We start from the raw sequence: 56,276 nt of genomic DNA, 5'->3' as shown, positions 1-56,276 counted from the left end.
AAATCGATAAACAATATTTTTATAGACACATTTGTGGTGTCAATAACATAATTATGAATATATTTATTGTTATTTTAAACATATTTTTAGGGAAGTTATTTTTACTTTGCTAGTGTTTGTAATCCCTGAAAACAACTTAAGGGATTTTAGTTACTTAAATTTTTTGTTCATATTATCGCTTAAAAAATGCAAAATTAATCTGTTAGTGGTGATTACCCATAGATTACTTCTGGGACAGACCAAGATTGTTGTTTCACACAATTACAAGTTTGTTTTGTTTTTATTTAACAGTTTCCACAAAGTGTTAAAAAAATTCCATGTTTTTCCAAAAGTATTTTAAAAGCAGTTTAGGTCATGTGTTTAAAAGAGTGCAAGAAAAAACAAAACATCTTTTTTGCGGCTTTGAAAACCTAGATTTTTTTGGGGGGAAAGTTTTAAAAATTTTTTCTATTTTTTTTTTCACAAAATTGTGTGGCAACTCTGAGCTAGTTTAAGAATCCTCTATTAAAACATGTATTTTTACATTCATCAGCTTAAGTGCCTGTCGTTGTTCAACACTTGTTTTTATGCTGTCCTCAATCTTATCAAGTTGGTGTGATGATTCATTGGGTCCCCTTCTACTTGTCCACTTGATATTTTTTCATCTGAATAATCAAAAGTGTAAGTTTTATGTTTTGAGTCACTATACTTTTACTAGGAATTAAATATTAAAATAAATCTGAAGTGCTAGCCATATTTGATGGATTTAATAAAAATTGTTTTAGTAAACATTAAATTGAATATAAATTACAAGTAGATCTTACAGAAGATGTTTCAAAACGTACTCGTATCATCATCAGTTAGATTTGCTACTATATTAAAAAGTCTTTTGAAGATTATATCAATTTACATAACCTATTTGGCTTTGTTATTTATCTTCAAGTTATATTACAGATACGTGTATAGTGCACCCAAAGATTAACTTGATTAGGTAACTTTGGACAAAAGCTAATCAATGTTAAATGTCAATGTTGCTAATACACTTCTCCAATCAGAAGAATATTATTTATTCCCATAAAAAAAGTTGTTCCCCACAGACACAGTTTTGCTCACAATATAGTCAAATAACAATGGCGTAACATATACATTAATGCATATAATGTGAAGATTGATTGTGCACGTAGTGATAAATGCTACAATATAGCGCAAAAACATATACTAAGCATAATTTGAATACTGCATATAGTAAGCTAAGGCGATATAAGAACGTTAAATGATTTTAGCAAGTGGCAATAATATGAAGTACAAAGAAAATTTGCGAATAACGCATAATAACAAAGCAGCTATCATGAAAAATTTGTAAGTCTCTTAATTTCAGCTGTATGTTTGCGCACGAATTCATTTGAAAACGTTAAATGCACATTTCAAGAGACGTGACGTCATTTTGCATGCAATACATCCTAATAAAGTTTTAATGAAAAAAGACCTTTTTGCCATATACAACAGCAGAATTTTGGTGTAAGATTTCATAAAATATTTTTGTGTGAATGTTTGGCCACAAATCACTGAATGCAGTTGGATCGTACAAGAGTTATAAGTAGAAATAATTTAACTTCAGTATGCGGCCCTCAAAGTTTCTTTCTGCTATTTATGGCCTTTGTACCATTTTAAGTTAGTGCTGGTCTGTCGTAGAGGCTGTTACTCTACAACCTTTACTCTAAAGCCAAAAACAAGGACATTACTTTGTTATTTGTTATCTTCTTTCAACGTTAGGCACATTGTGGCCATGCCGTGTGTCAAGGTCATCCGATTGACTGCCAAGGTCATCAGCCACGACCCCGGATGAATTTTCATCAGGTACGTCATCAAAAGTGCTCAAAAACTTCGGGTTGGCTCGAAACCAGCTGCTCTTTGGCGCTTCGGGTGGTGAATAGATCCCCTCGTTCTAAAAAAATCGCAAAAAAATAAGTCCGCGTAGTTTAACGAGAATAAGCTTATTATTTAGCCATAAAACTCAAAGTTTAAAAACCCGCGAGAAACCAGGATCATATATATACTGGCATCGTAAGTACCTATAGGTAAAGCGATCCCATCCAATACCAAATGACGTCACCACTACCAGGTGATGGAGCCGAAATTGTTTGAGCAAAAAAAAGTTTAGTTACCTTCAATTGGTAAACCTAACATTTTTTTAGGAAATTTGTATTTCAAGGTGGAATTGTTTAAATGCAAAACATAAAGTCGCAAATTATGTACAAAATTCGTACATTTATTTAATATCGGATCGGCACCGATACCACCCTTGTATCGGACGAGTACCGATACTATAGTATCGGACGAGTACCGATACCGCCCTAGTATCGGACGAGTACCGATACCGCCCTAGTATGGGACGAGTACCGATACCATAGTATCGGACGAGTACCGATACCGCCCTAGTATCGGACGAGTACCGATACCGCCCTAGTATCGGACGAGTACCGATACTACTACTTAAAATGGAGTGTTGGCCCCGATCCGCTATTACCATATATTTCTACCGCTTACCCTTCTTTTAAAAGCAAAGCAGATCAAGACAGCGATTAGAATGACGACTGCCAGTACAATTAGGACGATCCACCAAACTAAAAAACAACATTCAGTTGATCAAGTAAAAACTATTATAAAGTAGGTTTATAAATATCTAGTCATTCCCTAGCTGTGTTGCATTCTCTGTTCTATGACACACGATTTTTTTATGTTACAATGCAGGTTTTGGAATATTATAAGTAACTCAATAATAAACCGTTTAACTAAGTAGGTAAATATTGTGGTATTAAAATGTCTTAAAAGGTATACGCCTGTACCAACTTTGGAGCGTAATGGTTGGAGGTTGTAGTAAGACGTAATAAGAATATCAAAGCCCATACAGAAGTAGGTATCATCTTGAACGTTTCGAATAACTGTTTATAGGGTTGAAAATGAAATCAGGGTTATTTGAAACGTTCAAGATGCTACCTGCTTCTGCATGGGCTTTGATATTCTCATTACTCCTCTACCAAGAATGTCTGTTATTGGTCTTACCGTGTTTTAAAAATGAATGTCAAGGCCAAGAAGGTCAAGTAAGGACGTATTGATTAGCACTTGTATCATTATTATAATGTGACTGAAATAAAATCCAAATTTTACTTATAAAAGGTGGGACGCGTATATTTAGGTCACATTAACTAATGATGATACGAGTGCCGAAAGGGTCTTTTTTTATGATGTCGGTTTACTCGACCTTTTTGGCTTCGATTTTCATTAATAAGCTACATTTAACCGTGCACAGTGTACTGTACATAAGTTTATGGTGTTTTTAATATTGCATTACTTAAACAATGTTCTTTACATTTTGCAACTATTTTTAGTGTTTGGCGTAACTACATTGTTATGTTTATAAATAAAGTTGTATTGCTTATTTTTAACCCTTTGAGAAACTCTTGGTGGTATAATGGTTTGAGGTTGTGGTAAGAATATCAAAGCCCATACAGAAGTAGATAGTATATTAAACGTTGCCAATAGCTCTTTATTCAAAAATTTATACGAAACTTTCAAAATGCCACTACTTCTGTTTGTTTTTTGATATACTTACTACGTCTTGGTGGTAAATTTCTTTAAAAGCTTATTTTTTGTGATTCTTACCAGAGGAGCCTGTAAGTGTTCTACACTGGACGCCATCGCCAGAAAAACCTTCCAAGCATCTGCAAGTAAATGTGGTCTCCTGGTTTATGCATTCAGCGTTCTCATGGCAATTGTGAATTCCTTCAGTGCAGAAATGAACACAATCACTTCCATTTGGCGTGAAAAAATCTTTGCAGCGACAAACGTTCTTAAAGTTCGATTCAACACAAGAAGCGTTTTCGTGACACAAGCTAGAGTTGACTTTGCAGTCAATTTCGGCACAATAAGTTCCATTTCCGACGAAATTATCATCACAGGTGCATTTAAAACTGCTGCTCAAACTGGTACAGGTTGCATTTAAGTGACAGTCGTTACTAGCACAATAGTCAATTGCTTTACAATCTGTTCCATTGCCTTCATACCCAGCTATGCACTCGCACCTGTAACCCTCAGGTTCGTCTGTACAGTTTGCAAACTCGTGGCAAAGACCAGGGCCGCAGATTTGCCAGCATTTCGTCCCGTTGCCTGAATAGCCAGGTCTACATTGGCACCAGTAACTGCCGTTTGTGTTAAAACAATCGGCGTTACTGTGACATAAGTTAGAGGCATTGTTACATTCGTTTATGTCGTCACAAACCGAACCGTTTTGTTTGAAATTTTTCCAGCAGTTGCAAGTATAATTGCCTGGTAAGTTAGTACAGTTTGAAAATGGTGGGCATGGGTTAGTTAGGCATTCGTTTATATCTGTACAGTTAGTACCGTTAAAACCGCTTAAACATGAGCATTCATAGCTGCCTAATGTGTTTGTACATTCCGAATTACTCGGGCAAACAGAAGGTAACAGTTCGCACTCATTAATATCTGTACAGTTACAGGTGTCACCAGTAAAACCTTCGTTGCAGCTACATATGTAACTTCCTACTGTGTTCTCGCATTTCGAAGCATTGTCTGAAGGCAAATTGTCACACTCAACTATATCATAGCAACTGTAACCATCCCCAGTAAATCCACTTTCACAAACGCACTCAAATGTGGAATAAATGTTGCTACAAGTTGCATTTTTGTCGCAATCTGTTGAGTTCGAGTTTAGAAGCACGACCGAGCTCTCTGTTATCGAGCTACAAGTAGCGTTGTAGCGCGATGTGTAACTAACATCGCTACATTCGTCAATATCCTCGCAGAAAGTACCGTTTCCTTTAAGACCGTCTCTACATCTGCATTGAAAACCCATAGAACAGTTCAGACAAAGCGCATCTTTATGGCAGCAATCTGAAATAAGAAAACATAAGAAATTCCTTGGTGTGTGCCCTATATTGAATGGAAGCTGATATCAGGTCTGAGGTTCAATATCTTTGTGATTTTAAGTGGATTTTGTGCCATTTAAAATTAACCCGTTCTTAGACTGCTGGAGTCCATGTACCAATTAACAAAAACCGTTAAAACCTTAATAAAAAAATTAATAAAAAGGTTTTAGTTTTAAACTCAACCCAACTGGGTGAATGGAATTAAACGAGTGAACCAATGTTAATAAACTTCGCTGCATATTATTTATTTTTATTATGTCTGTATTCGTTTTATATCGACCTTTCTGTGATGATTTACCTTTTCAAAGTAATTTTGTTGCTTGGGGTCTGCCGTCAGGACGCATAATTATATTTTATTTTGAAAAAACACGGACAAGGATTTTATCAATGCCAAATACCATATAGACGTAGGTAGCATTTGAACGTTTCGAGTATCTTTTTATTCATTTCAACATAAGATTTAACATCGATGTTGAAAATGACTCGAAACGTTAAAAACACTACCTACTTGATATTTTTACTATGTTCGTTTAAAGTTTCATAAATATTGATATCAGATGAAATGGCCATGTCCTTTCTACAAAGCCGTCACTTACTTGGAGTCAACACAAGGTTAGTTAGAGAACCACACAATGAATTACAAGCAGATATTGATATTGTGTAGTTCAAGCAGTTACTCAGGTCATTCCATTCCCAGGTAGTTCCTAGACAAAATAACAAAACAATTAACAGTCAATGAATGATGCACACATAGGTTCAATAACTGTCATCTAGCCCTTCTAAAGTTGCATTTTGACTAACGATTGCGGCTTACGTATCAAAATTAAAGACAGACACACGCATTTGTTCAACAGCTGTAATCTAGCCCTTCTAAGAAGTTCAGTTGGTTGAGCAACGGTCCCGGTATGACCGGAGGTCGTGAGATCGAACCTCACTGCAGGCAAGTTGTTTTTCTTACCTGCCCTGCTTGCATCATTGATAACATTATAGTAAATCTATGGATAACATTTTAGTAAAGCGATTCGGTGTACAAACAATTAACAGGGAACAACACTTTAGGAACAGCACTACTATTAACTGAAATTTTGGTAAAAAGTGAATGTGTAAGTTTGGAGCATAATGGTTGGAGGTTGTAGTCAGACATAGTAAGAAGAAAAACCCAATAAGAATGTTGAAAATCAATAAATAATTATTCGAAACGTTCAATACTTCCGCGTGGGCTTTTTTACTTCCGTGTGGGCTTTGATTTTCTTCCTACTTAATGTGCAAGGTTATTTGCTTACTTGTTACTTTTAAAAATACCATAGTTGATGTTAAAATAATTTAAGATCTGATCATCAGGAAATACACTTACATTGTATATCAAAATTATACGCAAACTTATATGGAGTTGTAATTGGTATTTTTTACCCCTGACTTAAAATTAAGGTTTAATTTAGCATAACTTGATTTAAAGGCCAGAACTTTGGTATAATCTACTTTTCAAAGAGAAGAGTGAAAATTCAATACGCATATCTTTTTAAAGGGTAGAAAAGGAAAATGATGATATTTACAATAAATACGGCAGATAAATATACAATCATCTTCAAGTACACAAAGTGCTATGAAGCCTAATAATTTTAATTTGAAAGGCACTTGATTGTTAGGTGCACTATACTGAAATACTAAGAAGTAATAATTTCAGTAATTACCGTTAGTTAGGTATGTACTGGTGTAGCCTATCGTTGTAAGTTCAATGGAGTAGGTCAGGGCCCCAGTAATTCCAAGCCATGAAACTTTCAACGAAGTACAATTGTAAAAGTCGTTGATTATCTCATCTAATGCTCCAGGCCCTGTAAAGACAAAGGAAATGTCTAAACCAGGGATGTCCAACCTGCGGCCCGCCTGATATTTTTGTGCGGCCCGCTAGTCATTTTCACTCCCAAGTAGTATTTTAAACGTTCAATATTAGCCTAATTAAAATGTACCAGTCAGCCTTTAGGGGCGCACTGATAAAATATATATATATAACTATAAAGGCCCGTTATAACTCTAAAGAACAATACTTAATTTTGAAACTTAATAGGTTCTGCGGCCCATTAAATTATTTCAAGTGTCAATGCGGCCCACTATAATAAAATGTTGGACATTCCTGGTCTAAACCTTTGACATAAAAGGTGCTTGACGGTGTTTTTTAAACGGGCCATGATTTTTTTATAATTTTAATGAGTTTAAACTTTTAATAATATCAATATATAGAAATCGCCTTCTGGTGTAAACGAAGCATAAAACGAGGTTTCGGCAGCAGATACCAGCTGATCTCATCAGGATTAATAAGTAAAACTAGAATGAGTTAGCCAGCTTATATACTAAAATAAAAAGACTCTTTTTGGCGGCCACAGCTTTTCTAGTCACGTTAGCAATCAACAACTAAACCGTTTGCAACAACAGCACCTGGTTTCACGTTAACATATACAGTTTGTATTTAATTTCTTGGGTAGTTTGTTTTGTACGTTTTTATTGACAAACGTGACAAGAAATAAACGTGACGTCAGATTAACAATTCAAACCGACCAATGAGAAACTACCATATTTAAACAGGGTTGCCAGTTAGGATTTTTTAAAGCCAAATTTGAAAATTTAGGCTTTTTTGAACCTCTTTGGATTTTATTTAAAAAAAAATATCCAAATGAAATTTGGCTTTTTTAGGCCTTTTTCGTTTTTTTCAAAAATGCCATGAGTGTTATGTTAAGAAGATATCAAACTAACGCAAAAACAGAAAAATTACACAAAGAGAAAAAAATTGCCAAGAAAAATTTACAAAAAATGAAAAAAATTTGCCACAAAAAGAGAAATTCAATGTACCAGCATGACCATTTATGGCATTTTTTATTTATTTAAGGAAAAACATAGGCTTCTTAGAGTTTGTAGTAGATTTGGCTTTTTTGGCCTTTTTTTAGAGTAATTTTGGCTTTTTTATTTTTTCTATCTGGCAACCCTGTATTTAATCTTACTTGTTGTCAAGGCTATTGTGGTTTGAGGGCCTGTACCACCCTTGTTCACAGCAGAGACTGAAATATCGTACGAGGATCCTTCTTGTATACCGGTTATGTTCTTTGATGTTGAGTTTGCTACTGTAAGTCTCTGTTGTGAAGAAGGAAAGGTTTAACCGATAAAACTGGGACACCAATTATTATATTTCAAGGAATCATTTCCATGAAACTGCTGTTTAAAAGAAACAAACTTTGATTTGGCAGGTTTAAATTTTTCAAAACCAGGAAAAAATTACAAAAATCAAACTTTCATTACCAAAATTCTAACATTATTATTTTAATAATTTTTTTGGATAAAAGTTAGTTTGCTTTGAGTATTGTGTAAAAATTTCTGATCGATATCTTGTTTACTTCCGGGGATATTGCATGAAGAATTTTCGAGCTGCAAAATTGACATATAAAAATCCTGATTATCTTTAATCGATTGCGAAAAGGTAATTTTACTCAAGCTAGTGATTTCAGATTAAAGTAGTAATCAATAGGTGCTACAACTAGTAAATTAGATTTACAAGACAATTTGTCAACAGTACCGCCTGGATTTTACCTGTAAGGACAAACACAGTTAAGGTTAATTGGTTCTAAAAGCCTAAACTGAATCCTGGAATGTATATTTACCAGTTCAGTCGCCCTCTTTCTACGTGCAGACTTAAGAATCACAATCAACTGGTAAGTTACAGCCCCCTCTGTAGCATTCCAGCTAACCACACAATAGCTGCTGCCGACAAAACTGGTTTCAAATCCAATCACATTACCTGGGGCTGAAAAAACATTTAACATGTTGAAATCTCAGAAGCTTCGTTTAATCATAGTACTATATCTATAACAAAGTTTTGCATAATACAGAATTTTGAATATAAATTCTTTGTATTTGTGTAGTTTATATAAATTTTACATTTTTTAGTAAAATACAGTTACAAGTGGCACAACTATTGAACTGATTATGTCTTAAATGTTAATATATTATATCCACTTTACGGCATAAGATCTCTTTACAAAATACTACGCTTCTTTAACCGCAGAACTAGCAAAAAATAACTGATTTTATTTCCTGAATAAAATAATAATAAAAAAAATTGTTTAACAATAAATCTACAAAACCAACTTTCAAAAATTCAAAATTTTATTTTGAAAAGACAAAAATCTAAACATTTTGTCTTTCAATTTCTTTTCAAAGTAAGCATTAACTAAGTAAATATATTAAAACTTCTAAACAGAATCTTTTGGTTTATGTTATATGTTTTGACAAACCTAATTACTTATTCAAAAGCTCTTTTAAGAAAGTGTTAAGGTAACTGTAGAACAGACCGGACTTTACAAAATTTACAGCAACTATACTGAAAATAAGCTCTCTTGGCATATATTTACTGGTCCTACGTTTCTGCTAACTATACGAAAAGCCTTTATGCGTCTTGTTGGCCATGTATGTCATTCCATGATGAAGGCTTTCCGTATAGTTAGCCGAAACGTTGAACAAGCAAATATATGCCAGAAGAGCTCATTTGCCGCATACTATGCCTGTTAGAAACAGCATATTTACAGCAACTATAATATTAAACGTTTTTTAACAAGAGTTTGTATTCCTACTCGTAATTTGAAACTTCATGTCACTGGTGATTGCATGGCCGACCACTGATGCAATGATAGAGTAATTGGTTGCAGGTGTTAAATTAACCACAAAAACACTCGCACCATTTGAATTATAGAAAGCAATTAAACCAGTCGCAAGATTCGCAATGGCAATCTGAAAAAACAAAATTAGGCGAAACTATTCAATGAAACATGCACATACATATGTGTGTTAACAACTGAGATCTGGCCCTTCTGAAGCTGCTTTTTGACCAACGATTACAGCTTACGAATAATTAGTACACCGAAAGCCATTGCATATTAACTTATTTTGTCGATCAATGATGCAAGCAGGGCAGGCTAGAAAACCAACTAGCCTGCAGTGAGGTTCAAACTAACAACTTCGGTCATACCGCGACCGTCGCTCTACAAACTGAGCTATGCAGGTTCAGAGAGTAGTCGAAAAACAACCATACGCCAATGCTTTCTCATCCTGTACGCAAGCCATACGCAAGCACGGCGTATGGCTGTTTCTCGAGCTCAGTGTGTAGAACGACGGTCCCGGTATGACCGGAGGTCGTGAGTTCAACCTCACTGCAGGCTAGTTGTTTTTCTAGCCTTTCCTTCTTGCATCATTGATCGACAGATTCGGCGAGTCTGCAATGGCTTTCGGTGTATTAGGTAAAACTACATTTTATTTTTTTTTAAATACAAAGTTGTAAATTTTAGAATTTTAATTTTACAACACAAGACCGCTTTGTAAACTTATGGCTGAGCAGTTGGTTTGACAACACTCCGGTTGAACTTTGAACAATACAACTGTTTTTTAATCAACCATCCATCAAACCAAATAAAGTGACAAGGATGTCATGTCTATCATCACCCACAATACGCCATGACATTTCCCCTTAAATATCTACAATATACTTAGCACTTCAGAACTTGGTAATGTGCAAGCAATTGAACTCTAGACTCAATTAAGTAACATAAGCCTCAATTCCTACATATAGCTTTAATAAAATATTACATCTAAAAAGTTTAACCAGATCTTACAGTTTTGACGAAATGGTTATCACAAAACTAAATGGAATGAAATGGAAGTTAATTTTACAAAAAAAAAATAACAAAAAAGCAATTCAAACAAAACAATTATTTAATCCTTTAAATACACAAAACTAAAACAAATTAAAATCAGATATCAATATTAAAAAAGAATAACACAAGCAATACCTCTTGAATGAATCTTGCATCAAATGCCAAAAATCTCACAATAAATGATACATTACTTATGCTTTCAATGAACAAGACCGGTGTAATAATTACTGAAAAACAATAGATAATCATTAGTCATAAACACTCAGCATTCAAGCTAAACATTAAATATTTATTTTAAAATACCTGAACAATTGAAACCATCGCCAGTATAACCAGTCTTGCAGGCACAAGTGTAACTACCATCTGTGTTGGTGCAATTTGCATTTGAATGACAAGAATTTGAAGTATTGGTGCACTCATTAATATCTGAACAAGTGTAACCATCACCAGAATAACCAGTCTTGCAGGCACAAGTGTAACTACCATCTGTATTGGTGCAAGTTGCATTTGAATGGCATAAATTTGAAGCATTAGTACACTCATTTATATCTGAACAAGTGTAACCATCACCAGAATAACCGGTCTCGCAGGCACAAGTGTAACTACCATCTGTGTTGGTGCAAGTTGCATTTGAATGACATAAATTTGAAACATTAGTACACTCGTTAATATCTGAACAACTGAAACCGTCACCAGAATAACCGGTCTTGCAGGCACAAGTGTAACTGCCATCTGTGTTGGTGCAAGTTGCATTTGAATTACAAGAATTTGAAGCATTAGTACACTCATTAATATCTGAACAATTGAAACCATCCCCAGAATAACCGGTCTTGCAGGCACAAGTGTAACTACCATCTGTGTTGGTGCAATTCGCATTTAAATGACAAGAATTTGAAGTATTAGTACACTCATTAATATCTGAACAAGTGTAACCATCACCAGAATAACCGGTCTTGCAGGCACAAGTGTAACTACCATCTGTGTTGGTGCAATTTGCATTTAAATCACAGGAATTTGATGTATTAGTACACTCGTTAATATCTGAACAATTGAAACCATCCCCAGTATAACCAGTCTTGCAAGCACAAGTGTAACTGCCATCTGTGTTGGTGCAATTTGCATTTAAATCACAAAAATTTGAACCAATATTACACTCGTTAATATCTGAACAATTGAAACCATCCCCAGAATAACCAGTCTTGCAGGCACAAGTGTAACTACCATCTGTGTTGGTGCAATTCGCATTTAAATGACAAGAATTTGAGGTATTAGTACACTCATTTATATCTGAACAAGTGTAACCATCACCAGAATAACCAGTCTTGCAGGCACAAGTGTAACTACCATCTGTGTTGGTGCAAGTTGCATTTGAATGGCATAAATTTGAAGCATTAGTACACTCATTAATATCTGAACAAGTGTAACCATCACCGGAATAACCGGTCTTGCAGGCACAAGTGTAACTACCATCTGTGTTGGTGCAAGTTGCATTTGAATGGCATAAATTTGAAGCATTAGTACACTCATTTATTTCCGAACAAGTGTAACCATCACCAGAATAACCCGTCTTGCAGGCACAAGTGTAACTACCGTCTGTGTTGGTGCAAGTTGCATTTGAATGGCATAAATTTGAAGAATTAGTACACTCATTAATATCTGAACAAGTGTAACCATCACCAGAATAACCGGTCTTGCAGGCACAAGTGTAACCACCATCTGTGTTGGTGCAAGTTGCATTTGAATGGCATAAATTTGAAGCATTATTACACTCATTTATATCTGAACAAGTGTAACCATCACCAGAATAACCGGTCTTGCAGGCACAAGTGTAACTACCATCTGTGTTGGTGCAAGTTGCATTTGAATGGCATAAATTTGAAGCATTATTACACTCATTTATATCTGAACAAGTGTAACCATCACCAGAATAACCGGTCTTGCAGGCACAAGTGTAACTACCATCTGTGTTGGTACAAGTTGCATTTGAATGGCATAAATTTGAAGCATTAGTACACTCATTTATATCTGAACAAGTGTATCCATCACCAGAATAACCAGTCTTGCAGGCACAAGTGTAACTGCCATCTGAGTTGGTGCAAGTTGCATTTGAATGGCATAAATTTAATGAATTAGTACACTCATTAATATCTGAACAACTGAAACCGTCACCAGAATAACCGGTCTTGCAGGCACAAGTGTAACTGCCATCTGTGTTGGTGCAAGTTGCATTTGAATTACAAGAATTTGAAGTATTAACACATTCATTAATATCTGAACAATTGAAACCATCCCCAGAATAACCAGTCTTGCAGGCACAAGTGTAACTACCATCTGTGTTGGTGCAATTCGCATTTAAATGACAAGAATTTGAAGTATTAGTACACTCATTAATATCTGAACAATTAAAACCATCACCAGTGTAACCAGTCTTGCAGGCACAAGTGTAACTACCATCTGTGTTGGTGCAATTTGCATTTAAATCACAGGAATTTGAAGTATTAGTACACTCGTTAATATCTGAACAATTGAAACCATCCCCAGAATAACCAGTCTTGCAAGCACAAGTGTAACTGCCATCTGTGTTGGTGCAATTTGCATTTAAATCACAAGAATTTGAACCAATATTACACTCGTTAATATCTGAACAATTGAAACCATCCCCAGAATAACCAGTCTTGCAGGCACAAGTGTAACTACCATCTGTGTTGGTGCAATTCGCATTTAAATGACAAGAATTTGAGGTATTAATACACTCATTAATATCTGAACAATTAAAACCATCACCAGTGTAACCAGTCTTGCAAGCACAAGTGTAACTACCATCTGTGTTGGTGCAATTTGCATTTAAATCACAAGAATTTGAACCAATATTACACTCGTTAATATCTGAACAACTAAAACCATCACCAGAATAACCAGTCTTGCAGGCACAAGTGTAACTACCGTCTGTGTTGGTGCAATTTGCATTGGAGTGACATGAATTTGAACCAATATTACACTCGTTAATATCTGAACAATTGAAACCATCCCCAGAATAACCAGTCTTGCAGGCACAAGTGTAACTACCATTTGTGTTGGTGCAATTCGCATTTAAATGACAAGAATTTGAGGTATTAGTACACTCATTAATATCTGAACAATTAAAACCATCACCAGTGTAACCAGTCTTGCAAGCACAAGTGTAACTACCATCTGTGTTGGTGCAATTTGCATTTAAATCACAAGAATTTGAACCAATATTACACTCGTTAATATCTGAACAATTGAAACCATCCCCAGAATAACCAGTCTTGCAGGCACAAGTGTAACTACCATCTGTGTTGGTGCAATGTGCATTTAAATCACAAGAATTTGAAGTATTAGTACACTCATTAATATCTGAACAATTGAAACCATCCCCAGAATAACCAGTCTTGCAGGCACAAGTGTAACTACCATCTGTGTTGGTGCAATTCGCATTTAAATGACAAGAATTTGAGGTAGTAGTACACTCATTAATATCTGAACAATTAAAACCATCACCAGTGTAACCAGTCTTGCAAGCACAAGTGTAACTACCATCTGTGTTGGTGCAATTTGCATTTAAAACACAAGAATTTGAACCAATATTACACTCGTTAATATCTGAACAATTAAAACCATCACCAGAATAACCAGTCTTGCAGGCACAAGTGTAACTACCGTCTGTGTTGGTGCAATTTGCATTGGAGTGACATGAATTTGAACCAATATTACACTCGTTAATATCTGAACAATTGAAACCATCCCCGGAATAACCAGTCTTGCAGGCACAAGTGTAACTACCATCTGTGTTGGTGCAATTCGCATTTAAATGACAAGAATTCGAGGTATTAGTACACTCATTAATATCTGAACAATTAAAACCATCACCAGTGTAACCGGTCTTGCAAGCACAAGTGTAACTGCCATCTGTGTTGGTGCAATTTGCATTTAAATCACAAGAATTTGAACCAATATTACACTCGTTAATATCTGAACAATTGAAACCATCCCCAGAATAACCAGTCTTGCAGGCACAAGTGTAACTACCATCTGTGTTGGTGCAATTTGCATTTAAATCACAAGAATTTGAACCAATATTACACTCGTTAATATCTGAACAATTGAAACCATCCCCAGAATAACCAGTCTTGCAGGCACAAGTGTAACTACCATCTGTGTTGGTGCAATTTGCATTTAAATCACAAGAATTTGAAGTATTAGTACACTCATTAATATCTGAACAATTGAAACCATCCCCAGAATAACCAGTCTTGCAGGCACAAGTGTAACTACCATCTGTGTTGGTGCAATTTGCATTTAAATCACAAGAATTTGAAGTATTAGTACACTCGTTAATATCTGAACAATTGAAACCATCCCCAGAATAACCAGTCTTGCAAGCACAGGTGTAACTGCCATCTGTGTTGGTGCAATTCGCATTTAAATTACAAGAATTTGAAGTATTAGTACACTCGTTAATATCTGAACAATTGAAACCATCCCCAGAATAACCCGTCTTGCAGGCACAAGTGTAACTGCCATCTGTGTTGGTGCAATTTGCATTTAAATCACAAGAATTTGAAGTATTAGTACACTCGTTAATATCTGAACAATTGAAACCATCCCCAGAATAACCAGTCTTGCAGGCACAAGTGTAACTGCCATCTGTGTTGGTGCAATTTGCATTTAAATCACAAGAATTTGAAGTATTAGTACACTCGTTAATATCTGAACAATTGAAACCATCCCCAGAATAACCAGTCTTGCAGGCACAAGTGTAACTGCCATCTGTGTTGGTGCAATTTGCATTTAAATCACAAGAATTTGAAGTATTAGTACACTCGTTAATATCTGAACAATTGAAACCATCCCCAGAATAACCCGTCTTGCAGGCACAAGTGTAACTGCCATCTGTGTTGGTGCAATTTGCATTTAAATCACAAGAATTTGTAGTGTTAGTACACTCATTAATATCTGAACAATTGAAACCATCCCCAGAATAACCAGTCTTGCAGGCACAAGTGTAACTGCCATCTGTGTTGGTGCAATTTGCATTTAAATCACAAGAATTTGAAGTATTAGTACACTCATTAATATCTGAACAATTAAAACCATCACCAGTGTAACCAGTCTTGCAGGCACAAGTGTAACTGCCATCTGTGTTGGTGCAATTTGCATTTAAATCACAAGAATTTGAACCAATATTACACTCGTTAATATCTGAACAATTGAAACCATCCCCAGAATAACCAGTCTTGCAGGCACAAGTGTAACTACCATCTGTGTTGGTGCAATTCGCATTTAAATGACAAGAATTTGAGGTATTAGTACACTCATTAATATCTGAACAATTAAAACCATCACCAGTGTAACCAGTCTTGCAAGCACAAGTGTAACTACCATCTGTGTTGGTGCAATTTGCATTTAAATCACAAGAATTTGAACCAATATTACACTCGTTAATATCTGAACAATTAAAACCATCACCAGAATAACCAGTCTTGCAGGCACAAGTGTAACTACCGTCTGTGTTGGTGCAATTTGCATTGGAGTGACATGAATTTGAACCAATATTACACTCGTTAATATCTGAACAATTGAAACCATCCCCAGAATAACCAGTCTTGCAAGCACAGGTGTAACTGCCATCTGTGTTGGTGCAATTCGCATTTAAATTACAAGAATTTGAAGTATTAGTACACTCGTTAATATCTGAACAATTGAAACCATCCCCAGAATAACCCGTCTTGCAGGCACAAGTGTAACTGCCATCTGTGTTGGTGCAATTTGCATTTAAATCACAAGAATTTGAAGTATTAGTACACTCGTTAATATCTGAACAATTGAAACCATCCCCAGAATAACCCGTCTTGCAGGCACAAGTGTAACTACCATCTGTGTTGGTGCAATTTGCATTTAAATCACAAGAATTTGAAGTGTTAGTACACTCATTAATATCTGAACAATTGAAACCATCCCCAGAATAACCAGTCTTGCAGGCACAAGTGTAACTGCCATCTGTGTTGGTGCAATTTGCATTTAAATCACAAGAATTTGAAGTATTAGTACACTCGTTAATATCTGAACAATTGAAACCATCCCCAGAATAACCAGTCTTGCAGGCACAAGTGTAACTGCCATCTGTGTTGGTGCAATTTGCATTTAAATCACAAGAATTTGAAGTATTAGTACACTCGTTAATATCTGAACAATTGAAACCATCCCCAGAATAACCAGTCTTGCAGGCACAAGTGTAACTGCCATCTGTGTTGGTGCAATTTGCATTTAAATCACAAGAATTTGAAGTATTAGTACACTCGTTAATATCTGAACAATTGAAACCATCCCCAGAATAACCCGTCTTGCAGGCACAAGTGTAACTACCATCTGTGTTGGTGCAATTTGCATTTAAATCACAAGAATTTGTAGTGTTAGTACACTCATTAATATCTGAACAATTGAAACCATCCCCAGAATAACCAGTCTTGCAGGCACAAGTGTAACTGCCATCTGTGTTGGTGCAATTTGCATTTAAATCACAAGAATTTGAAGTATTAGTACACTCATTAATATCTGAACAATTAAAACCATCACCAGTGTAACCAGTCTTGCAGGCACAAGTGTAACTGCCATCTGTGTTGGTGCAATTCGCATTTAAATTACAAGAATTTGAAGTATTAGTACACTCGTTAATATCTGAACAATTGAAACCATCCCCAGAATAACCAGTCTTGCAGGCACAAGTGTAACTACCATCTGTGTTGGTGCAATTTGCATTTAAATCACAAGAATTTGAAGTATTAGTACACTCGTTAATATCTGAACAATTGAAACCATCCCCAGAATAACCAGTCTTGCAAGCACAGGTGTAACTGCCATCTGTGTTGGTGCAATTCGCATTTAAATTACAAGAATTTGAAGTATTAGTACACTCGTTAATATCTGAACAATTGAAACCATCCCCAGAATAACCCGTCTTGCAGGCACAAGTGTAACTGCCATCTGTGTTGGTGCAATTTGCATTTAAATCACAAGAATTTGAAGTATTAGTACACTCGTTAATATCTGAACAATTGAAACCATCCCTAGAATAACCAGTCTTGCAGGCACAAGTGTAACTGCCATCTGTGTTGGTGCAATTTGCATTTAAATCACAAGAATTTGAAGTATTAGTACACTCGTTAATATCTGAACAATTGAAACCATCCCCAGAATAACCAGTCTTGCAGGCACAAGTGTAACTGCCATCTGTGTTGGTGCAATTTGCATTTAAATCACAAGAATTTGAAGTATTAGTACACTCGTTAATATCTGAACAATTGAAACCATCCCCAGAATAACCCGTCTTGCAGGCACAAGTGTAACTACCATCTGTGTTGGTGCAATTTGCATTTAAATCACAAGAATTTGTAGTGTTAGTACACTCATTAATATCTGAACAATTGAAACCATCCCCAGAATAACCAGTCTTGCAGGCACAAGTGTAACTGCCATCTGTGTTGGTGCAATTTGCATTTAAATCACAAGAATTCGAAGTATTAGTACACTCATTAATATCTGAACAATTAAAACCATCACCAGTGTAACCAGTCTTGCAGGCACAAGTGTAACTGCCATCTGTGTTGGTGCAATTTGCATTTAAATCACAAGAATTTGAACCAATATTACACTCGTTAATATCTGAACAATTGAAACCATCCCCAGAATAACCAGTCTTGCAGGCACAAGTGTAACTACCATCTGTGTTGGTGCAATTCGCATTTAAATGACAAGAATTTGAGGTATTAGTACACTCATTAATATCTGAACAATTAAAACCATCACCAGTGTAACCAGTCTTGCAAGCACAAGTGTAACTACCATCTGTGTTGGTGCAATTTGCATTTAAATCACAAGAATTTGAACCAATATTACACTCGTTAATATCTGAACAATTAAAACCATCACCAGAATAACCAGTCTTGCAGGCACAAGTGTAACTACCGTCTGTGTTGGTGCAATTTGCATTGGAGTGACATGAATTTGAACCAATATTACACTCGTTAATATCTGAACAATTGAAACCATCCCCAGAATAACCAGTCTTGCAAGCACAGGTGTAACTGCCATCTGTGTTGGTGCAATTCGCATTTGAATTACAAGAATTTGAAGTATTAGTACACTCGTTAATATCTGAACAATTGAAACCATCCCCAGAATAACCCGTCTTGCAGGCACAAGTGTAACTGCCATCTGTGTTGGTGCAATTTGCATTTAAATCACAAGAATTTGAAGTATTAGTACACTCGTTAATATCTGAACAATTGAAACCATCCCCAGAATAACCCGTCTTGCAGGCACAAGTGTAACTACCATCTGTGTTGGTGCAATTTGCATTTAAATCACAAGAATTTGAAGTGTTAGTACACTCATTAATATCTGAACAATTGAAACCATCCCCAGAATAACCAGTCTTGCAGGCACAAGTGTAACTGCCATCTGTGTTGGTGCAATTTGCATTTAAATCACAAGAATTTGAAGTATTAGTACACTCGTTAATATCTGAACAATTGAAACCATCCCCAGAATAACCAGTCTTGCAGGCACAAGTGTAACTGCCATCTGTGTTGGTGCAATTTGCATTTAAATCACAAGAATTTGAAGTATTAGTACACTCGTTAATATCTGAACAATTGAAACCATCCCCAGAATAACCAGTCTTGCAGGCACAAGTGTAACTGCCATCTGTGTTGGTGCAATTTGCATTTAAATCACAAGAATTTGAAGTATTAGTACACTCGTTAATATCTGAACAATTGAAACCATCCCCAGAATAACCCGTCTTGCAGGCACAAGTGTAACTACCATCTGTGTTGGTGCAATTTGCATTTAAATCACAAGAATTTGTAGTGTTAGTACACTCATTAATATCTGAACAATTGAAACCATCCCCAGAATAACCAGTCTTGCAGGCACAAGTGTAACTGCCATCTGTGTTGGTGCAATTTGCATTTAAATCACAAGAATTTGAAGTATTAGTACACTCATTAATATCTGAACAATTAAAACCATCACCAGTGTAACCAGTCTTGCAGGCACAAGTGTAACTGCCATCTGTGTTGGTGCAATTTGCATTTAAATCACAAGAATTTGAACCAATATTACACTCGTTAATATCTGAACAATTGAAACCATCCCCAGAATAACCAGTCTTGCAGGCACAAGTGTAACTACCATCTGTGTTGGTGCAATTCGCATTTAAATGACAAGAATTTGAGGTATTAGTACACTCATTAATATCTGAACAATTAAAACCATCACCAGTGTAACCAGTCTTGCAAGCACAAGTGTAACTACCATCTGTGTTGGTGCAATTTGCATTTAAATCACAAGAATTTGAACCAATATTACACTCGTTAATATCTGAACAATTAAAACCATCACCAGAATAACCAGTCTTGCAGGCACAAGTGTAACTACCGTCTGTGTTGGTGCAATTTGCATTGGAGTGACATGAATTTGAACCAATATTACACTCGTTAATATCTGAACAATTGAAACCATCCCCAGAATAACCAGTCTTGCAAGCACAAGTGTAACTGCCATCTGTGTTGGTGCAATTTGCATTTAAATCACAGGAATTTGAAGTATTAGCACACTCGTTAATATTTAAACAATTGAAACCATCCCCAGAATAACCAGTCTTGCAAGCACAAGTGTAACTGCCATCTGTGTTGGTGCAATTTGCATTTAAATCACAAGAATTTGAACCAATATTACACTCGTTAATATCTGAACAATTGAAACCATCCCCAGAATAACCAGTCTTGCAGGCACAAGTGTAACTACCATCTGTGTTTGTGCAATTCGCATTTAAATGACAAGAATTTGAGGTATTAGTACACTCATTAATATCTGAACAATTAAAACCATCACCAGTGTAACCAGTCTTGCAAGCACAAGTGTAACTACCATCTGTGTTGGTGCAATTTGCATTTAAATCACAAGAATTTGAAGTATTAGTACACTCATTAATATCTGAACAATTGAAACCATCCCCAGAATAACCAGTCTTGCAGGCACAAGTGTAACTACCATCTGTGTTGGTGCAATTCGCATTTAAATGACAAGAATTTGAACCAATACTACACTCGTTAATATCTGAACATGTTGTTGTCAAACAAATTGATGAATTTAAAGAATATCCAGAAATGCATTGACATGAATAACCTGATGTTGAATCTGTGCATATTGTATTGGATCCACATTTGTTTGTACCAAGAGTGCATTCGTCCAACAGTGTGCAATTTGTTGTGTCACCAGAATAGTTACATGAACAGAGACAATTAAAGCCTCCATTTGTGTTGCTACAAAACCTGTTTTCAGGACAGTTGTGACTTCCATATTTGCATTCATTCAAGTCTGTGCAAATAATTCCTGTTCCCGTGTAGCCAGCATTGCATAAGCAGGTGTAACTGCCATCTGTGTTGGTGCAATTTGCATTTGCGCTGCATGGATTGCTGGTTGTACACTCATCTATGTCAGTGCATGTTGCACCATTGCCACTGTAACCTTCATTGCATGTGCATGATGCTGAAGCATTGCTGGTGCTGCATAATGCATTGGTGTTGCAAGAACATGAAATCCCACTGTCTATAAAAAATTGCATTTATTGAAGGTTTATTCTATTTATATTTGTAGAACACGAGTTGCTTGTTCTGTTATAATTATGCTCAAATAAAAGAATGAGTAATTGTGTTTAGTCACAAATATTTGCTTTTGTCCTATTTAGTCACAAGTGTTGCCACAAAAATAAAGTAATTTGTCATTTAATGTTATCTATTTAAAACAATTGTATTTGTATTACTAAATTAAATATAATAATTTTGCTGTATAAATCCTGGTACATTTGGTGATCTTAGAAACTAACAGGAGATATTAAAATATGTTCAAATACATAAGTGGACAGGGTTGTGGCTGTTGCGTATTTTGTCAGGGGGTTTTTTTCCGGGATTCATTGATGGACATACACACATCCCAAAACTTTTCCTTGGCTTGTTATTGCAAGCAAAAACAGATATGGGATACGTGGCATTATATTCAAAGACCAAATTCGTTTTATAATCGCCCATTATATTCTACCATTGCAAGCGAAAAGTTTTGTAGTATTTGTGTAATTTAATCAATTTGTCCAGTTAAAATTCAAAATTTTAATCACTAGAACCACATCACTGCACTTTGTACGCGACAATAAACATAAATTATATTGCGTTACGCGGTGTCTGTTTAGGGCGGCCAGGCATCAGTTTCAAGATAATGCAGCCAACCAAAAATAATTTTATTCCGAAACAGAGCAGCAGAAACTCCCCCAGACTGCAGCTGCGATATATACGTCAAACATTTGTGCGCCCAACTGTGACATAATGGATGAACACCGCTGATAAATTCTATTTTTATTTAAAAATTTTAAATTCTATTTTTTATTTAAACAAAATTTCAAGACTGCCATTGGCATATTATGCAGATATTACGTTTGAAAAAATGGTTTTACATTTGAAAATCCTTTTCCACTTATTGCCTTAATTACACATTTAAACCAGAATGGGCAAGTTTGTTACAAAGGGCCGCATGACGAGCTAAATCACACTAGGGCTACAAGGTTATACAATGTTAGCTTTTAGTGTAGAATCCGTAACATACCGTAGCCGCGACATATCGTAGTACGGGTTTTTCAGAGTGACGTGACACATTTTAAAGATTTGATTATATTGTGGTTTACCTAGTGCATTAATAATAAAAATAAAAAAACACAATCTAAAGGCTTATAAAAACATAATGGACAGTTTTCATAATTGCATATAACAGCCGATTGGATATAGCAGGCAATTGGAGGGAAGATGTTTAGGTTTCGGCTGTAAGTATTGACATACTTGTGTTTGGCGTTTCAAAGCAGAATGTACTCCCTTGGCGGAATCTGTTTCGCTGATTTAACAGTGCCCCTTTGTCGCGTATTACCGACAGTCTGTATAACCTGTGTCGCTTTAACCATTTCCTTTTTGGGAAATATTGTTGCCGCTAGATATGAGTACAGAGCTAAAATCAACTAGACGGGGTTGCGGTTGTTGTATATTTTGTCATGGGGTATTTCTCAGGGCCTTATTTTCATGGGTGGTTCAATAATTGGGTCATTATAAATAGAGTTATTTACCAGGTTAATTTTGTAATATTATATAGCACACTTTGGTTTATTCGTTTTACGCTTTACATTAAGTTGTAGTTTCTCTTGTCTTGTTTCTGCAAGCAAAAACAAATATGGGCCGAAAATTTCCTGCCTTCACTTCCGACGTAGATGCAAATATTTTTACAAAACAAAAATGCCTATCGATTTTACCCTCTCCCCCCCAAACCAAATAAAACTTATTTCCCCCTATTAATAAAAAACTTGCAATCCATTAAAACAATATTTTTGATTCCCCGAAACCAAAGATAAACGATAAACAAAACTAACATTCTCCACCCGGGAGTAAATATTTCGATAACAAAACAATATTCTTGAATTTCTTTTTCAAACGCCCTTCAAAAAATGCTCCCCCAACCCTTGGGCCACAATCACAAAAATCTACAACCCTCTTCATCATCTTTTTTTATTTAAATTCAAATTAACTTTTTGTATTAATTACCCACAAAAGCACCCGATCGTTGGGTTGTTTAGGCCTGAAAAACAAACAAGTGATTCGTAGTATCATTTCTATGGTTTACTAGCAGTTTGATTTACATAACTAGCATATTGGCGAACACTACAAAAGGGAGATATATTGCCAGATATTACTGTCGCTAGGTAGGCGTAGAGAGCTTCAAATAACTTAACGTCACACCATTTTATTGCGAAAAAATAGGACCGCTCATAATTTTGAACCTATAAACCAAAATTACATAATAAACATAAATTTTAAAGATGAAAGCCGAATATGTCTAGTTTTAAAGTTTAACTTTATGAGTACCAGATTATAGACCCTCAAAACTTTTGAGGCACAATTAACAAAACCCGTTTTTAAATAAGAACAATGAACATGGTAAAAACAATTAAAAAAAACATTTTCGCGCTTTGCGCAAAAACACTTAACTTAAGCTGCTTGTTTGCGGTCTGTTTCGCGTGATTACAGCAAGTTGCTTAAAGTTTAAAAACGTTCTGACGTTTCCGACCTTTTTATGCCCCTTAAACCATCATGTTGTTTAGCATGGATTATGTAAAAATATGGCAACCCTAGTAAATAGTATTTCCCAACAGATTTTGTTTTGTTTACTTGTGAATATAAAATCATAATATCATCTTCGTTGTATAAATAGATGACTGCTTTTAACAATATAGACAAAAAAAAATTACATTTCATTCTTAAAACTGTGAGATTTTTGTCTAGAATTCATTAGACTGTTTCTTACCGTATTCCGTATTTGTCTATTAAGATACAAATTTAGAATGCGCACACAATTTCAAGATGACGTTATACATTTCGATGAACTGGTTATACTGCGAAATATAATGGCTTATGGTAACATACTAAACAGTTTCCATAAACGCATAAAACATCCGATGACCAGGGAGAAGTATTGGTTTTGTCTGTATTTGTTTGGCATACTGGCTTCTGGCGTTCTAAAGCAAAATACAACGCTTTGACGTAATCTGTTTCGCTGCAATCAAGGTGCCCCTTTGTCATTTATTAGCGCGAAACAGCCTCCACAACATTTTCCTTTCAACCTATTATGGCTATCGAAATTATAGTCCAAACAGCTGTACCAAATATTAAAGTTGTACACACTTATAATGGATCTTGTCCAATATACGCCTATAACTTATGCCAGCCTTGGCGTTTTAAATGATAATCCTGGTAATGGAGGAGATTGTAATGTTTCTTTGAAGTGTGTGTTTTGGCTAAAAGTGAAAATATTTTGCTCAATGCATTAATAAAACAATTAGTGCATGTTCCACTTAATAGATTGCGGCAAACTCGTTTAGTTCTTTTAAAACAGGAAACGAAATTTCCAAAACCACCAAAAAAACTGATTTCGTTTTATAATTGCCCATTATATTTTACCATTGCAAGCGAAAAGTTTTGCGATTTTTGTGTAATTAATTATTTTTCCAGTTAAAATTCAAAATTGTAATTCTTCCTAATCCTTGCGAATAATTATATTTTTATGGTAGTAAAGCAATAAATAAACGTTGTTGGGTAATCGCCAGTGCGTAAAAGGTTCCGGTTCTGATTAAGCGTAGCCTAATTAGGTTTGATTATTATGTTTCGCTACTCATTACGTATTTTCGTTTCCATGAGGTGCGTTGGAGGTTACTAGAACCACGTCACTGCAGTTTGTACGCGACAATAAACATAAATTATATTGCGTTACGCGGTGTGTTTAGGGCGGCCAGCATCAGATTTAATATAATGCAGCCAACCAAAGATCAATTTACAACAGAGCAGTAGAAACTCCCCCAGACTGCAGCTGCGAAGAAGACGTCAAACGTTTGTGCGCCCAGCCGTGACATAATGGATGAAAGACGCTGATCAATTGTATTTTTGTTTTAAAATGATTTTCCAAAAATCCTAAGACTGCAATTGACATATCATTGTGACATTAAATTTGAAAAAATAATTTTTCAATTGAAAATCGTTTTTTAAACATTTAAACCAAAATAGACAATTTTTATACAAAAAGCCGCATGAGATACACAGTTTACTTTTGTCAATCTTATAGAGTTACGATTCCCTTAAAACGAGCTAAATCATACTAGGGTCACAACGTTATACAATGTTAGCTTTTAGTGTAGAATCCATAACATACCGTAGCCACTGCATACCGTAGTACGGGTTTTTAACATGATACATTTCAAAGAATTGATTATATTGTGGTTTGCCTAGTGCATTAATAATAAAAATAAGAATATACAATATAAAGGCTTATAAAAACATAATGAACAGTTTTCATAATTGCATATAGCAGGCAATTGGAGGGAAGATGTTTATGTGTCGGCTATAAGTATTGACATACTTGTGTTTGGCGTTTCAAAGCCGAATGTACTCCCTTGGCGGAATCTGTTTCGCTGATTTAACAGTGCCCCTTTGTCGCGTATTACCGACAGTCTTTATAACCTGTGTCGCTTTAACCATTTCCTTTTTGGGAAATATTGTTGCCGCTAGATATGAGTACAGAGCTAAAATCAATTTTACGGATATTTGAAGTCCCTCCAAATTATAGTTTTACTATAGAACTTTGGACAAAAAACGGTCTGAAACCAAACAAAAAAATACAACATAAAAGAATTTGAGCAAAAACAAGATATGTCCCGAAAATAAATGTTCGGCTCATATAATTTTAGTGATATTAAAATTTGTTTCCACTATGTAAGTTAGTTACTTAAATATCCAGTAAAGGTTGTAGTTGGGGAGTTGATTAATTGTCCGAGAGCAGTTTTGGCAGATGCAACGACGGTAATGTTTCTGTCGCTTTTAACAGGAAAGTTTCGTGTTGTTTTCTGCAAAAATTCAAGTTTTCAAGAATTTTCAAAATTAATATTTTTTGTTATTTTTAATAAAAATCTTAAAAAAGAAAATGTGAAAAAGACACAAGGACATGCGACATGTTAAATTTTTTGTTTGAAGGATTAGGTTGTACATAAAATTTTAGGCAGTCTTTTTTACAACTAAAAATATTATTTCAATAAAGCGAAGTGCAAAATCATTACAAAAATACATTTGCATCTGTTTTTTTTTTTTTTTTTTTTTTTAACAGTGAGCTTGCTAAACCGCATTTTTATGTAAGTACTTTATGACCTATTTAATTGTGTGATCATTCTATGACTTGCGGTCAAAGGTCACTGAGCACATGGTGCCTTGACATTGTAGTTGTCCTTACGGCAGTTGGTGTTACTACCTTGTCGCGGTAGGAGCTCATGTTGTTAGTTACTTGTAAGTGTTTGGCAATGATGTTTAACTTACTGATTCTGTTTCTATTTTATTAACATTGTTTTGTATTGATTCTATTTGAATAAGGAATCCACTTGTTTAAGCCTTTACGTGTTTTAATAAATTCCTGTACGTGTACACTGATAAAGACTTCAGTATCGGATCGGATCCATTAGTTTTCATGGTAGCAGAGGATGGTTACAGGAAACCAGTTGTAAACACGAAAAATGGCAACAAGTGCAAAGAGATCTCCACCAAAGTTTAAAGACGACTTGCCTTATTCTGCATGGAAAAACAAGGTACGAATGTGGCAGCTTGTCACGGGCGTCGTCAAGAAAGAACAAGCAATTATTGTTGTACTGGAGGGCCTAGAGTGCAACTCGAAAGCGGAAAAGGCTGTTTCGCAATTAACGCGCGAGGAACTACACGCAGAGAGTGGAATGTCCACGTTGATTGGAAAACTCGATGCAGCGTTCAAGACGGAATCTGTAGATGATGCGTACTCTACATACACGAAGTTTACAAGGTTTGATAAAAGTACTGATATGGCGATGATTGACTACATTCTAGAGTTTGAACATTTATCGCATAAGATGACGTTTCACGAGATGGAATTGCCAGATACAATTCTTTCTTTTAAACTGTTGGATGGCGCAAATTTAACTTCTAACGAACGACAATTGGCTTTGACATTTGCAAGTGACCTTAGGTTTGAATCCATGAAGTCTGCTCTAAAACGCATATTTACTGAAAGCCCAATTTCTGATAAACTGTCACAATATATTGACGTCAAAGAAGAATCTTACGTAGCCAGTAATCCAAGACATCGAAAAGGTTTTGATAAAAGAAAGTTCAATCCTATTGATAAGTTTGGGAAAATATCTAGATGCGTCATATGTGATTCTAAAATGCATTGGGCGGCAAAATGTCCTCACAAAAGTTGTAATACGTCTATATCTTCTAATGATGTTTCAGACGATGAAGTCAACATTGTGCTATTTTCAAATGTAACCAACAATTGCGTAGCTGAAACCTACAAGTCGGCAGTCATAGACATTGCTTGTTCGAAAACTGTCTGTGGTGAACGGTGGCTGCGAAATTATTTACGTAATTTACATTTTAAGTTTAAACGTGACGTTAAAATCACTCCTTCGCGTACAGTTTTTAAATTTGGTGACGGAATGAGAGTCATTTCCAAATCCCAAACCCTAATTCCTGCTTGTGTTGGTGGAAAATTTTGCAGCATTGACGTTTCTGTCGTCAAGAACGACTTGCCCTTGTTGCTTAGCAGGTCGTCACTCCAGAAAGCAGGTGCTGTACTTGATCTTGCTCGTGGTCGAGCAACAATGTTCAACAAAGACGTTGAACTGTTTATGTCGTCTAGTGGTCACTACTGTGTTGATGTTTTTCCGAGGAGGCACAAACCTGGTGACAACCACTTCCATGGTCGGAAGAAATGGAAAAGCCCTGGCAATTTGGCCAGATCGTCGTGCCCAGTAAGAGTGGCTCCTAAGGTCAGCGAACCTAGTAAAGAACACACTAAACGAGTTGTGCGTGTAATCAGTGAAATCACAGATGCAGCGCAGTACGAAGACTGTGGTGAATGTCCACATCTCGCCAATGATGAGCGGAATCGATATTACTTCAACGCGTGTAAAGAATGCAAGAAAGTAAAAGGAAATATATCCAATGGTTGGATGCTTCGCCCAGATGATAAGTACGGTGGTCGTCAAGCGACAGATGAGTGCGTCAACATATCATCGGGTTCTTACTTTTCGTCCTGTCAACTTGAGGTTGATCGGTTGCTGTGATGGTATACGAGGGAGCCAAGGTACATTGCTGTACTGACGGCCCTATTGTGCGTGTCACATCAACGCAGTAAATGAGTTGGGTGTTGGGACGGACTGTTATGTTTCTATTCTTGCGTTTGCTATACATTGCCGAGTGTTCGTTAATCTTTCTATTCGTTGCAATTCACTTTTTTAAGAAAAAAAAAAATAACAGTGAGTTTGTTAAGATTAACAGTGAGCTTGCTAAACCGCATTTTTATGTAAGTACTTTATGACCTATTTAATTGTGTGATCATTCTATGACTTGCAGTCAAAGGTCACTGAGCACATGGTGCCTTGACATTGTAGTTGTCCTTACGGCAGTTGGTGTTACTACCTTGTCGCGGTAGGAGCTCATGTTGTTAGTTACTTGTAAGTGTTTGGCAATGATGTTTAACTTACTGATTCTGTTTCTATTTTATTAACATTGTTTTGTATTGATTCTATTTGAATAAGGAATCCACTTGTTTAAGCCTTTACGTGTTTTAATAAATTCCTGTACGTGTACACTGATAAAGACTTCAGTATCGGATCGGATCCATTAGTTTTCAAAAGTGTTTTAGTTGGACAGCTTATTATTTTATATAAAACAAAGTCGACATTTAATTTTTAACAAAGACCATTAACAATAAACTGGATATTGCAATTATTTAGGTATTCGGAATTGATAACTTTAACCTTTGTGGTCTATAGGAACTGCAGTTAGATAAGTTAAGTAAAACACAAGGTTAAAGTTAAAAACAATTTTAGACAACAATGTTTCAGCATTAGAATAAAATGCTTACGACCTATAAAACACCCAATGCAATAGAACTGTTGTAAAATGACCTAAATCGACCCACTAAATTTCACAATCGTTTTCACACAGAATATAAGAAATAATGTAATACTAAGATAATGTGTATTTACTGTTAAATTAATTTACTTACTACTAGAAAGATATTTGATGAATCCATGAACCCCTCATTAAAAGTTACGGTAGATATTCCACTACTATTATTTGTGTACGTAAATGTGAATTGGGAAGCTCTTGCAACAATATTGGATTGAAAGCGAATAGTGGCCTCTGAATTTTCACTACCAGTTACCTTGAACGCAGTCGATGAAACCGAAACAGCTGTAACAACAAAATAAATGTATGTTACCGAAAAGATTTGAAAAATATTTGATTGTACACCAAAAATCAATTTGAAAGAACTATATAGGAATCTATCTACAGAAAAAATATTCCAAGACTACATGTATTATGTCTTCTAGTAATAATGTGTTTCTTAAAATAATCTTTTTTATTAAATTTAAGAATATTTTTTCTACCAACTTCCTACCAACCTGAAGTATGTAAAATGACGATGTTGTCAGATGCAAGAGAACTATTAGAAGTAAAAACTCGGTCATAATATGCGAGTCCACCAATGCAAACTCGAACCAGATAATTTTGCATCAAAGCATAAATTGTGTTTGGCTTCACATAGAGGATTCCATTGCTATAAGTTTCTGCAAGTGCTGCAAACATAATTTAACTAATTGTGAAACTGTTTACTAGGTTAAACAAATTAATTAGTCATTCTTTTTGAACTAATCCGATGTTGTGCTGAGGACAGCAGTAAATTACAAACTTAAATGCGGGACGAACAAGAAAATCTACCACAAAATTTACTATTTAACCAGTGTATAGCATAACAACAAGTGTCTGGTGCCTTTTAGTTTAAAATTGGTAACACATTTAGCAATTTACTATTTAACATTAATAACAGAAAATAAAAACTATAACATTACCAAATGCTACAACTGTTTCAGATTATTTTATTTGATTAATGAACTATAATTTATATTGTTTTATTTTAGCATCTATGCTTGTTCAAACACTCTAAATTTTTCATAAACAAATCTGAAAAAAGTCACACAATTTACAAAAGATCCAAAATAATATTTTTTAAAAACAGAATACTGCAATTTGTTTTTCTGTTTATTATTTTTGTCATAATCTGTTTCAAAGTAATCTGGTTTAGATGTTTTAAACCCTTGTGATTCTTTTTTAATGCCAGTTTTTCTTGAAATTTAAAACAAGCTTCTGAAATATTATAACGGCAAAGGGTGAAATTTTGAATAGAACTATTTGTTATGTACGGATGTCAATTTGGGTTACTTGAATTTTTATATCCAAATTTGAAGGTGAAAAAACTACAACAAGCAAAACAAGGATTTAAATTATTAATATAACCTTACCGCAATGTAAGATTAGTTAACAAATATGGGACATTTACAAAAAAACACATTACATTGGAAAAACTGTATATTCTTACACTCATCAACTTGAAATGTAATGTTTGATGTTTCTGTTGCTGTTGCAGTTGAAATTGTGAAACTTGTGACTTGTCCATTTTTATTGTAAACAACAAACTGTCGTTCAGTTGACGGAACGCAACTTTTGTCAGCTGTTGCACTTTCACTTGCTGACACTTGGACAACATTATTTGATGCTCTCACAACATTAAACGTTACGATTCCACTTGATGCTACAAATGATGTCAGTATTAATAACTAACACAGATTTTTTAGAATGTAAAAGACAAACCTCCAGATCTAACATTTCCATTGTAAAGGGTTGTATTTGTTAGCACTAAGCTCGTTGTGGTTGGAGTGCTAGAAGTGTCAGAGAGAAAAATCTCAGCATGACTCACAATAATGCTGCTAATGCATTCAAGTTTGACAACACTCAAAGCAGTAACATTGCTTGAAGCCGAGCTATAAGCACAAAGAAGTTCAGAACCAATCTCATTTGCCAATGTGGAATTGGTGGCGATGTTAAAGCTGCTGGAATCACAACATCGGGTTTTTAATTCCACCCTTGCAAACACCGATGTTGAATCTGATAAAAAACGTTGATATATATTGAGTGATTTTAGTCAACTACATAAAGCAAGGAATATGGTTTGTAAACGTTGCTCTTATAGGCATAAACTTAGTGAAGAAACATATGTTGTCTCTCAAAGTCAGTCAGTTGTTGCAAAACAATGTTATTTAGTCAGTTCACATCCTTTAAGCAAATGCATGGTTTGTTTGTTAAACGTTACTTTTATGAGAGAAAAACTTGAGTGAAAAAACATAGGTTGTCTCTCAAAATCTGTCAGTTGTTTAGGAACAGTAGTTTGCTTTACACCATTAACTTTTATTACTACCTCGAAATACTATATAGCCTAGGTCAGGGATGTCCAACCTTCAGCAGGATGGGCCACATAGCCACTTTAAAAACTTTGGTAGGCCGCAAAACCTCTCAAATTAAAGGGGTATCGTCTAAGTTACATCATATCATGGCGTCATAAAAAACTTAACTTATAAACACCTGCTCTTCGAGAGTGAACTCGTGCGCAAAAATGCAAGTAATCTTGATTATTTATTTTATTATTGCGAAGCACGAAAATTTGAGTTTTTGATCTTTTTTCTAGGAATGCTAGTAGTTCAGTTAACTTTTTATAGATCTTAAAAGATATACATATTTTGCCAGCAAAGGCATCGCCACCACATCTCAATTGGAAAAAATTATAAATTTCTTTGATTCATATGAAAACATATGACCTGAACTACTACTATGAGGGAGTTGGGGCATGATGATATCCCACAAATGCCCTACTTACATAATTATATATATGTTATTCGAAAACAATAAAATTGTAATCAAAATTTCTAAACACAGGAGATGGCTTTGCATTGTTATTTGTTTTGGTGGCAATTTGAAATCATGAGAAGTTTTAGTTATTTTGACAGGTTAGTGTTCAGTAATATGCCCACCTTTTTCAAAAAGTTATTTAAGCAAGAAGTTAAACATACATTGCACTAGAAAAAGTCACTAAGGGTTGGGTATAAAATAATATGTAACATTGTCCTCCATTTCGTATTAACCATTAACCAAATCAAAATAATCAACAATGAAATAGTAAAACTCCATAATTTTCCCGAATATACATCCAAACCTTGGTTATATTCCCACTTTATAGTTTAATAAAAAAGAGTTGGTATACATTCCAAATGACAGAACTTGAAAATAATTGATAAGACAAACTTTAGTAGTTACAAAGAAATGAAAGGATTAAAGCCAAACAAATGCTATATTTTGAAATCAGTGTTCTACGAATCCTAGATTTTTTTATTTTTATTTTTCCACAATCCGAAAAAGTTATGAACCTAACTAGTGCTGTTTATTGTCTAACCAAGTGCTTTTCAACCCGTGGGATGGTACGCACTTGTGCGAATAAAAAAAATTGTAATGTGGATGACAAACGATGTGCGGATGAATGTGCGGATGAAAATGGTGCATCTTATAATTTATCTTTATGTGAAATACAGTAATCAAATAAGCTGATGTGCCTTATTTTGCGTTACAGGTACAGCAATACAGTTTCGTAGTGGTTCATTGCAGCTTAAGCTATCTATTTAATATTGGTCAAGACGATTTTAATACACAAAACCTTTCATTGTTATTTTACAAATAAACTAAAGGTTGCAAGCTTACTGTTGTGGCTTCGTGCAGATGGAAATTTTCCGAAATAAAAGTGTGGATGGATATTTTATAAAGGTTGAAAAGCACTGGCCTAGGTTTTCCCCAAGGTTGCAATTTACGAGCATCATTTAAACCTAAATTTAGGATTTTGATTTTGCCCCAGAGCCCTCCATTATCATGTGCTCTGACATGTTTTCACAAACGGCAAAAGGTGTGGAACAACACAACGTACCGAGCCGAAAAATTGATTAAAAGGACTGGACATAATGAAAGGCAAAAGTTTTGTAGTTTATAATAGGCTTCGGGTAGCTATTCAGGGTTCGTGCCTGTTCAAACCATTTTTTTTAAGTCAGATGTTTTTTACTTCTGATGCTGAAATTGAAGGAAGAGAGAATTCTGGCCATTCAGGTCCTATTCAGACTGTTTAGGTCTTAATTCGATTTCTTTTATTACGATTATAGCTATTAATGCTATTTTGGTCTTATTCCGAAGTGTGTTTTATTCTGACATTAATGCTTGTTATTATTTTGGTCTATTTTTGTAGCTAGAGTCTGTTCCATCGTAATGTGCTTCATTATTGTTGTGTAATAATAAAGTTGCAATCAATCATTGGAAGCCCATCAACTGCCATCCAAGGCTTTGGAAGTTATTGGTAAAATAAATAAAAAAAATTCTCCACCTGTCTTGGCTGTAAAGTTAGTTCCATAGGGACTTTGAGTTGAAGAGTAAGTAGCAGTCCCAGTTCCTTGGGCAGATTTAGAAACCCTTGCTTGAAATGTGTAAGTTGTACTTGGGTTGAGGTTTGCAATTCTAAAAATATTTATAATTATTAAGATATTGTTATTTAATTGATATTTAAATAATCCAAAAGAAAAATCACTCCAACTTACATAGCTACATATGCAGTGCTAAATGAAGCATCTGGAATGGTGGCTATGGCTTCAACATTGGTCAAAGTGTTTGTGTATTTAACTTGCCACTCAGTGGCGCCTGGTGTTTGTTCCAGGACTAAAGTGATGGAAGTGTCTGTAGTTATTGCACTCAACACTCTCAATCCAGATGGAGCTAATCATCAAATACAAGTAGATTAAAAAACGCAATCATTTATGCACTACTTAATAAACATGAAACGCTAACATTAAGGAAGAATAATAGAATTAAATGACACCAATTTACCTGTTCTTGCATATTGACGTATAGGAGATCCATCGTTAAAATTTATTGTGGCAGAATACACAGTGTTGCTCACAAGTCCAGTAACCTGTAACAATCAATATTACACCATATGTTACTACTATTTAAACAATTTACCATCGAATAAACTTCACCCTACACAAAACTAGTGACCACCTATTTTGATCAATTATAATTTGTAATTCAGCAGAATGTAATTAATCACATTTTTTTATAATTGTAACTGAAAATATTTACTGAGTTATTATATTCATAATTATAATGTAACATACCTTATGGCATATAATTGATCTAACTCCGGTGACTACATTCATAATTTTTGATACAAATTTCACAAAAAGGACAAAAATTTGCATTACAAGTGACAGGTTATCATTTTTTTTTTAATTTTTACTAATGGAGTATTATGGTTTGAGGTTGCAATATGATGTAGTAAGAGTACCAAAGCCTATACCGAAGTCTAAAACGCTCAAAATTCTACCTACTTTTTTATGGGCATTCATTCTACATCTAACTATAACTTTAACTATTACTTAAGACTTACCCGAAACAATAAAAATGTTACCTACTTTTGTATGGGCCTCGATATTCTTACTTCAATTTGTCGTTTTTATCAAAAGTTACCGTAAAAGATGTTCCAAGATCATCAGCATCAGCAACACTGTCTTCTCCATGTACCGATTGGGCAAAAATTGAATGCGCAGTATTATTAAATGAAACTTTAAAGGTTGTTGTGGTTTGCTCTGATATCGTCACTGAGGAAACAAAACACATTTTATTAAATCTAGAGTATACCCAGATTGGAAAGTACAATCGCCTTGAATAATATATCAAGCATAAAACCATAACTGTGATTCTCAACCTTTTATGGCCTATTACCCCTCATATATAATAAAAATATTTTTGGCACCCCAAGTGGATTATTTTACTAAAATGTCACTATAAATGGATAGGGAACAACCCAATCAACTTAAAACATGTAGGAAAATGTCATTTGATATAATGTTCTCTAATCATACACAAATAGTTGTATAAAGAAGCTTACCAATTGAGCAAAAATTGGATTCTTGAAAATTTACAAATACCTATCGGCACCCTTTAGCATTAAAAACAGCACATCAGGGCGCCGCGGCCCCCCGGTTGAGAACTACTGCCTTGGTAAGTTTCTGTTTTTTGGTATAGTACTGTATTTACTGAGGCGCAAATATGAGCCAGTCTGCATTCTGTGATGGATGCAAACCCGATGTTTTTTTCTAAAGAAATCTGTGCGCATACCTGCATGGTATATTGTGAACTCAAACTCAGAAAAAAACACTTAGAAAAAGGGTAAATTGTGGTAGGATTGTCAACCTATGGTGTGCAAAAAACATAACACATCAAAGGTAAAACAATGCCATTTAATTCAAACTACTTTACCTCTAAACTTTATTTTATCAGTATTCACATTAAAAGGGTAAAAAATGGTGTGTTATATGGCAACCTTATCTAAAAGGCACATATGTTTTTGCTATTGGGTTTGGCAACAATACAAGCTTGGTAAAAGAAAACTAAAGTTTTATGACTTTTCTCGACAGATTCCATATTACACCTGCGGCTGAGAGTGTGGGACCAATCTATTTTAATCTGCATTTCATGCACTTTATTCCGAGATTTTAGGTGTCAGCAACAAATTTTTAGATGTTTACCACATTAGAAACTTAGGATATTGCGTGGGGGATATGCATCTTAAATATAAGCAGCTGGAATAAAATATTCGTTGAAATTTGCGCAACTGGAATAACATTATTGGTAAAAATAACGGCCCAAAGAGACGTAAAAAGCGACATGCTTTATTGTTTAAACGTTTCAGTGATATGAAGGCCACATCAGTTACACTCGTTTATTTACACTTTAGTTGCATGTGTAACTGATGTGGCCTTCATAACTTCTGATGATGAGCATTTGCCGAAACGCTTGAACAATAAAGCATGTCGCTTTTTACGTCAATTTGGGCCGTTATTTTACCATTAAAGTATGTAACGATGTCTATCAAATTTTTTCGCGGTGATCCAAACACTAAGCATAAGCATAACAGCGATGTTTCGCACCTTTTTTTATCATTTCTTTATGCGACTAAAGCGTATATAAACGGGTGTAACTGACAAGGCCTTTATATCACTGATGATGGCGTGAGCATTTGTCAAAACAGTTGAACAATAAAGCATGTCGCTTTTTATGTCTATTTGGGCCGTTATTTTCATCATTAAACTTATGAACAGATCTGTATATAGTGTTCCATGGAATAAAAAAAACATTACCGCAACAGAAGTTTGCGCGTTTCAGTGACTTTTTGCAACTGTATACATTTTTTTAAGAGTGCAACCTAATCCACCGCAAGTCTAACTTTAAAACCAACTCGGGATGTGTATATGTATGCAATCATGTTTTTTGCACACCTGAGGTTTGGAGTCCTACCACAACTCAACCTTTTCCAAAATTTAAGCATAATATTTAAATTAGGGTGTGCAAAAGATTGGTTTCATAAAATGTCAGTTGTGCACCTGCCATAGAACAAAGACTGGCCAATCTGGAGCCCAAATAATTCATAAAAATACTACCTTTCAGTTGTGATGGTTAATTGGTTTGTTATGTTGTTCATGGTGGCAAATATTTATTGCTTTCAAATGGTGGTTTAACAATTTTTTTTTGCCTAACTGGCAGCGTTTTAGGGAAGGCAGGCCAAATATACTGAATGGAAGTATGGAACACTTGAATGCAATTTGAGTTGACTGACAAGAAAATTTAAAGAAAATACTTCGACCAAAATGTTGAGCCCAATGCAAGATAAGGTATGACGTAAAGCAGTACTTCCCAACCAGTGGGTCGAAAGCATTTCTAAATGTAACAGTTTTGTATTAGATCGGTCAAATTATTGCATTAAAACCCTTGCTTCCTGATCAAATCGTACTTGTTTGGAAGAAATAAAATCGGCAGCATCATTCCTTTTTGGGGATGCTTTTCATCGCGTGATTTTTAAGTTTGGAGGGTCGTAATGACGCATTTGACATCACCACCGAGCAGTGCAGACACTGCGCACAATCATGGCCTTGTATAACTTTTGTGAAGCCAAAAAAAACTTAACTCTCGCATCATTTGCAAATTTTCGAAATTTTTAAACGTTCCAAAGAGAAACTGAGTAAACTACAAAAACACAAATGTTGGTTGTATGTGACGTAACTATGTTTGGCAATTAGGCGAGCAGATAAAGAATTACAAGCTGGGCGTTGAGTGCACTTCTCACGAAAAGCAAGTAGTAATGTGTAAGAAAAAATGCGTTACAATTGGTCAAAGAAGGTTTAACACTACAAGTTTGAGTTTAACTAATACAAATTAAAACTAGTGACACAGGTTTTGCAATACCACAACATTGCTACAGACTTATGCTTGTGGTCCCCCAATGACCGCTCCGTGGCCCCCCAGGGGGGCCGAGGGCCACGGTTGAGAAACCCTGATTATAACTTTCTTTTGATTTCCAATAAATTGGATTTTAAATAATTGTTAAACAATTTGTCTTATTGTGGATCGCACAATAAAACTTGCATTAAAAGTTGCACAATGACTTGACTCAAGTAACTGTTTTTAAATAACTTGACTTATTAGGTCTTTCGGACAATTGACTTGGACTTAAGTCATTGTGTCAGATAACTTGGGTTTAAATTAAGTGTTTTCATTAAATTTTTTTTAATAAAATTGGGTATTCATGTCAATTTAGGCACATAAAACAATTTGCTAGCTGTTTATTGCGTTTTTTGTTATTTTTAGTCGAGTTCTGACAGCTGACTCGATAAACCTTACGGTCTTTCGCTGTCTCCTGGGATCGTGAAATATTTCAAAACATTGTGATTTCGTCGATTCTCGTTTTTTTTTTTTCGATGTTCCAAATAAAATCTTATTCTATCCTATTGCTTATAATCGGACGACTTCACCAATTTTAATAGGTAAGCCTTTAATTTATTATGTAAATGACATGACTTGAAGATGACTTGCTCTCAAAATGACTTGACTTGGGCATCTGGTGACTTGGACTGGGACTTGTTATTTTATTAAAAGACTTGATTGGGATTTGAGTCATTTTTAAATGACTTGTTTACAACACTGACTGAGCTATTTACTTGGGTCGGGGTTCGGGCTACCGTTTGGATTAGGGTCGGCCAAGTGTTATTATAATTATTCTCCGGACAATAGATGCCTAAAAATACTTCATGTTAATCAAAATATTTCTTATCGTTGCAAATGGCTGCATTAAGCATTACGTCATACCTTATCCTGCTTTGGACTCAACATTTGGTCAAAATGTTTTCCAGAAAAACACGCTTAAAAATATGTACAGATAGGGTATTTACCCTGTTTGATTACTTTGTGCGACTTAATATATTTATTGTCAGCTGGGTTAGATTTAACAGCGATAAAATATCTACCTCTAGCATTATAAAGATAAATGTGCAAGAAACTACACCAAATTAAAAAAAGAATAATGTAGTGTGCTACGATGCGTCGCAATACAAAACAAAAAGGTAGCTAATTGTTAACTTTTCACACTATTCTTTTAAACTTACCGACTAGCTGGCCCCATGTTGTTGTTGTAGCGAAGATATTCAAGCAGAAAACAAGAAAAAATAAATCCAAAGTTTTCATCCTTTGCGTTACAGCGAATAAGCCTGTTTAATTCGTCAACATTTCCAAAATACTGCAAGTTCACATCATAACATCAGCGACCAGTGTATTACAAAAAAGCGATTTTTATCTGCACGATATAACAAAAAGTGTTTATCATAGTGGTCACGTGCTTGCCAACCAACTGAGTAACGAGTAGGTTGAAGAAGACTTAATACTCTTCTAAGCAGAGGAATAGTTGAATAATTTTCTCACATCTAACAGCAGACAAATCTTCAGCGATGACGTCACGTTACGTTATAACAGGAATTGCGTTTCATCGCATATATTGGCTGAAATTCCTATATTTATTTAGTATCGTATCGGCACCGATACAACCCCAGTATCGGACTAGTAGGCCTACCGATACTGCCACACCGGTTATCCTCCCCGATTCGATATTATCGGACATCCCTTATTAAAATTTACACCAGTGGGTTTAAGTCATTTTACCGAAACAAAAATGATAATCTGACTTGAGTCAAAGATGGCAGAAAGTGCGCTAAAACGAAGATTTAAGTGTATTTCGATTAATTGCTTGTGCACAAGTTTATCCCGATAATCTTAACCCAGGAACCAACACGTTTAAACAAAAAAGTTGCTGAACTAATGACGCCGTGTTTGACGAACCGCGTTTTGTGAATTTTAGTAAAGTTGTTTCATATCATTTTCTATATTTTATTTTGGATCTCATGACAGAGATAAAACAACAACTGACTGGCAGCGTTGGAAGAGGTTTAGTTCCGGATAAAGTAGTAAAAAAATTAAATTATTAACAAAACGGCGAACAATTGCGTGTAAAAAAACATTGGCGTTTAATTAGCCTGGTTTCGTTATTCATCGCTCTTTGCTGACCTTCCCTCTACTAAATGATCTACGCCGGCTTTGCGGGGAAATGTGTCAATCGTAGCACCATTGTCTGTTGCAACTGCTGGGCTTGCTGGTTAACCAGGCCTTCTAAACCAGGGGTCGGCAACCTTTTTTGCACTGCGGACCGGTTTGAAACTAAAATTTTGTCGCGGACCGGCCCTATAAAAAAACAAATGTTCAGTAAAGGAAATTTATTATAACTTTCAATGAACTAATTAAAATACATAGGGGAGATGTGGAACCAGTGGGTCAGTTTAGACCAGGGTTTCTCAACCGTGGCCCTCGCCCCCCCCTGGGGGGCCACGGAGCGGTAATTGGGGGGCCACGGTCATAGGCGTAGCCAGGGGAACACAGGGGCTATTTCTCTCAAAGAAATTATGAATATTTTAGTCTTAATTATTTGTTTTGTAGCATTTATGAGCAGTACACGACCGTCTATTACAAGCATGTCACACCTCCATTTGTCAAGCACTGTTACGTCACAAACGAATCAGTTATTTTGTTTGTTGTATACATTAATGTAGTTTTGCTACTTTTAGTCATTTTTTTTCTTTAAATGGCTTTTGAGTATTGCGTTAAAACTCAGTCAGTTGCTGCGCGAAACGGTTTGCTAGCATTTTTATTTGTGTTCGTTACGGCAGTTAATACCATGGTCAAAGCAATCAAGTTATAACGAGCCTCGCTGGCGGGAAGCGACTAATGGACTTTTAATCGTAGTGTCATTACTGATTCGTTGTAAATAGTTATTTGTTTATGTTTTATATAAAGTCGATTTATCGCTGTGAGGTAACAGTTTTATTGTCAAGTTATTTAAGTTGATAGTTTGCCTACTCAGGGTGTCTAGTCTTTTTCTGCTTCAAGAAGCGGTGTTTCAAATGAAGTACTCTTACTAGTTCAAGTTTAAAATTTTCGCCCCTCACATATTTCGGCTGGCTAAGCCACTGACCACGGACACAACTCTCTAGCTAGGTATTGCAAAACAGAAATGTCACCACTTGTTTGACATTTAAGCTTGTAACGATTTGTAACACATTTTTCTAAAACGTTCTTTGACGCGTCAGTAGAGTTGTTTAAAACTAGAAGAGTGAATCCTTTTTATTCGTTTATCGCGGAAAGTTACACCTAATTGTACGTACGTGAGTGGCAAGTTTGGATAAATGCCTGTCGCTGTGACGAAGTAATTACAGTGCTGCTTTATATGTATCCATTCAATATCCATGTAATGAGGCGTCAGCGTTTTTCGGGCGGCAGGTCGATTGCTTGCCGATAAATCATTAAGTTTCCGTCAAATGCCATTGGGCGACTAAATATATTAACTTAAATAAAAAAAGTGATATGTTAAATTTTGGAGAAACCAAGTGCATTGATTCGTTGATTAATGGCTGTATTTCTTAATAACGTGGAGAAGTAAAACAAGAAAAAACACGTAGAAACAATGCTAAATATTTTAAAAGCATGGGGGCCACGAGGGTTGGGATCCTTTTAAAGGGGGCCACGAAACATAAAAGGTTGAGAACCACTGGTTTAGAAGTTTATGCATATCTGCAGGTTTTATTTGCCCCGTAAAATAGGATTCGAAAGTCTTAACATGAACTTTAATTTACCTTTTAACATACCACAACATTTAACTTAAAATGTAAGAAAAAATAAGTTGTTTATTCGGCATGCAAAAAATGCTACTCAAATGAACCATTGTCGGCCATTGGTTTAAGGGTTGGGGACCATTGGTTTGCCACATCGTGTTGAAGAAAACTCAAGCACCGTCCAATACAATTGCAATTTTCATCTGCTTTATTTGCTTATTTATTTTTATTACTTTTACATGGACTTGTAGTTTAATTTATATTTCTTGCAACAAATGTAAATTTGGAAATTACTATGTCCGTGCTGTGTCCCTCAGAAGCAATTGTGATGTCATCACTATCGAGTTAATGATTGCATGGTGGGCTGTTAATACGTTTAAGGCTACCACCAACTTTAAAGTTTAAGATACCGGTACCGTGGAAATAATGTTAAGACATCTGCTTATTTCGGCGATTTGTTTACTCGGGAGGCGAACAATACTGCTGATTTAATGATCCACTGGTCCCCACCGGGTTGTGAACCACTGGTCCCCATAGCGCCCATTTGCACTTGGCATGGCCTGAGTTTAAACTTAGACTAGCTTTTCAGGTGTACTATTTGCCACCACCTAACTAAAATGCAATTAGAATTTGACTATTAAACCACATTCCATAAGCACTTTGCTTTAGTACAAAATACAATTTTATTAGATGTGAAATGTTACTATTTTGCCTCAAATATCGTTTTATTGTCTTAAATACCAGTTTTTTTTTTAATGGAAGAGGGAAAAAGCTCTAGTCACTAGTCCCACATCTCCCTACGTGTTTTTCGAAAACTTTTCTGCCTGAACATCAAAATAATAAATCATTTTATTATGGGACATTGTTTATAAACACTGTTTGCATGATTTGATTATATTGCAATTTAGGATGAGCAGTAAGCACGCTTATACATAAAAAACATTATATATGGCCCTTTTTCGATGTATTGGACATCGAGGAGTTAGATTTTACAACAAAAAATGCATTTTTGGATGATGTTAATGTGCTTTGTAGGCCTAACTCATACGGTCACTGCAGCACACTGGTTTGTTTTGAATCTAACGAGTGCTTGATACTAATTGTGATTTTTTATCATACCAATCAACCATCTAAACGAAAGTTATAGTGATTTGAGTATAAAAATACATTAAATTGTTGTTGACTTTTTGTTTCTTTTTGCAAACGTTTGGGTTTAAATAGTTTTAAAATGGCAACCCTGCAACCCCATAGTTTTAATTTGGCAACCCTGCTACGGACCGGCAACGAACTCCTCGCGGACCGGCGGTTGCTGACCACTGCTCTAAACTACCAGGAAAAACCAGCCTGTATAGCATACGATACTTAAGACATCGGCCATACCGCCATCGTCAAACACCAACAGAGCTAGGTGGTAGGGATGTATAACAATATTGAATCAAATCCGATACCTGATGTTAAGTGTTAGTGTCGGTACTCGTCCGACACTAACGTGGTATCGGTAATGACCCGATACCAAATTTATATTTAAATCTCAGCCATGGTCTGCGTCTAAATTTAGCGATTTTGTCGTTGAAAGAGAATATATTCTAACCTAATTTCCTAACAGCTGAATGTAACTATAGGCTACACTTCGCAACGCTGAATCTGTACTCGTCCCATACTGATCAAACGCAGCGAATCTACATTGAAAATAAATTTATAAAAATATAATAGGTTACTAACTGGGGAAAACTAAACTTCTTAAAGCTAAAGAAAATTTTAGACGAATAACCACCTGGAAAAATGCCTAAAACGTTCAACTTTCAACTATTTTATTTGGTTAAACATCAGGCATCAGTATCAGAAAACATATCAGGCATCAGACATTCCAATCCTTATAAGTCACTTATAAGGACGCTTTTAAATAAATATCTTTCTACTGTTTGGTAAGTGTTTAATTCTAGTAGCCGCGCTATTTGTTGTGCCTACTTTAAAAAGCATCCGTCGTCAGCCACAGAATGAATTACCCACTTGCAGTTTGCCCCGGTTAAACCAAACTGTTGAAATAGAAACCACTTCTCTTACTTGGCGCAGTTTCACTAAATGGCTACGTAACTGGATGGTCCTGTATTTGTGAACTTACCAATTACAAAAATCTAAAAATTACAAAAAATCCGCCAATTTAAATCATTCTAAATAGTTAATAGTCCACGTGATTATATTTTAGTATATTTTTCCGGCCTCAAAAAAAATGCTACTCTATCTGACACTTTCTTCCTTCTTTTATAACTATAGTTCAAAGTAAAACATGACAATCTTTGGGTAATTTGGACACAATGTAATTTCATCCAAAATGACTCGTAACCCAGTTAGTATTCTTGCTCGATTTCTGCTCTTCGCAAACAAGATAATTATAATCTAACGCATCTTATTGAAATGTAACTTCACAAACAAGGTATTTTAAGTCTAATCTAACTTTAACAATATCTAAAAAAAAACAAGAGTCTGCTTCCAAGCGTTGAGCAATAAAATGCCCCAGTAGCAGCATTTATCGTCGGAAACTTAGCAGGTTACGCTGGCCAGGCGCACTGAGGCATGGCATACCGACAAAAACAAGCTCAGCGTTTCACCAGCGCCTTTGCTGGGTAATTTTACAGCAATGGGTGGGTAAATAACCGGGCTTGGGCGGGAAAACCCAAATGGATTTACAAAGGGTTTTTTTCAGTTTAAGAATGTTGGGTTTTGTTCTCTCTCGCGTGATACTAAATGCTATTTTGCGTTAGTGTTTCTCAACCTTTTTTCGCGGCGACAAAAATACTAAGCTTAAGTGTAACAACGAAGCTCTCTTCACAGTAGCATTAGTAAGTTCGATTGTAATTATTATGAGCTGTCTTCGTATTTTTCCCACAATTTTCTCAAATCTTGAAAAATATCGCCAAGAACTAATCTCAATAAATCTAACTATGAGAACAGCTGCAGTTGGCGTCTCAACCAAATCAAACGACCAACCAATATGTGTCGCGATCCATGGGATGAGAAACAATTCTTTAGGTCAGGGGTCGGCAACCTTTCGTATGCAGTGTGCCAGTTTATAAATTATGTCAAAACATCAAAAGTTTGCGTGGCAAACATTTTTCTATTTTTGGTTATGCACTGGCATCCAGGGCTCCGGAACGTGTTAAAAAAACCTGACTCCAACTCCGGCCAAAAAAATGAACCTAAGTCCGACTCCGGCCAAAAAAATGAACCTAAGTCCGACTCCGGCCAAATCTTCATCGAGTCCCAATCTGTTTCCGACTCTACAACCTGTATTTCACCCACCAACGTAACTGAAATAAGATGAATATTCACCAATCCACTCATAGTGCTCATGGAAAATATGCCACATAGTCTATTCCACCTTAACAATTAACAGATTGCTGCCTTATCAGTTTCGAAATTCGCATGCGCACACGTCAGACTCGGGTAGTTTTACCTTGTCTTACTCGAGTCTGACTCCGCAGCCCTGCTGTGATCTGTTAATTTACGAATAATCGGATATCTAGTTTACGTTTCTTGGGAGACGCTATTAAACCTAATTTCATAAGGTAATTTTTCGGCGCTGGTCTAAAGTCCCACCACATTTACGTCCGGGGTTTATATTGTTAACAATATTTGGGTTAGGGTGAGAGTTAGCGTTTAGGTTTGAGAGGTCAAGTATTATTTATTCTTACATATTTATGACTTCCTTGCAATTTCAACTTTGACACCTCATTTTGTTAGTGTTAAAACAATTGTGGTAGTATTCTGATCCAGCCCAAAATTCTGTAGTATACCCTACCCTGCTGGAAAAAAAACGAACTGTCACCAACACAATACTGGGCCCGCTATTTGGGAATATACTTTGACGCTTTTCAGCCGATACCTCCATACGTTCATAAGCCTATAGGGCCCTAGACAAAAAAAGTTTAAAAGTACACACACAACTCGTTTCAGTCTTAAACTTTCACACCAGCTATATATGAACCTAATTGAACCACGTACGATTTTACCGGACCGTATTCTACAAAGGTTAAGAGCCACTGCTTTAACTAACCTGGCAACTAATACACAAATACGAATGTCAAATTCAATGTTAATGCAACAATGTGCCACGTCGCCAAACCTAGTTCGCAGAAATTGCTTAATAATGGAGACAATAGACGCCAGTCATGCAGCGACTCTATTGAATTCCAACTATTGAAAAACATAAAACTAACTGAGGGCCGAATTTTTCCAGGGCTTGAGGCTATAGCGTTATTAGTCCAATGGTTTTAAAGCGGGCAGGGCCATTCGACTTTTTCAACTTTACGAGCGCGAAGTTGTTATTGAACGAGATGATATAGCTGAGGCGCTACTTCTATAATCGCCAACCCTCGTAAGCCCATTTAATCCAAATAAGACTGTCCAACGGCCCAACTAAGCCCGTGAGACTCGAATCTTTCTAGGTGCGTCACAATTTTCTGCCTATGCTCGCATTTTGAACAAGTCTGAAACACTAACTAAAATTTACAAAACCCAAACAGCTGTTACTGTGAAAATACAACATAAGTTTTTACAAAATTTAAAATGCGCATGATTTCTACCTTAGAAAGCGACCAATACAATTTATTAAAATAGTAAACATAATTTTTTATATTCTTTTTACGTCTAACTACAACATTCTGTTTGTGTCTAACTACAATATCCAGACATTATGCACCCATACGGACTATTTTCGCATTACCCATCGTTACTCTACAAGCCTATAAACCTGAAATATTGGATTTAATAACGGTTAAACGGTTTAAAGTAAAAGTACTTTCCCTTATTTGACTTACTGCACAACAAACACACGATAGAGCTGATAAACCGCTTAGCTTACTATCAATACGACCAAAGAGAGAAAAAACAAGCTGTACGATAGTATAAATAAAAATCCTGTTAAGTACCTGTCTATTTGGAAAATTACGCACGCGTAAGGGATTTTCCAGGAAATACAAATTTTACGATCTGTCTACGCCTTTTGTAAACGCCCAACCTACCTAAGATAAAGGATGATGTTACAGATTTTTGTCGCCAAACATTAAAACGAAAATCCCCGGGAAAGCACGAAACCAGCAGGGGGTCACGTGACTACCTTTTTTTTTTACCTATTTTCATTACGTAAATGCAAAAAATTCGAAATCTGGATTTTGAATCTCGATTACGTTTCTAGCATGTATTAGCCCATTTATTAAAATCGGCTTCAGCCCAAAGACGTGAAACTTAAAATATAAAGGCATTTTTTCGCTTTGTGTGAATCAATAACATATTTTTAATGAAGCTTTTGCATTAAAAGTAAAACAATAAACGAACTACGTGGTGTTCTTAAGGTTAGTTTTTTATGACGTCACGTTTTGGCATAACTTTGTGACGTAACTTGTGACGTCACATTTTTGAAATTTTTCTATGCCCGCTCCCCCAATCCACGCCTGATCACCATTTGAATTCAAACCACCAAGAGACTGCTATATTTGTCACAAAACTACGAACTTACTGCTGTAACAACAAACCACGTTTTAGTGTAGCCCAGATTAACGTGTTCTCCACTTTATCCAAGCTTAGGATCACAAGACTTAGGCCTGTTTATACGATTATCAAGTAAATACTGTAATACTGAACAATCTGTTATCTGCAATTTCTAGTTTGGGTCATACGATTATGCCTTTTTTACGCCAAGTCTCTTCTTGGAAGGGTTTATTATTCTTTAGGGGCGACCGTAGAGATAATCTGTCGCCCCAAATTCAGAAAAAAACTTAAGGCTTTTAATTTTGTCACAAAACTGCGAACCTAATGCTGTAACAACAAACCACGTTTTAGCGTATAGCCTAAATAAACCAGATTCTCTGTTTTATATAGCTTTTAAATTACAAAACTTAAGTCTGTTTTGTCACGTCTTGTTTCTAAAGATATATCTTGTCAAATAAACGCTATGTGATTGAACAATGTGTTATCTGTAATATCTAGTATTTGGATCACAAGACTGGTGCCTGTTTTACGTCTCTCGTTTTAAATAATTCTTTAGGTGCGACCGCAGAGAAACAGAGATAGCCCAGAACCTTTTCTTGACGCGCGCTTCGCCCCAATTTGTGAATCACCGCATATTCCCAAACCACCCAACCGTAAAATGATCAATCCTAAACCTCGTCTGTAATTTTACAAACGATACATGTTTCGATCACTTGATATATACGATGAAACGATACTTTTTATGACAAAATATATAAGGGATCACTAAATATGAAATATGATTCGTCAAAAGTTTCGTTTTTGAATTGCTTTTAACGGTTTTAACATATTCCTAAATATAGGTTTTCTCAACTGACATGTCTGCAAACCCTTGAAAAGCACGACCTTTCAAAACTACTGTAACAACCATTTGAATTGTTTTAAGTTTTTCCATTTTGGTCCATGTCAGAGCTTAGTATGTGTTTCCACAACAGAATCTTGCCCTCCAACATAACACATAATGCCGACGATAAAAGTTATCAACGTTTTTAACAGTTTAAAAGCGCACCGCTTCGAGCAACAATCAACCAACAACTTAAAAATCAACCAAAAAACATTTGAATTTAAATAACTTTGAAACACTGTAATGCATAATCTGGCTTAAGGTACAGTTCTAACTTTTCGTAAAGTCACTCTTACCGTCTGCAGAGTAGACATTGACGTAGATTTTTCTAATGGCCGAATTCGCCAAACCGCGCGTTCCCCTCTGCTGATTATTTCTCACCGCAACCCTCCCCCGAACCACTTCGCTAATGAATCACACAACATTCGCCTGAATAAGCCGACCTTACCTTGTTTCGACACCAAACCAGGTGCTTGGAAATAACCTTTGAATACGAGAGCGTCTGTTTGCATTAATGGAATGTCGCCTGCCGGAAGACGACAGGTTCTTCACCATTTAGCCTTTTTATGTACCTATATATATGTATATATATAGAAGTAAAACGCATAGTTAAAAACATGAGTAAAAGCAGGATCAGACGTTTTGTTTAAAAGGAAAATATATTTCGCCAAATCGTCAGTTCTTGTAAGAGTACAAATAAATAAAACCTGCCGTCGATGGTTTTGGGTTCTATAAAGATACACCCTAATATATATATAAATATAATACATACTTAGATGCACTGTGCACGGATCAGTAACACAGCTTAAAAATAAATGTCAAAGCCAAATAGGTCAAACACTCGAAGTGCGTATCGAAACATATTTTTAAGGTCATGTTGTTTTAGACCTTGGCTTTGACCTTCATTATCAAGCTATTTTTATTATTTTTGCAACAGTTACAACTGCTCTACTTTTCCATAAAGGGCTGGATATCTGTAAAGATTGACGATGGTGGGCGGGAAATAAAATTGAGTCGAAATATACTAATTAATGATTTTATTTTAAATGAAGAAAATGTAAATAACTATGCAACAAAAACTTTGCTGAGTTTATCGTTTAGTTTAAAATTTTACAAAATTGTGTTTTTAACAGCATTCGATATTATTTCAAGGAAATATGGCGCGGGCATGTGGAATTACCTCTCCAGGGCGGATCTGGCCCGCCAACCGTAGTTTGATGACCTCTATAATAGCTTACTATGTAGCGCCTACTACAGTTTGTCTTACAGTGTAGCGCTTATAGAAGCCTAATATAACTTACAGCAGTGGCTCTCAACCGGGGTGCCATTTGTAATGCTTAACTGTGTCGAGAGATATTTGAGAATCTTTAGGAATCTGATTTTTGCTCAACTCTTTTTTTGTTTAAGAGTATAGTGAAATAAATCCAATTATAACTTCCTACGCTGCGTAGAGTTGATGTGTGTTGTTCCAGTTTCCGTTTATTGTGACATTCTAGTAAATTACCTACGGAAAAATCTTATAGGGGCGACTCAATCTATTTGTTATTTCTGAGTGGTGCCGCTAGCCATAAAAGGTTGAGAAACAGTGGCTTACAGTGTAGCGCCTACTATACTTTACTATGTAGTGCCTACTATAGGATATTATTGTGTAGCGGCTACACTATATAATATGACTGAGGTGTGTTTAAACCTTTCTAAAATATGCAAACACTGATATTTGGTTGAGAAAGCGTGAAGCATTCAAGTTCAATAGCATTAAGTCGAGCAAAAGCTGTGAACACAAAAGTTGGAAAACAATTCAAACCACAGAACTACGGTATTTATTGCACCACAAACCGCGCTGGTCTAGAATCCTACCACCTTTTTTTAATGTAATAAAACGAGTTATTCAAATTAAAATGGCAAAAAAAGTAACTATGGGAGAAAAAGTATAATAATGATACTTGACCCAACCAAACCCAAACGACAAGCGCCGAGTTTATCACTTTATACACATTTTTAAGAGTGGAAAATCATTCCAATTTGCAGAACTAACTTTCTAAGGTTCCACAATAAGATGCGGCAGTCAGTTGCGCTATAAAGACAAATTGTATTGAAATCTTGACAAGGTTTTGTACAATTTTTGCTTTACGGGTAAAAGTAGAAATCCCATTTCTAAGATTTCTATACAATATGTCTTTATATACTGCCACCTGATTAAGCTTTTTAAATTTAGACAAATAGCCATTTGCGAAAGATTGACGCAATAAGATAATTTCTGCTAAAGCTCACTAACCTAAAATTCCACTGTCTAACCCAGTGCTGCGCAACCTTTTTTGGCTTGCGGCAGCCTACAGAAATTGTAAATAGTTCGTGGTACCCTCGCTCGTATTTTTGCCGAGTGGTAAACTGTAACGTTACAGTGAAAATTGAAACAGCAAAAATTTAAGCAACATTAACTTTGCAACAAGTTTGAAAAAAACTTTTTTGCACTTTTATTGTACACAAAAAACATTGTATCAAGAAACTAACCAAAGAGCAAAAATTGGAATCCTAAAAAATTTAAAACATCTCTCGGCACCTTTCAAAATTGCACCTTAGAGTGCGACGGCACCCCGGCTGAGAACTACTGTTCTAACCTTCAACGCAGCAGTTTTAAGCCACGCTCACCTTTAGGCACCGACCTTAACATGAGACCGTCAAACACTTGTGACGCAAAAAAGCGAATCACCGACAGGGGCGGGTTGAGGATTTTGTTGAAGGGGGTATAAAATGACGTCACAAGTTTCAATTTGACGTAACATATCCTTAATAAGCAAACTACTAGTCAAAAATACGATTTTTTGTAAACACGATTTTTTGTCAATTTCAAATTTTAGATAAGGCATCATACTCTCGAAGCTCTATTTGTATTAGAACATCGTGCAATCCGGAAAAAGCTAGAAAAACGCCAAAAATTTTAAAAGACTGAAAAGCAGGCTTAAATCGGGTAAAAACTAATAAAATAAGTAAAAAAAGTTAAAATGGGGCTAAAATAAAAAATAGGATTCGCGCAAATGTCCAAATAAAACACGATTTTTGAAATGTGTTTAGGCTTGAAGTTTAACCGCGTAGCCGCGTGCTCCCCTAAATCCTCCCCCTGAAAGCCTGTGATTTTTAAACGGGGAAAATTCGCGTCATCGACAATCGAGCAACCCTCAAAACGACAAACAGTCGATCCCAGATAAAAATTATAAAATGTAAAAAGGCGTAAAGTGAATGGGAAAAACTAAAAAAATATCTACTATTAAATCACTGAACTAAGAACATACATTTATGTGGTTGGTATGATAATTAAGCAGGACATAAATACTAAAAATATGTCTAAAGATTTTTGCATCAACATATTAAAAATTAGCGAAAATTACATTTTAGGTCGCCTCGCACGCCACTCCATAAAAAACTAAATAAATAAATACACAAAATGATGTTGAGACTGTTTATAAAAGCAGGTATAAAACATAATACCTGCTTTTTTAAACAGTCTTAGCATCATCTGATACGAAAGCATGAATCTTATTTTATGATTTATTGTCTGCGGGAGATTCCTTTCTTAAGAAAGTGTTAAGTTTAAATAAAAATTATATTTTTTTTTGGGGGGGGGGTGTATTTTTTGCCTCGTATCTCCGGTGATTTTTTGAGCGGAAATTCGCGCCATCGACAATCGAGCAACCCTTAAAACGACAAACAACGCTCCCAGGTGAGAAGGAAGTGATCTACGCAAAGTGTAAACTCGCCGAAACACGTCAGCAAGTAAATTCCTCGCATCTCGCCGCTCGCCGGTGAATTTCAAACTTGATCCGTGACCTTTGACCTTTACTGTGGTCCTGAGCTACAGGGTCGATCGAATGTCAGTTACGATGGCGTCAGAAGTTGGACACGCGCCTGTGTTTTTTGTTTGAACTGTTTACTTACGGAAATCGGTTTTAATTGGTTCAAAGTGTCGCGCGGATAAGTTCCATCGGCGGAATGAGATGGTATTTTGATTATTTCTTTCAACACCAATCGTCCCCGAAGTAATGTCATAGAAAGGAAAAACATGGGCAATAAATTAAAAAAAATCGTTATTTAGTTCTTGTGGCGTATTAAACTATTTTGTTAACACCAATGTGGAAGTGTAATTTTTTTAATTCGAAATTGAAATCTTTGTCGTTGTCACATTTTTGTGCATAAACGGCATTACGATTATTTGATCCCATAAAGCCAAACATTGTAAAATAATAAAATAATTTTAAAATAATTAACTTGTTGTAATGTTGGTTAATCCAGTCACCTTTAGCAAGGAGTGTCTGTCTTGCCATGGTGATTGATGACGCGTGTTGCGTCACTGAAGAAGAACGCTTTGCACAAAGCAGCGCCTTCTAGAATCACTTCAGCAAAGTTTCATAATAATTAATAACGATATTGCTAAAGTTTCGCGATTTTTTGACTAACTTTTCTGCGGTAGGTTGAAGCTTAGTAGTGAGTTTTGATTTTTAGTTTGATGTAAACTGTCTATTTAATTATAAAGGATCTTTCTGTTCTCCATTTAATAAAAAACGCTGTATAGCTCCGGGTAGAGTTTTTCAAGGAACGTGACCTCGGGTGACCTCGGTGTTCTCAGGCTACCTTGTTGTCGCCTTAATTCTTGTTCTTACGTCAAATATATGTCTCAACGTCAAATATATATATCAAGATCAGAACATGTTTGCAATGTCAAATATATGTCTCAAGGTCAAAAATATGTCTCAAGGTGAAATATATGTGTCAAGCTGAAATACATATATCAAGGTCAAATACATGTTTGCAATGTCAAATATATGTCTCAAGGTCAAATATATGTTATCAAGGTTAAATTAGATCGCAAATCATGGCTCAAATAAACAAATTAATTTGGTATTGAATCGGCATCGATACATACCTATTGCCAGACGATAACCGATACTACTACTTGGTATCGGTTATCAACCCCGATATTATCGGCCATCCCTTGTTATAACAATTTTGACAACTTCTTTGTAGGTAGCCAAGAGTTGTTTATGCGATCGCGGCTAAAACCTAACGGATCCGGATTAAATTCCAAACGAAAGGTGTTCTTTCACGCTCGTTGGTTCGCCATATTTCCAACACAAGCCAACGCGTCGACTTCTTACGTCATAAAGGGTGAGCGCTGCGTTGTGGCGTGACATTGTGGGGGATTCCCCCGATTTATCGACGTCAGACGAAAGAAAACGCGCGCGAGACGCAAACCGCGATAGACGCGATTCCTCGAACGACAACATTTGTATTGTGACGTCACTGGGCGCGTCGCGAAACAATTGGGTACAGAAAAAGAACTGGGTTCTCGTGATTTAAAAAAAAAAGGAATTTGCAGTGTCACGATAGACTGTGACGTTAGTAGGTCTAATTACCATTTTAGATGCAAAATGTTTGCACAGCAGATGGATAAGAATGCAACATTTTCGCAGTTCGTTCGATAACTCTCACTTCTTAATATTATTTGAATTATGACGTAATGTGTGACGTCATAGCTCATTTTGTTTACCAAGTTTTATTTTAATAGGAAATGAATGGGCGTCACACTACCTTTAGTTCCAGTTCCATTAACACTTTAATCTGGCGCTGGGCAGTCTTGTGAATTCGAAAAAAACAGATTTTAAAATAGCACGATGATTATCACGTTAAAGGCTAAAAATGTTTGCACAGCATATGACTAAGAATGAAGTTATATGGGGCTGCATTAAGGAGTATTCGATACTCGATATTGTTTCCGATACTCGATATATTAAGAAAAATCTGACGACCGATCCAAATCTAAATGACGTCATTACTATGGACCAAGCTAATGTATAACGTTAAATTAACAAAGATTTTTTATAGCGTAAAAGCAGTGGTACTTTAAATCCGTCGTTTTTAATTTTCTGGAATGTTTTTTAAAGTAAAAGTCGCTGTGTTGGAATCACAAATTATGGTTGAAGCCAGGGGCAGATCAAAAGGGTGGGCACGTTGCACCACCAAATGTATTTTTGCCTATGTTGACACAAAATGATTTACGCGTCTTGTGCGAATCTCAGTTATGTTTATAGAATGTCTTGACCCATTTAGACTAAATGATTTTATTTAGCCCAAAGGCGTCGTTCGTCTAACTCAGAGGTGTTCAACTCAGACATACCGGCGTGTCAATTTTTCTCCTATACTTCCCGTGCCAAAGTTTAGCTAATTCTTTCTAATATTAAAAGCGTTTTTTTTACTAATGATGTAAACGTGTAGTAGCAGTGCGCATTGTTGCATCAAAGTGTCCGTCGGTGAGCTGACTTTTACTTCTTGTTTCTTGCTTCTTCACACCAAACTTTATAGTGATGTGAATGCTAGCCTCCACTACAATATAATGTTACAGTATTAGAAGTAATTGTTAGTTGTCGTGAGTGCCGCGATTATTTTATATTGTGAATAAACAATGGTAATTTACTACATAAAAAGTTAAGTATTTTTTGACAATTGGCTGAATAACAAATCAGGTACCGTATTATAGGGGGTCTTGCGTGCCATGTTAATATTAGGACGCTTGTTGGGCACCCCTGGTCTAACCACAACATCGAAAATCACAGTTTTGGCAATATGAAGGCAATCGTTCGCTTTGCGCGAATCAATATCATCTTTACGATTTAGCTTTTGTATTAAAAGTAACACCTCTTCAACCTAAAACTTTAACAAAATAAACGAGCTGTTTGGTTTGTGGCGTAACTTTGTGACGCTATTTCTAAAACATTGATACCCGCCGAACAAAAATCCTAAACCCGCGCCTGGTTGAAACATGGTTATGCTTGTATAGGGTCAGTACTGATTTAACTCGAGTATCGCACGAGTACCGATATTACATATGGCATCGCTTATCGGAATTAAAAACTCGAGTAGGCTGCCTCATGGATATGCTTTTGGATATTTACCGCGATACTACAATAAACTAAGACGGTTTAATTGTAAAATTTGCAAAAATCAAGCTATGATAAAGAAAATATCGGCGTTGTAAACAAGTCATTAGTAAAATACCTTAAGTCCTAGTTAATTCTTTTGCAAAAAATGGTCTCAGACCAAGTCATCAGATGCTTAAGTCAATTCCCAGTCAATTCATTGGTATAAAAATAATGTTAAATTATTTAAATTGTTAAACTCGTCCGTATATGAGAAAACTCTCAACTAAAAAAACACTGTAATGATTTATGTTTCTATTGTTGACTCTGATTTCTATGCTATTTGCTTCTGTGCGTTTCTCCTTTCTTTTCCTTGCCTCTCTCCGTAATTATCATTATACGTCCCGCGTCCTGTTACATTCTTCCCTTCCCTTTATAACTCGTGTAACTTTACTGTGCTTCGTCAGTCTTTGTCAGTTTCTCTTATTGGGTACTCTTTTATATTCGTTACTAATAACGTTCCTTTTGTTACAGCACTCTATGTTGTAAATTGTTGATTAAAGCTATAGTAAACGAACTTGACGACGTTTATTGTTAGTTACTTCAATTTAATCAACAACATTTTCCATGATGGAAAACCGACAACTTTTGCGGCCTAAAACTTTGACGATCGAGCCCGAAGCTCCTAATGCTGCGCGACACTTTGCGTATTGGTTACGCTCCGTTAACGACTTTATCGACCATCTCGACGAAGGCGATAACACCACTTCCGCTGCAAACAGGAAGCGCATCATAGTCAACTGTTTATCTCCGGATATATTCTCTTATGTAGAGGATGTTGACTCCTTCGAAGAAATCGTCAGTACATTAAAACAAATGTACGTGAAGAAGAAAAATAACGTATTCGCTCACTATCTACTTGTAAGTCGTCATCAAGGCCCCGACGAGACACTCGCGGAGTATTTGCGGGAACTTAAACTTTTAGCGAAGGATTGTACTTTTCTTCCAGTATCGGCTCATCAATACAAAGACGATCTTACCAGAGATGCGTTTATAAACGGTCTTTCGGCTCCGTTCATCCGTCAACGTCTCTTGGAAATAGAAGATCTTGATTTAACTAAGGCTTCTCAGCTTGCCGAAAGCCTGTCCAAAGCGCAGCAGCAGTCTGTTTTGATGGGCAAGACAATTCCTTCTGTGGCGTCTGTTCCCGCCTTTAAAGAGCTGGAAAGCGACGGGAATGGAAGTTCCGCCACTTCTCCCGAGTCTGTTTCTCTGGCAACGGCTGACAGAAGCTTAAAAGCCAAAGGTAACTTGTGCTATTTCTGCGGTGGTGGACAGCACAGCAGCCGCGCGACCTGTCCGGCTCGTAACGCTACTTGTTACCAGTGTGGAAAAAAGGGACACTTTTCACGGGTCTGCCAGAGTCGTTCTTCGAATTCCTCCCGCCGAGTGAATTCACGACCCGCGTCTCCGACCGCCGTTGGTTCTTCCATGATTTCCGGTCATTTTCCGCCCTCGTTTAAGGCCGGTGCTCCTTCCTGTCTGGGTCCTGCGTTAGTCGATGCGACTCTACAATCCACTCCGGTCCAAGTTTTGATCGACTCCGGGGCTTCCGAAAACTTTGTCAACAAAAGGTTAGCCACCAAACTTCGTCTGAAGACCTTCGGACCCCGCTCCTCCATTTCCATGGCCTCCTCTCGTCTCTCTATCGCTACTTAGAACCACCGCTACCATAGCCCTACTAGGTCGATCATACATCCTAACCTTTGGTGT

The 56,276-nt window shown here is 36.0% G+C and overlaps 1 protein-coding gene across 1 annotated transcript; it reads right to left on the bottom strand.

Moving 5' to 3' along the window:
* Positions 1-1,017: 1,017 nt before the first annotated feature.
* LOC146157599 (uncharacterized) lies at positions 1,018-35,909 on the bottom strand. The gene is made up of 20 exons (XM_083388271.1): positions 34,705-35,909; positions 34,063-34,147; positions 33,777-33,951; positions 33,566-33,696; positions 30,964-31,257; positions 30,692-30,904; positions 29,718-29,891; positions 29,318-29,505; positions 26,012-26,129; positions 10,922-21,253; positions 10,754-10,845; positions 9,542-9,698; positions 8,573-8,715; positions 7,902-8,048; positions 7,479-7,488; positions 6,617-6,757; positions 5,522-5,629; positions 3,643-4,890; positions 2,527-2,603; positions 1,018-1,924 (listed from the first exon to the last, which is right to left on the bottom strand). The coding sequence occupies exons 1-20, from the start codon at positions 34,924-34,926 to the stop codon at positions 1,733-1,735; spliced, it is 14,247 nt and encodes a 4,748-aa protein (XP_083244397.1). The 5' UTR covers positions 34,927-35,909; the 3' UTR covers positions 1,018-1,732.
* Positions 35,910-56,276: the final 20,367 nt, after the last annotated feature.

The sequence above is a fragment of the Ascidiella aspersa genome, chromosome 4, assembly GCF_963924565.1.
Source record: "Ascidiella aspersa chromosome 4, kaAscAspe10.2, whole genome shotgun sequence".
Lineage (NCBI taxonomy): Eukaryota > Metazoa > Chordata > Ascidiacea > Phlebobranchia > Ascidiidae > Ascidiella > Ascidiella aspersa.
This window is presented reverse-complemented; position numbering and strand designations above follow the sequence as displayed.

Bases quoted from the DNA above. Each gene is read 5' to 3' on its own strand.
- LOC146157599 (XM_083388271.1), bottom strand. From the start codon at position 34,926: ATGGTTTTATGCTTGATATATTATTCAAGGCGATTGTACTTTCCAATC. The intron at 21,254-26,011 runs GTAACTAACTTA...AATTTTTTATAG, and splicing joins AACCTTTACTGGATATTTAA to ACAGTGGGATTTCATGTTCT. The intron at 10,846-10,921 runs GTATTTTAAAAT...ATTGTTTTTCAG, and splicing joins CGATGGTTTCAATTGTTCAG to TAATTATTACACCGGTCTTG.